Source organism: Benincasa hispida, chromosome 10, assembly GCF_027475165.1.
Source record: "Benincasa hispida cultivar pf3 chromosome 10, pf3_genome.v1.1, whole genome shotgun sequence".
In the NCBI taxonomy this organism is placed as follows: domain Eukaryota; kingdom Viridiplantae; phylum Streptophyta; class Magnoliopsida; order Cucurbitales; family Cucurbitaceae; genus Benincasa; species Benincasa hispida.
In genome coordinates this window covers 2,248,351-2,320,439 of record NC_143487.1, presented here as the reverse complement: position 1 = coordinate 2,320,439, position 72,089 = coordinate 2,248,351, and the positions used below count along the sequence as shown (strand labels likewise).

General features: G+C 33.4%; 2 protein-coding genes and 1 long non-coding RNA gene across 3 annotated transcripts; 2 read left to right on the top strand and 1 right to left on the bottom strand.

Moving 5' to 3' along the window:
- Window positions 1-393: 393 nt before the first annotated feature.
- Window positions 394-4,171, bottom strand: LOC120088033 (uncharacterized). Its single transcript, XR_005484800.2, has 4 exons — window positions 3,701-4,171; window positions 2,687-2,876; window positions 2,548-2,594; window positions 394-891 (listed from the first exon to the last, which is right to left on the bottom strand). It is a non-coding gene; the product is annotated as an uncharacterized LOC120088033 (long non-coding RNA).
- Window positions 4,172-23,147: 18,976 nt separating this feature from the next.
- On the top strand, window positions 23,148-23,675 carry LOC150033042 (uncharacterized). Its single transcript, XM_090305889.1, has 2 exons — window positions 23,148-23,292; window positions 23,377-23,675. Exons 1-2 carry the CDS (start codon window positions 23,148-23,150, stop codon window positions 23,673-23,675), a joined length of 444 nt encoding a protein of 147 aa, XP_090162015.1.
- A 17,131-nt stretch (window positions 23,676-40,806) lies between these two features.
- LOC120089252 (fatty acyl-CoA reductase 3-like) lies at window positions 40,807-47,121 on the top strand. The gene is made up of 10 exons (XM_039046674.2): window positions 40,807-40,905; window positions 41,027-41,130; window positions 41,422-41,624; window positions 42,418-42,518; window positions 42,715-42,901; window positions 43,038-43,199; window positions 43,903-43,984; window positions 44,309-44,581; window positions 45,527-45,654; window positions 46,876-47,121. The coding sequence occupies exons 1-10, from the start codon at window positions 40,845-40,847 to the stop codon at window positions 47,027-47,029; spliced, it is 1,455 nt and encodes a 484-aa protein (XP_038902602.1). The 5' UTR covers window positions 40,807-40,844; the 3' UTR covers window positions 47,030-47,121.
- Window positions 47,122-72,089: the final 24,968 nt, after the last annotated feature.

Below are 72,089 nucleotides of genomic sequence, written 5' to 3'. Positions count from 1 at the left end.
AAACAGTAGCATTTAATTAAGCAATCACTGAATTTACAACCCCCAAGTCCTCATCAATGAGGAGTCAAACCCAAAATAGACGATAAAAAAATCACATAAAGAACTCTGTTCGAAAGATAAGAAGTGGGAAACAACTTCCCTAGGTAAACTATGAGCAATTCCATTACATAAACGCAAGCACTTGAAAACGAAATAACTCCACATATAGCTATTTATATCCACATTCAAATGTTGAATTAGGCATTAACTCTAGAAATAAAGGTTATCTAACAAATGATAAAACTTGTTATGCACGATGTTATAGTATTTATAGGAATATCAAAGATTAACATACAAAATTAAAAAAAAAATATAGAATAGAACACAGAGTTTGGAAATATGATGTAATACCATCTATGTTTAGACAGCAGTGTGTTTGTGGAAAGATATTTTCACTAATATAATGTTAAGTAATTACAACATTGTACTTATCTATAAAGACAGTGATTACAATGACACACAAATACCTTAACTTCTTGCAAGATCACTTAGATTTCTCCTAAATGTGAGACTCTCTCTCAATGAAATTTAGGCTCCACCATCCATGTACTTAGGTTCCCCCTAAGAATAAGAATATTAGTGAATAATCACTTAGGATCCCCCTAAGTATGAGAGACTCCCTCTCAACTTCTATCTTTCCACCTTCAAATGAAAACCGCTCCACTTGATGAGCTTAGACTTCTCCTAAGTTTGAGAATTCCTTCTTAAGTAACGAATCATACTTCAAGATGATCTATAGAAACACCTCAAAATCTACAACAAAGAATTTCCACAATCCTGAGGATTGACACACTTGTGGTTTTCGGCAAAGACACAAAACAAAACGACAAAGCTTCAAGGCAACCGACCGACCTAAAATTGAACAAAACCACAATATATTTATGGCTACCTTTGGGAAGATCTTCAAGGAAGTAATAAATCATCTCTCTAGGAAAAATACAACAAACCACGAAATCTGCATAAAAATCTTGACGATAAAGAAAAATATTTTGCAGAATTTTCTATTTGTCACATTACAATGTCCTTGACAATGTCAAAATATTTTGTAAGACATCATGACATAGAAAATTAGAAGTCACCTAACAAATATACACTACACATATCAACATCTAAAAAATTAACCTCAAGGCAGAATCATGGAATATGGTACAAAACCAAGCTGTTCAATTTTTGCTTAAATAAAACCAACCAAACATACTATAGAAATAAATTCCCAACAACTGTGTTGTTCTAACATTCCTAACTTTGGGATGGCAATGAGAAAATATCGTGTACTATTGTGTAGCGTTAGTGTGTATATTGATCCCTGTATTTAGGATTTGATACATATATATTTCCATGGATCCCTACATATATAATTCTTAAATGTTTCTTTTCTAGCTTGCAATGAATGAAAATAGTATAAAAAATTATTTAAACTATCGTAGTGTAGAAATTTAATTTTTCAACATAAACTCAGTTGGTTGAGCTTTTGCTTTTTTCTACAAAGATTGTAGCTATCAACTTTCTAACTTTAAGAACTGTGGAAATCATTCTTTCCCGTAGTAGGGTAAGTTTAGAGATAAGTTTTACTTTTTTTTTTTTTTTTTTTTTTGAGAAATAATATGTTTTGGGTTTGTGAGGATAAAATCTGTTACCAGTATTGTGATATAATATTAAATTTATTTTCTCTTATCAACTTAAGTTTTTAGATGAATAGTTAACAACTCTTTTAAAATATTGTTTTACAACATAAGTTTTTAAATCAATTGACAACTTAACAAATTAGACTATGTATGGAAGTTATATTCAGGGTTGAAATATCGAGGAAGTTAGTCACCAAATGGTGGGAGAGCCGATGACCAAAGCTTCGGAGAATGGCAGTTGTAACTATAACGTGGTCCTAAAGGTAGTGAAATTCCTTGTCAGGTGAGTTCGCCAGCCCATACAAAAGGCATGATGATCTAGCTAGGCGATATTTTGAAGAGAAGCTTTGTGAAATAAACATGTTGGTGAAAATTTAGAGACCACACACCAAGGTAAAATATCGACGTCAATATCATTATCGTTATCGAGGTTTTATTCCGTGAATATATCGAAACAAATTAATACTCAAATAAGTTATTGATATAGTTTTAGTATTTATATTTATATGGGTGACTAATTGATGATATTTTTTAGGAAAAATACTTTTTTATCCCTAGATTTTGGGTCTAGTTTCTATTTGGTTTCTAGATTTCAAATTATTTCACATTTATTCTTTCAAATTTTGAATTTGGTTTTAATTTAGTCCCTATATTTCAAAATGTTAAAATTTTACTATTTAGATTTGATTTTTGTTTCAATTTGGTTCTTATATTTCAAGATTTATACTTTGGACCTCGAATTTTCATTAAATACTCACTTTTAGTCATTAGTGTAAATGTTTAATAATTATGATGTGGATTTTAAATTTAGAAGTACGTAGTGATGGAAAAAATAGTGTAACTTAATTAATTATAATTATTAAAATAGAAAGGAAATCCTTACCGTTAGGAATTGCTTCATTGAATCAGCTTCAACGGGATTCCATCAAACTGCTATAAATACACCTAATCAGTATTTTGTGTGGGTGTGAAAAATATCTAGAGAAAGTAGAGAGTTGTGAGCGTTAATTTGTAATCTTCACCTTGTAATTCTTCTTCTTGAATAAAGTTGATTTCTCCTTTTGCACAGTGGATGTAGGTTGATAGCCGAACCACTTAAACTTTATGTTCTCTCTCGATCTCTCTTTACCTTCTTCATCAATTCTTGATTAATCTATCTTAGAAATTGTCTTCCTCCTCTGCCTCTTTTCTTCTTGATTGAACTCTCCTCACCTGGACAAAGTACAGGCAGAATTTCACTTAATTCTAACCCCGTTGTTGTTATAGTGCAAAATAGGCGTGAATTTAATTTGTCTATACGTGTGTGCTTGTGTAACAATGGTATCAGAGCTCTATTACAATCAAGAAATCAGTTTTTGATCAGTCAAGAATGGCTATCGTGAGGTTTGATATAGAAAAGTTTAATGGCAAGAGAGACTTTGGATTGTCGAAAGCCAAGATCAGAGCAACCTTTGAATAACAAAAGGCTTTGAAAGCCTCAGAAGACCTTCTTATAATCTCAGACAACATATCAGAAGAAGAGAGGGAAGCAACAGACTCAGTAATCTATGGAACTTTGATTCTTAATCCGAGAGATAATGTATATAGATAAGTAATAGAAGAAGAAACATCTTTCAAGATTTGAAACAGGCTAAACGAGCTGTATGTTTCAAAAGACCTACCAAATAAGATGTTCATCAAAGAGAAGTTTTTTTACATACAAGATGAATTCAACAAAATCTATCTAAAAAAATGTAGATGACTTCAAGAAATCACTATCGAATTCAAGAACCTTGGAGAAAAGTTTGGAGAAGAAAATGAGGTTTTTATTCTTTCAAATTCTCTACCAGAAAATTTTAAAGATGTAAAAACCTCATTGAAATATAACAGGGAGTCGATTACAATGAATGTCATTGTCTCGGCCATCAAAACCAAAGAAATGGAAATTCAATCTTCAACTCAACTACCAACCAAAGATAATAAGAATGGACAATGTCTTTTTACAAAAGGCATGGAATCACAAAGAAGATAAATGGAAGAAACCTAAATGCACTTACTGTCATAAAGAAAGACACTGGAAAAAGGACTGCTTGTCTCTCAAAAGAAAGCAAAATGGGAAGGATAAGAAGTCTAAACAACCAGAACCTTCAAATGCAGCAGGTGAGAATTCATTTTCTTTCTCCTCTTCTCCTCCCTCTATTTTCCTTTTCCTTCACTTTTCTTTTCCTCACTTTCTTCTTATCATTTTTGCATTTTCATCACACCACCGCTTAAACTTCTTGCCGACAGCCTCCTTCCCCTGCAGTTCTAGTCCATGTCGTCGTCCTAGCTATTTGTTGCCATCGTCCCCTCTTCTTCTCCCTCTATTTCCCTTTTCCTTCCCTTCCCATTCTCATTTTTTTTCCATCTTCATCCCACACCACCCAAACTTCCCACCGACATGCGCACTTCACTACCGTTCCAGCCTCACGTCGCCGCCCTAGTCACCCCGCACATCTCCTCCCTCTGTTTTTCTTGGATGAGTTCTCTTAGATCTAAATTTATTTGGTTTTTCTTGGTTGATTTATGAATACCTCATTTGATACAAATTTTATTTTACTCGTATGATTGGATGTTAGGTTCTAAATTTAGGAACGGTTGAATGAGAAATTTTGGCGAATCAAAAGTTGTCACATCATCAATGAAGCCTGAGCCTATTGAAAAAATTATAAGTTGGATTGAGCCGAATAATTAAAGTCGCTCGGGTCCATCCCAATTCAAACCTATGGTGAAATTTTTTGTTAAATTAAAGATTAAGCTACTTTATGGCTCAAGCCCAAGTAAGGCCCCTGAAAAACCTCTGTAAATAGAGGTCTTATCTTTTCATTTGGGGAGGGAGGTTGGAGGAATTGAAGACAAAATCTCTCTGAAGATCTAAAGTCTAAAGCTCCAAGGATCTGAAGAACATAACTCCTCCAAAATTTTGAAGATCAGAAAACACTAAAGCTTTGAAGATTATAAGACACTAAAGCTCTGAAGATCAAAAGACATATCAAAGCTCTGAAGATCAGAAGATACTAAAGCTCTGAAGATCAGAAGATATATCAAAGTTCTGAAGATCGAAGTTTTTTGAAGATACAAACATTTTGAACATGCTTGAAGACTGAAGTCCTTTGAATATACAAGCATTCTGAAAACCAAAGTCTTTTGGAGATACAAGGATTCTTCCAAGATTTTAACTCCAGGATCATCACGCACTTCACTTTCTCAAATCAAGCGTACGCATTCGACTAAGAGAGAAGCAGAGGATCAAGAGATCGAACTACATCGCATCAAATTAATATCAACACCAACTCAAGTTCAACTCTATGAAACAAGTTTCTTCGAAAGCCTCGTGCGAACACTAATCCTCCAAAAAGATCAACAAGCCCAAAGATCGATCGTCCAAGAAGATCAACAAACCCAAAGGCCGATCGTCCAAGAAGATCATCAAGCCCAAAGGGCGATCATCCAAGAAGATCAACAAACCCAAAGATCGATCATCCAAGAAGATCAACAAGCCCAAAGGTCGGTCGTTCAAGAAGATCAACCAACTTAAAGATTATAATTTATTTTGAAAGCATCAAAATACTATGTATTAGAGATTGTACTCGCTTTCCACAAAATTAATAAAAATACAAAGTTCAATTTCCACGAAATAAATTTCTCTTAAAATCTCATGCAAACAGGGACATTAAGATGATTCCTTAGAATTAAGAAAGTGTTGGGTAATTTTTGTAAGTCTTTAAAACTATTTTTAAAGTTGTGTTAGTTAATTACTTCAATGACCCCTCGAGATTTTGGACCAATGTTATGTTGTTTAAGGATATACCATTTAAATTTATCTTATTATTATTTATGATTTGTGAATTTATCATTCAAATTTATGTTAGTTTCATTTAAACTTTGATTGATTTGTGACTATCGATTTTACATTTGATCTAAATTTCTTATACCCATTATGAGTTTCTTGATGTAGAAATATTGTATTTTTAGGTCATTGCTTCAACTAGATTCATTGCTGGATTAATTTATAGTTTGTGTTGAGAATCAAAGTGACTCATATGAATTGTGAATTATTTAGGTTGTTTTGAGAGTCAAATAATCTCTTGAACATGTTTTAGGAATGTTTTATATTGTTTTGAGAGTTTAGGCACTTTTTAGGTGCTTCTTAGGTACTTTTTAAGTTGGTTTTGAGATACTACAAGAAATTGAACTTCTCCTGACGTCACAAATCGCCAAGAAAGGGTGGAAAATGCGTCGGAAGAGCCTCTGCCGATGAATAATGGATCGACGGGAGTTTGGTGGGGAAAAATCCGTCGGAAGAGGAACTCCCGATGCATGAAACAAAGGTGCAGGAATTGTCGAAGAACTCCTGATGCACGTATAGGGCGTCGGGAGTTCTTCGACTTACTCCCGACGCCTTGTTTTATGTGTTGGCAGTTGGAGGAACTCCCAAGAAACTCCTGACGATCCCTTACGGCGTCGGGAGTTCCCAGGAACTCTCGAAGGTGTTTTATGGTGTCAGAAGATACCCTGTTTCCCGACAACCATGCTCCCAACGATCGATTTAGGGGTCGGGGGAGCTCATTTTTCATGTAATGAGAGTTATCATTTTGACTTTTTTAAGTTGTTTTGAGATTTGAAGTATCACTTACACGCTTTTTTATAAACTTTATAATTAGGTTTAAGAATCAAATATGACTCTTATTAACTATTTAGGTTGTTCTGTTAGTCAAATTGACTGTTTAATTCCTTTTAGTACTTTTTAGATTGGTTCAGGAATAAAGGTGTCATTTAGACACTTGTTAGGCACTTTTGAGGTTGGTTTTGATAGTGAAACTGGGCACTTGAGCATTTAAGTTTTTTTTTTTTTTTTTTTTTAAGAGTGAAGGTATCACATACACAATTTTTAGAAACTTTATAGTTTTTTTTTTTATATTCAAAGTGACTCATAATGATTTTGGTTGATTTTAGAGTCTAATTATCTATTAGATACTTTTTAGATACTTTTTAGGTACTTTTTAGATTGATTTGAGAGCAAATGTATCATTTGGACACTTGTTAGACCCTTTTTAGATTAGTTTTGATTGTGAAAGTGGCACTTAAGCATTTACATGTTGTTTTGTCACATGCACACTTATTAGAAACTTTATAATCTATTTTGAGTATCAATGTTCTACTCACATAGTTTTTAAAATTTTCAAGTTCTAAGTTTTTTTACACTTAGGCAGTTTACAAGTTTTTTAAGTTTTTTAAGTTTTTGGAAACTTGGACAGTTGTTACACACTTTTGGGAAACTTAGGTATTTTAGGGTTTTAAGTACACTTGGACACTTGTTGGAGTATAATTAACTTTGGTATTTTAGGCTTTGAAGTACATTTGGACACTTTTTAAAGGTTTTTGAAATATTTGTAAGCTTTGGTGGCGTGTAGACACTTGGCACTTTGTACATTTGTAAGTTTTCTCAAACTTGGACATTTTTTTGTTGTTTTGGGAGTCAACAAGTATCTTTGACACATTTTAGGAACTTTTTAAGTTGTTTTAAGAATGAAGGTGTCACTTAAATACTTTTTAGGTACTTTTTAGATTGGGTTTGAGAGTGAAAAGTTGCACTTAGATATTTGAAAGTTATTTTGATAATTGAAACATCACTTACACACTTTTGGAAATCTTTTACATTGGGTTTGAGAGTGAAAAGTTGCAGTTAAACATTTTTAAACTATTTCAAGAGTCAAAGTGTTACTTAGACACTTTTTAGATAATTTGTAGTTAGTTTTGAGTTTGAAAGTCACATTTAGATATTTTTAAATTGTTTTGAGAATTGAAGTATCACTTACACACTTTTTGAAAATTTTTTAGGTTGGTTTTGAGATTGAAAGTCACACTTAGGCATTTTTAAGTTGTTTAGAGAGTTAAAGTATCACTTAGACACTTTTTAGATAATTTGTAGTTGGTTTTAAGATTGAAAATCACACTTTGACATTTTTAAATTATTTTGAGAGTCAAGTGTCACATAGACACTTTTTAGGTAATTTGTAGTTGGTTTTGAGATTGAAAGTCACGCTTAGATATTTTTAAGTTGTTTTGAAAGCTAAAATGTCACTTAGACACTTTTTATGTAATTTGTAGTTGGTTTTGAAAATCAAAATGATACTTAAAAACAATTTAGGTTGTTTTGAGAGTCAACAAAACTATTGGACACTTTTTAAGAACTTATTAGGTTGTTTTGAGAGTGAAAGTATCATGTAGCCCTTTGTTAGATGCTTTTTGGGTTGGGTTTGAGAGTGAAAAGTTGCACTTAGATTCTTTGGAGGACGTGCACTTTAATATGCACGTTTTGGACACTTTTTGTAGGTTTCAGGTAGGTATATAGCATATAAGACTTGAAAGTTATGCACATGAATTTGTTTGATTAATTTTGATACTTGATTCATTTCAAACAAGCAAGATTGAGCATGTCGTGCTTATTGCACTTTAATATTCCTTTTTAGATCAATATATTTTGAAGACGCCATAAATAACATTTTTTGTGAAGATCAACAGACTAAATGAAGTTTTTTTTTATGTATTTAATATTTTCTGTTCATTTTGTATAGCCAAAATAAAAACTAATAGCTTAGGAAACAGACCTTAAGAATTCTTATTCATATCATATTTTCGTTAAGGAATTAAGGGTTGAATACATTTCTTTTTCTAAATTTGTTGTTACAATATTGAATATATTTTGTTCCAGAAAATTAAAATATGTATTTGAAAAGAATTTCATATTAATTTGTTGTTGACCTATCTACCGACAGATTGTGCGTGGGCAGAAATGTAACTTTTGTCTAGGAAGACTTTTACGTGGGTAGATCCTCATTTATGTCGACGAATGAGCGTAGGCAGAAATTGAGTTTTGTCGATACAAATCGTTGTGTTGGCAAACAAAGTTTCTGTCGACGCATAATGTGTGGGTAGAAATACGATTTATGAACACAAAAGTTGTTGCGTGGGTAGAAAGTCTTTTCTACCGACATTAGTTGTGTGGGCAGAAAGACTTTTCTACCCGGCATTTCTGCTGACACAACATCAAAATGTGTAGGCAGAAGCTCTGTCGAAGGACTTCTGGCCACGCAAAAAATGTCGACAAAGGTTTTGCCCATACTTTTCTTAAGACTAGTTAAAAAAACACATGCATCGCACGTGGTTAACATTTATAATTAGATTTAAATTTTTACAATGAAATTTGAATATTGAATGAGTATATTTAATTTAGTTTGAATAATAAGATTTTGATATCAATTTAGTAATGAAAAAATAGTCCCTTAAATTATATATTTTTTCTTTAGATTAATTTACCATGAAAACAAAGTAAATTAGACATTGTTGAAAAAGGATACTTTTCTTTAAGTTAAATATTAATATATTTAGCATTAAATTTTAAAATAACAAAAGAGATAGAAATTGCTTTTTTTTTTTTTATCTTTTTGAATTGATTGATTTTTCAAGGGAAAAAAAAAGAATGATGGAAGGTTGAATTAGAGATATTTTTAAATAAAAAGTACTTTAAATAGACATTAGTTTTTAAAATTATTTAAGTTTGTATTAGTTAGTTAGATATGTATTTTTAGTATTACAAACTTAAATAATTTAAATCAATAAGAGTTTATTCAACTTACATCTACTACTAAAGATCAAGAGGTTTGGATTCAAATTCTCCTCCCCTAATTTATACTAAAAAAAACTTAAATAATTTAAAATTAATGTCTATAAAATAAAATGGTACACAATTTTCCTTGATTAAAAAAACTATTTATTGTTATTTTGTTTTATTCAAGTATAGTCTTCCTTTCTTAAAGCATAAATAATTATATATTCTTAAAATGCGAGAGAGAGAGACAGAGACAGAGACAGCGAAATAGATAATAATAATAAAAAGAGTGGTTTAGATACAAAATGCTGGGGAGAAATTGAGCAGTCAAAATTTAACATATATCTGCTAACCCCCGTCTTTGAAAAAGCTACTGATAGTTTTTTAATTGTATTGATGTGTATTTTCAAATTAGTTATCCATGAAGAATTTTATCTTCTTAAAAAAATAATAAAATTCTATTTGTATTCAATATTAAAAAAAAAAAAAAAAAAAAAAAAACCTTAATTTAGATCCAGTAATAAAACTGTTTTTTAATTTTCTTCGTCAAATCTAAAAAAAAATAAAAGATTTGTTTAGGTACTCTATTAGATAAACAAAAATCAAGTTCTATCAAATAGAATTATTTAATATAAAAGCTTATTTAAATTTTGATAAAATGTTAAAAAAAAAAAAAACCATATTCAACTAAATCTTTCCAAATTTGAATTCAATAATACTTCTGATTTTACGTTAAAAATTTTGAACCAATCACAAGTTGTCACGTCATTTACTAAATTAATGACGAAATTTTAAATCATTAAATTTGGGTCCAATTAGAAATTGACATATGTCCCGAATTGAAGTTGAAGACAAATTTTGACGAGGTCACGTGGTTTTATCATGACCATTGAATCAGATAAGATTAATTTGACTCAATTTAATATTATTATTTGGGTCAAAGTCCAACTAAGCCCAAAAATAGGTTGAATTTGACCTAAATGTAAAATCAAGTCTAAATCCAATTAATTGGGCTCAAAGGCCATGCCCACAGACCAACCAAGCCCAAACCCATAGGTATCAGGCCCAAACCCATGAAGCCCATCAAAGAGCCCTATAAATAGAGGCACTATTCTCATTTCAGGAGCAGCATTTTCTACTTTCAGAGATCCCAGAGAGAACTCCCAAGACTCCTAAAGCTGCATTCCTAGAAGACAAAAGACCCTTAAAGACACAAAGACTCTTCCAAGACTTCTACTTCAAGAACGTTCGGTGTTTTTCTTCTTCAAGTCAAGCACATTCACCCAATTAAGAGAGAATTAGAGGATCAAGTATTAAAGATTGAACCACATCGCATCAAATCAACTTCAACATCAACACCAATTCAAGTTCAACTTCACGAAACAAGTTTCTCCAGAAGCCTCGTGTGAACAAATTGGCACGTCCAGTGGGACACCTCTTCCTCTCATCTCTCTCAGTATCCAAACAAGGCAAATGGCACCTAAGAAGATGTCATCCAAAGCTTCCTTTCACAAACGGCTCATACATAGAACCTGTCAACTGCAGTCGTTCAAGAGAAGTCACGCAGGAGTAAAGCAGAGCTCCCTCATCACCCACAACATCTTGAGGCAAATGATGGAATCCCCAAAAAGTGGGGTTGTCATCAAGGAAAACCCCTTGTTTGACAACTCTACTTCCGCCTCCAGAAAGCCGAAAATAGATTCACCGCCATATGTGATTTCTGTCATGATGGCAGATGTGACGGCGGAAGCGGCCATGGCGGAAATGGAAAGGAAGATTAATTTTCTGATAAAAGCCGTCGAGGAGCGAGACCATGAGATCGCTACCCCGAGAGAACAAATGCAGTCTCAAGAGGCTGTTGAATCAAGCTAAGCACCCACAGTCAAAGCAACTGACAAGGGAAAGACCGTGCTGATAATGACCTCCATAAGAGCTCAATATATGATAATGCAGTCTCGATGGCCTCTCTGTCAGTTCAACAACTACAAGATATGATAATGACCTCCATAAGAGCTCAATATGGAGGACCGACTCAAACTTTCTTCATATATTCCAAGCCATACAGCACAGGATCGACAATCGACAATCTGAGAATGCCTGCAGGGTATCAACCCTCAAAGTTCCAGCAATTCGACGGAAAGAGCAATCCAAAGCAACATATGCCCACTTCGTAGAAACATGCGAGAATGCAGGAACAAGAGGAGATCTACTAGTCAAGCAGTTCGTCAGACCCTCAAAGGAAACGTCTTTGACTGGTACACAGACTTAGAGTGTAACATCCCGAGTTTTTTTTTTTTTATATAATTCAAATTCTATATTTTCATAAAATTTAAGGACATTTTGTTAATTTTGATTTTTTTTTTTTTTTTGTTTAAAGTAAAATTTGGATTTTATGACGGATTGATTTGATATTTAAGTTAATGTCGAAAATTTAATTTAAATCAGGGAAATTGGTTCAATTTTGAAATTGGATTTTAAGAGGAAAAGGAAAGGGTTTTAAATATATATTTTTTTGTTTGGAAGGAAAGAATAAAATGAGATAATAAAATAAAATAAAATCTTAGATTGCTCTAATAAAACTAAATAAAATAAATTTTCTTTTCTTTCTTCTTCTTCTTCTTTTTTTTTTTTTTTTTAAGTTTTCCCCCCCTCACGATCTGCCCTAGCCAATCAATCCCTACCTTATGTCGCGTGTTCGCTGTCGTTGCTGCCCAGTCGACACCGACCACTGTTCGTCGACCTCGAAGCGCTGCATGTCCGCCTTCAACCAATCGCACCACTGGATCCAGCCCCCGCGTGCCGCTAGTCGCCCAGCCATCGACCTCCCTCCAGTCGTGTCGCTCGCCATTCGTGGGTTTCGGTCGATCAGATCCCTCCAGTCAGACCACGCCACTCACCATCGTGTCGTCCCTGTCAGCCGTTCATTCCATCTGCGAGCGAGCAACCAGAAGCTTTTCACCTGCCACCGTGAGCCTCCGTCCAGCCGAGCCACTCGTCCAGATCCCCTCCAGCCACGCGTCCGCCGTCCCAGCCTCACTATTGTCAATCGTCGTCGTCCCTGCCACGTCGGGTTCGCTTTAGTCTTTGTCGGAATCTTGGATTAAGGGTAAGTGTAAATTTTTTTGATTGGATTCATTGAGGATTCTGAACAGTCACTAGAGTTTGGCCTTGATTTGTTGGTACTCGTCATGTTTTGGATGTAAGGCAAAATTTTAGGTTGCTGAAGTTGTCTTTCAGCCGATTAAAGGGGTAGTCAACAAATCTTGGTGAAGGGTAAGGCTCTAAACTTATGTGGGTTGTTAAGCATGTTGTATGTTTATGAATTTTTTTATTTAAGTTTGACTGAACCATGGATTGTGGCCTAAAATAATTTACCATGATGTTGGGTATTAGGTTTGGATCTTGAGGTGTCCTAGTGTCTTTGTTTTGGGTTGTTTAAGTTTGATCCTGTGGGCTTTCGGTTTCGTTGGGCAAGGAAGAGGTTGAGGTTGCCAGTTTCTAGAGTTTGCGAGTAAAGGTAAGTAATCTTACTACTGGAACTGCCCTCATACTGGGCGATAAATTTATGATTTATTTTGAGGATTTTAAGACTAGTTACAAGGATAATTTTGACTGTTCTGAGATTTAATGGACTGTTTAGAAAAGATATAAGAGCGTGTGATAATATGTCTGAAGTATTTTAATGTATGTGCATGATTTAGAATTTCATGAGGCATATTAAAAGTACGATTAGGCATAACCCTAAATTATGAGTTAAGCAACACTACTATTGGAATATCTTAAAGTTAGGTGAAAGTTGGAGCATTTGTTGATGTGCGTATTTATGTGATTTATTATGAAAGTATGTAAGCTATATGATGTATTATGAAATTTCAAATGTTTGATTATTTACATGAGTTTGTGCATGAAAGTGATGTACTAGAGTTGATCCATTAAAACTAGATTAAACATGTACGTTGAGGTTAATGAACATGACTTTGATAAGGAGATTTTAGAGGACTCATGATTATGTGAATGTTGTATGTAATATGAACTTAGATGAAGTCTCTTTTCCTTTCCAGACTATGTGGTTGCATGAAAGTGATGCATGTCCAAGGGCGCCAGTACATGAAAGAGATGTACTAGGGCTGGTGTGTATGAAAGTGATATATACCTAGGGGGTACTGAGGTGTACATAAGAGGTGCATGCTCAGTGGGTTGTGTGTATACGAAATAGGTGTATACATAACCATGTGTATGAAAGAGGTATACATCCCCACATTCATAGAGAGGGTCTGGGTGTACGAAAAAGGTACACACTCAGTGGGTTATGTGTACATGAAAGAGTTTTATACATAACTAAGTGTACGAAAGAGGTACACACTCAGTGGGTTATGTATACATGAAAGAGGTGTATATATAACCAGGTGTACAAAAGAGGTACACATTCAGTGGGTTATGTGTATATGAAAGAGGTGATGCATAACCAGGTGTAAGAGGTACACATTCAGTGGGTTATGTGTATACAAAAGAGGTGTATACATAACCAGGCATACGAAAGAGGTACACACTCAGTGAGTTATGTGTATATGAAAGAGATGTATGCATAACCATGCGTACGTAAGATATTTTGCTTCCTTCGGGATTCACCAGATTGTGTTTCCTTCGGGATTCACTAGAGGTAGTGAGCATACTTAACTACAGTAAGATAGAAACTAGTTTTTCATGTATGTATGTGTCCCTTGAGGACTAGAGCAGTTTTTATGTTCCACCAGAGGTAGGTATCTAGATGAAATAGATGCCTAACCTGACCCTAGTAGTGGGGTTACTTACTGAGTATTTTATACTCATTTTTTCTCATGTTGTTGTTTCAAATAAAGATAGAGATGCATCAGCGATGGACAAGCGGAATTCGTGATCGAGCCACTGGGACCAGTTTTATGCTTCCCCTCATGAGATTTAGATTTCTTTTTATGTTTTGCTTAACTTTCAGTTTTGAGGTTTGAAACTTACTATTTGTCTTTAGACTTATTTATTAACATTTATGATTTATGGGTACCCTATTGTTGTTTTTAATGTTTGAATTCAATGAAGGGCTTTTAAACTTACCTTATTTATTTTGCATTTATTTCACCACAAAAAGATGTCATTTTAAGTTCCATGCATTCATGTATTTAGTAACAGCCTAGCTTGAGTCCTAGAGGGTCGGGTCCTTACATAGAGCCTGAGGTGATTGACAGTTGGGAGCAACTTGAAAGGGAATTCTTGAATCGCTTTTACAGCACTAGGCGCACCGTGAGCATGATGGAACTGACAAACGCCAAACAACGAAAAGGGAAGTTGGTCGTCGACTATATCAACCGATGGAGAGCTCTGAGTCTGGATTGCAAAGATCGACTCACCGAATTATCTGCTGTAGAAATGTGCACGCAGGGTATGCACTGGGAACTCCTCTATATCCTGCAGGGAATAAAGCTCCGTACCTTTGAAGAATTGGTGACCCACGCTCACGACATGAAGCTGAGTATCGACAACAAGGGAACGAGGGACTTCTTGAGCTACGAACTAAAGAAATACAAGAAAAAGGTGAAGGGCGCCAAGAAAATTGTGAAAGGTGCCACAAAGGAATCAATGGTCATTAATACGACCCCGTTGAAGTTCTTCTTGAAAGGAAAAGAAAAGAGGATAGAAAAGAAACACGAAGGAGGCGAAAGACATCGCCTAACCCTGAAGGAGCGACAGGAAAAAATCTACCCATTCCCTGACTCTGACGTTGCGGATGTGTTTGAGCAACTACTAGAGAATCACCTTATCCAACTACCAGAATGTAAATGACTGGAACAAGCCGACAAAGTGGATGATCCTAACTACTGCAAGTATCACAAGGTCATTAGCCACCCAGTCGAAAAATGTTTTGTATTGAAGGAATTAATCCTCAAATTGGCCTGTGAGAGGAAAATAGAGTTGGATCTAGACGAGGTGGTCCAAACGAATCATGCTGCAGTAACAGTAACACTAAGCGTGGCAGCACCGATCATATATTATGAAGAAAGGGAGAGCTCAGTCCAGTTTGGGACCTTCGAACCTGTGGTAGTGCGATTTCAATAGGAGGTCCAAGCTACGGATCCTCAAAACAGAGGAGAGCGCGCTGACGATGACGATAACGAAGGTTGGATCCTTGTGGCGCATCGTAAGAAGGAAAGACTGAATTCTATCCAAAAAGAGCTACGCTCTCATAGAAGCTACAAGAGAGGGAGCAAGACACAAAAAAGGAAGGATAGAAAGAAGGCTTGGAGGCCCAAGGCTATTAACAAGAGAGACGGGGATGTTCCTCATCCTAGACAACAAATGACATTAGTAGATTTCCTCCGGAAGAATTTTTGCAATTGAGGTTCAGAGGAGATGCCAGAGGCTGCTGCATGTCATGCTATTAGTACCATGGAGGAAGAAGATACCATTCCAAGCCCATTAAAGTCGACAGGAGAACCAAAGAGTTCGTCACCATTCAACATAGACAACCTGCTCTCACTCCCGCAAGAAGTAAGACGACCCTCATTGAGGCATTGTTAGAATCCAATGCATTTGATGCATCGACCTCTGTAGTACATGTTTATGCCTCGTGTTGCACATCCATAGGCTTCTCAGACGAAGATCTGCTACTAAGATCCAAATTGCATAATAGGCCTTTGTACGTCTCTAGATACATTCGAGAACAGAGAGTGGGGAAAATCCTCATCGATAACAGATCCGCTGTCAATATAATGTCTAAGATGACTATGAAACAGTTGGGCATCCTCATAGAAGAGTTATCAAACAGAAAATTAGTAATTCAGAGTTTCAATCAAGGCAGCCAAAGGGCGATAGACATGATACGCTTGGAACTCTTCATTAGCGATCTGAAGGCTGACACGCTGTTTTATGTGATAGATCAAAAACCACCTATAAGCTGCTATTGGGACGCCCTTGGATTCATGGGAATGGTGTGATTACATCGACACTAGATTAGTGTTTCAAGTTTTACCAAGACGAGATTATGAGGATTGAAGCAGATTCTAATCCGTTCACCGAGGCCGAGTCTCACTTCGTAGATGCAAAGTTTTACTTAAAGAGCGAGAACTCCTGTGAGACTATGTTGGTAGTGAACTTGCTAGCAAAGAAAGCATGTGGATCCCAATCGAGATCGCCAATAGACATAGAGAAAGGGTCGGATAGCAAGGTACAAGTCTCCAGCCCAAAAGAGAATAGGACATCCCTTGGCGGTTGATAAATACCTGTGGTGAGGGGCCAGAAAGCCTCAAAACCTCTGATTCTGCGCTATGTCCCTTTGTCGAGACAAAAAAAAAGGGTGAATCACCTTTTACGAAATGCTCAAAAGGTTTGCAGGTCAACGACATAGAAATTCTTAAAGAGAGTTTCATCCCACCCCTCATGCTGATAACGAAGCAAGAAGTCCATGAGCCAGAGGCAGAAGTGACGAGAGTAAAGCTGCCTAAGAGGCGAACTAAAGACGGATTTGATCCCAAGGCTTACAAGCTATTGGCGAAGGCGGGCTATGACTTCACAACTCACACTGAGTTCAAGAGTTTGAAGATTTATGAGCAACTCCGACTCTCGCCGACCCAAAAGAAGCTTTTGCAAGAAGGACACGTTATACTCACGTCGAGGGCGGAACTCGGATATGAGTCGTCAGAGCCAATTCACATAATCAGAAAGGCGAAGGGGACAGTGGACAACAACAATTATATCACTGCAGAAGAAGTCGATGATGTAGGAGAAAAGACGGGCAAAGATAAAAGAGCATCAGCCTTCGACCATATTAGACTGTCGACCGCACGCTCCTTGATCTTCGAGAGGTTAAGCATGACAGAAGCAGAAAGGGGAAGCCCACATACTATTCTCAGAGTTACTCGACATTCAGTTTTTCGAAGGTTGACTCTGTCGAATGAAGGAAATGAGAAAATCATCTATCAATTGTCGATAGTGGAACGACCATCAGCCTTCGAGAGACTAGGCGCAGTTCCAAAGGAAAGCGAAGGAAAACCCCGTGCTCCCATTTTTTATCGCCTGAAGCACGAGAGAATTGAAGATGCCTTCGACTAATATGTACTTAGTAAGACAAAGAGGAATGGAAAAGCCTGCGCTGATGCCCTCGAAATGACTATAAGAAAGAGGGGCCAATACCCCGAGCATCCATCTGGCGACGAATCGACCTTAAAAACATTGAAGCATCATCGGACCAAAAGCCATCAAAAGAGGCAAGAAGTGATGGAGAAATCCGTAGTACCGTCCCCTCACGCATGAAGAGAAAGACCTTCGTTACTCTAAACACAAGTGAGTGCACGCTCAAAGTAAAAAGGCACGACATCGTTTTCACCAATCCTCAAAATGGAAATTTAGAGCAAGAGGAAGGCAAAACTCCGTGCCACCACATCACCATTACCAAAGATTCTGAAGAAGATATGACCGAAGAGGAAGTGGAGGACGCTCCACAAGGTCTAAAGGACAGTGGTCAATCCACGGTGGACGAGCTAAAAGAGGTGAATTTGGGCACCGTAGAAAAACTACATCTGACTTTCATCAGTGCATCCCTCTCGGAAGGGGAAGAGGACGAATACATGAGTTTGCTCACTGAATACAGGGATGTTTTCACCTGGTCATACAAAGAGATGCTGGAACTAGATCCAAAAGTAGTAGTCCACCATCTCGCGATCAAACAGGGGTGTCGACCCGTTAAGCAGGCTCAACGATGCTTTCGGCCAAAACTTATCCCCCAGATTGAGGTTGAGGTCAATAAGCTGATCGAGGACGGGTTTATTCATGAAGTTAAATATCTAACATGGATAGCCAACATTGTCTCGGTTAGAAAAAAGAATGGACAATTTCGTGTCTATGTAGACTTTCGCGACCTAAACAACGCATGTCCGAAAGATGATTTTCCATTGCCCATCACAAAAATCATAGTCGATGCGACGGGACATGAAGCCTTATCCTTCATGGATGGATCTTTCAAGTATAACCAGATACGAATGGCCTTCACATACGAGAAAATGACAGCATTCGAACCCCAAAAGGGATATATTGCTACAAGGTAATGCCCTTCGGGTTGAAGAACGTCGGCGCTACTTATCAATGTGCCATGCAGAAGGTGTTTGATGATATGTTGCATAAACACGTGGAGTGCTATGTGGATGACCTTTTGGTCAAGACCAAGCGACGAAGGACCATTTGAAAGATCTAAGAACCGTGTTCGATCGCCTACAAAAGTGTAACATCCCACACCTTTTTATTTATTTATTAATAATGTAAAACTTTTCCCTTTTCAATAATTGTCCTTAGTTGAAGGGCATGTTTGGAATTTTGAATTTAAAGTATAACTGCGAGGATTTAAGTGTTGTCGTGGAATTTATTCAAAAATTATTCAATTTGAAAAGTTATGGCGGGAATTAATTATTTTTGGAAAAAGGAAAGGAATTACATAGTATAAAGTGGGTTAAGGAAAGGATTTAATTAGAGTTATACTATTTCCCTTTTATTATTATTAATTTTTTTTTATTTTTATTATTAGCATTGTTATTATCATTATCATTATTATTATTATTAGTATTTTTTTAAAAATAAAAAGGACCCCCCCTCACGCGAGCCCCCCCTCCGTTTTCTGCTTCCACGCCGCCTTACTGCACCGCGCCCCTCAGACGTCCAATCGCCGCCGTTCGTGGGTTCTGGCTGGCCAGATCCCGCTGGTCAGACACGCTGCTAGTCGTCCAGCTCTCCAAACTACCGCCGCCCGAGCCCAAGCTGGTCTCCACCGCCGCTCGCCGTGTAAGCTTCTGCCTAGCCGACTCCTTCGTCGCACGTCCACCGCTCTCAGCCCGACCAGATTCGAGCCGTCGATGTCCTCCTCCACCCAGATCCAATCGCTTTCCCTCTACCTTCGTGTCGACTCTGCCGAAAAATCCAGATCTGAAGTGCCGCCTCGCCGTTCACGACCCGACACCGCCCTTTCTCAATCGGCTGGATCCGATTCCCACCAGCAATGCGCCGCTCGACGGCGAGCTTCAAACGCTCACCTCTCTCTCTCTGACCCATGAATCTGTAGCTTTCCACCTCTTGTTGCGAGTCGTTGTTGCCTAGGTTGTGCGACTCCACTCCGACACCACCGTCAAGCAGGATTCGTCGCCACTCGCTGGATCTACTAGTTTGGGTGAGTTTTGTTGGGAATTTGAAGATTTGTGGTTCAGGTTTTGAATAACCAACCAATTATGGGCCTAATTACTGGATTAATTGTGATTTGGATTTTAGATACAAAGTTTAGAGGCATTTTAAAGTCTTTTGGGTGAGATTATGAGTTCCGTCAATTTTGATAAGTTTTGGGTGAGTAGTTGGTTTGGTTCCCTTTTTAATTAAGGGTAATCATTGAAAATTTAGTTATTATACTTTGGTTTTGATTTAGGTTCAGTTTGGATAAATAAATAGAACTTTGGAACTGGCCTCGAACCAAACCGTGACTTCGATAAGTTAAATTTGTGGTCATTTGATTTAATTAGGTTAATTGGATTTATACCCCAAAGATGAGCTTAAAACTTTGGATTTATTATTTTTGGACTAGGGGTGCAAAATTAATATTTGTAATGTATGTTATAGGGTGGATTCAAAGTCTTCCAAGAGTTGTAAGAAGGTTAACTACTTGGGTTAATTTGGGACCAAATTTGAGGTAAGTAATCTTACTACTGGAACTGCCCACGGGCCAGGCTTTAGTTGTATACTAGCATGATAAGCGTATGTTATGATAAATGTTAGCATATTGATTGACAGTATGACCTGAATCAAAGTATGTTCTGGCACGAATTCTGATTTGTTTACATACACACCTAAGTACTTGATCGTTAGTATGTGATAGTATGTGTTTTCATATGCCAATGTCTGATCTGGTGGTGTTGAGGCATACTTGCATGTTGTGGATTTATGATGTAAGTTATACATGGATGATGTATAATATTTTATTAAGAAATATATGTATGTGATGAAGCCATGGTATCAAGAATTTTTTTGTATGTTTTAGAACTGTACAATGTTGAATCTTAGTATGTTAAGACTGTGTGAATATCCTCATTGATTAGTTAGATGCTCACCAGTTTGTGTTTCCTTCGGGATTCACCAGTTTGTGTTTCCTTCGGGATTCACCAGTTTGTGGTTCCTTCGGGATTCATCAGTTTTGTGTTTCCTTCGGGATTCACCAGTTTGTGTTTCCTTTGGGATTCACCAGTTTGTGTTTTCTTCGGGATTCACCAGTTTTGTGTTTCCTTCGGGATTCACCAGTTTGTGTTTCCTTTGGGATTCACCAGTTTTGTGTTTCCTTCGGGATTCACCAGTTTTGTGGGCATTCTTAACTACAATAGGATAGGACTCAGTCTCTTGGTTGTTCCATATGTTTATGTGCCATATGTGGGTATCTAGAGGACATAGATGCCTAGCCTGACCCCAGTGGTGGGGTTACCTACTGAGTATTTCATACTCATTCTTTCTTATGTTGATGTTTCAGGTAAGGGTAGGGATGCACTGGCGATGGTGCAGCGGAATTCATGATCGAGCTACTGGGATTAGTTTTTACACTTCCGCATCATGAGATTTAGAGTTCTTTTCATGTTTCCCTTAATGTTTAGTTTTGATGTTTGAAACTTATTATTAAGAATTGTTTTTCATATGTATTTATTAACCTTTATGATTTATGGGTACCCTATTATTGTTTTTAACAATTGCATTTAATAAATGTCTTTTGAACTTCTCTTGTTTTAATTAGCATTTATTTCAAATAACTGAGCGCCGTTTTAAATTCTTTGCATGCATTTATTTTAGTAACGGCCTTACCTAGGTCCTAGGGGGTTGGGTCGTTACAGTTGGTATCAGAGACCATGTTTTGGGTTCTGTAGACTGACTTACTATGTAAGTCTAGATGGTCCCTGTGGCCCATGAACGGATTCCTTGTCATCACCAGGTACATCTTATCAATTAAAAGTTTTATGATAGTTGTGCATTAAAATATTTGTTTAGCTTAAATGCACCAGTTATGTTCTAATGCTAAGTCAGTGACTCGTTAGAAGTTATTATAAGAGGACTATCAGGTACGACACTATAAAAGGAGAAAAATAAAATAAAATAAATTATGAGGTCACTTGACACTAGTTTATCTCATGGAAATTATGTTAGAAACGAATAAATACATATACCTCAGTTCAGAGATCTTAAAGTTTGATGAAACTATGTAGAGTTATGACAGTTTAGAAATAAAGGTATGTATATGTTTAAGCCCAGGAATAAAATTGTCTTGACAAGAATTCATTAAGTACTAGTGTTATGTTTTGTGGTGCAATTGGAGACAGTATAAATAAATTCCTTCACATGGCACCTTCTCGAAAATAAGTTTAAAAATTATTTTATGGATATGAAGGACAAGAAGAAGAGACGATGGATTTATTAAAGGTTTTAAGATATTAAAAATCCAGCATTTTGAGAAGGAATTTAGAAAGGATTCATAAGTCATAATCACTTGGATAATACTACGACTTGATGGAGTAGATAAAGTATATGTGATGATATGAAGAATTATTTTGGAATATTTAGCTAAGTTGATGTCATTAAAGGAAGCTAAAATAGTTGGACATGACCTTGGACTTAAAGGGGATAAAGTAAGGTGTTATTTATTTAGATTGAAGGATTATTCTAGTATACCTAGACGAAAACCAGAGCCTTATTGTGGTGAGAAGACCCAAGTTAGGCAAATTTGAAGAAACAAAAGTCTTTTGGAGTTTAAAAGTATGCAAATTGGCAAAGAAGAATTCTACAAGATGGAAATTCTTAGTGAGAGACAAGTGTGAATGAGAAGAAAGTATCCAAGAAAGTTTACTCTCTTGGAAAGAGAGAAATTTAATGTGTTCGAAAATCCTAGTTAAGTATAGTTTGAAGGCTTGATAAGAGGGGTTACAAGGTATTGGTTTGGGTGTAAAAGAAGAATACCTCATTATCATGTGGAACTTTAGGAAAATATGTACTAGATGGAAAGCTAGCTTATGTAGGTGATTGGTATGGAACTTTGTTGTAACACAAGAATCTGTTACCGAAACAGAAGGTTGAGAAGGGATAAGTTAAAATGGAGTTACTAGTAACAGTAGATGTTCGAGAACTATTGATATGGTATGTTGAGGCTTCATTAGTTAATACGTAAAACATTGAGGGCATTAGTGAGATTTAAGGGATTTTGACTTTGTGTGCAAGTGTTGGAAACATGAACTAGCAAGACCATCAATTTGATTGAAAAAAGGAACTTAATCCAGCTCGAGGTAGACAAAAGTTGTAGATGCACAAAAGTAAGTAAGTTGGATATTCCAATATCACCATTGACATAAGGGATAGACTTGTAACATAGTTGAGTTGATAACAAGAAGTTGCTATAGGTGGGTTGGGAGCGGTACAGGATAATATGTTTTCTCTTGCATGGGCAATGAGTTAACTAGCTCTAGAGAGTACGAGTAAATCAAGTCATGACTTATGAATCAAGAAGGTTTTATCGAAAAAAAAAACTGACTTCAGGGATCAATTATGGTTATTACGAGATTATGGAAATGTGTTATCAATTGACTGGTGCTTTAGCATCCAGGGACTTCGAAACCTCATTTTCAGAGGGAATTTTAGACTCATCCACAATAGGGTCTAAGTAATGATATGTGATTGTTTTAAAGCTAAAGAATAATATGAGGATTGACTCAAGAAAGTTGTATAACCCATGACAGTATAGAGCCTTATGATGGGTTTCTCATGAATGTGAGGCTTAATTAGATAGAGTTATTCTTGGACATGTAGACCCTAAGATCAGGGCTCATATGCAACCATCTCAAAGCAGACAGAAGATCAGGGCTCGTATGCAACCATCTCAGAGCAGACAGAAAAGCTATGCCGATGTAAGACGTAAGGACTTGGAATTTGAGACTAGTGTGAAAGTGTTCTTAGAAGTGGCACCCATGAAAGGTATTATGAGGTTTGGTAGGAAAGGGAAGCTGAGTCTGAGGTTCATTGGGCCTTTCGAGGTCTTGGAGTAAATTGGCCCTGTAGTTTATCGATTAGCATTGCCTCCATCACTTTCTTCAGTTCAAAATGTCTTCCATATTTTGATACTAAGGAAGTATGTGACAGACCCGTCCCATGTAGTTGACTACGAGCTCTTACAGTTGAATGATAACTTGAGCTACGAGGAGAAGCCCATAGAGATTCTTGCCAAAGAAGTAAAGACATTGCGCCGTCGGGAAATTGCTTTTGTGAAAGTTCTATGGCAGAATCACCAGTTCAGGGAAGCCACCTGGGAGCGAGAGGATGAGATGAAGGCCCAGTATCCGGAGTTTTTTCAAGGATGAACTTTCGAGGACGAAAGTTCTTTGAGAAGGGAAGAATGTAACATCCCACACCTTTTTATGTGCATGTATATGAGTACAATGAGAGATAAACAAATAGAAGAAGCAGAAATTTAAAGAAGGCTATAAGACACCAGAAAACATCGCTGAGGAAATAAAAAAAAAAAAACTTTCATATAAGAGACTTCAGTGCTATAGACTCTAGTAGTTTAAAAAAAAAAAAAAAAAAAAAAAAAAAAAAAAAAAAAAAACTCCAAGGCCACTACCTACTGAGGAATGCCTAGTCCAGTAGGACAAACAATGTCAAGTCAGGATACCCAGTTGTAGCTCCCTAGCTACTGTTGCATGGCTTCTAACACATGACGTAGGGCATCCAAAGATTTGACGTCCTTGTCAGAAAGGATTGGGGTGGTCTCGAGCTCGTTTATCACCCCTCGCATCTCTGAGGCCTCAAGCTTATGCCAAGTCAAAAGGCCCTCGCTCTCGGAAATCAGTCGTGATATTTCGGCCTTTGGCTAACAGTTTCTCTTCTTCTTGTAAGGTCCGAGAGTCGCGTTCAAGGAGCACCTTTCATTTAGAAAAAGCACTACTCTCATCGTACAGTATCTTCACCGTATCAGACTTCGCCTCCCTAATACATGACTAGATAAGGGGGACAAGTAAAAAAAATCTTTAAAAAAAAGAAAGAGTAAGGAGACAAGTAAAAAAAAAATCTTTAAAAAAAAGAAAAAAAAAAGAAAGGAAAAGAAAAAAAAAAAAAAAAAAAAAAAAGAAAGAAAGAAAAGAGAGAGAAAGGAGGGAAGTTTTTTTTTTCATCCTTTGATTGTCTGGGAAGAAAACTAGAAGAAAAGAGGAAAATGAGAGAAATGAAAGATTAGAAGAAGAGAGGATGAAGCGCGGGAAGAAAAGAGGAAAATGAGAGAAAGGAAATATTAGAGAAAGAGGGGATGAAGATAATGCAAGTGTTTGGGTTCTATTTATAAAAGTTTCCTAGTTTCATAAGAGATTAGGAAATCCAAATCAAATAAAGATTTGATTTAAAATATTAGATTTCCTAATTTGATTCTATCCCAATTTCAAATTAAATTAAACAAATTTCCTATTTAATTTGATTTTGTTAGATTTTGTCCTCAAATTTATCTTCAACTAAGATTTGGACATATTCCAAATTTTAATCAAAAATCAAATTTAAATTGTGGATAAAATTACAAATTAAAATTTGGCCATATTCCAAATTTTATTCAAAATCAAATGGTTCAACATTGAGATTAAATTATAAATAAAATCTCAAATTAAAATTTAGGCATATTCCAAATTTTATCCCAAATCTAAATCATCTAACTTTTATCCTTAAGCCAAATTATTAAGATAAAATTTGTGCATCTTCCAAATTTTATATCAAATTCATTAGGTTCTTATCCCTATTTCCAAATCGAAAGATCTAAAATTCATTCCAAATTAAAATTTGGCCATATTCCAAATTTTATTCCAAATTCAAGTTATTCAACGTTGAGTTTTTATCTTCAATCAAAATAAATTGTGGATAAGAAAAAAATCTCAATTGATCTTTTATTAAAATTTAAGCGTATCCCAAATTTTATCTTAAATCCAAATCAAATTAAATTAAGAAAAAACTCAAAATTTATTCGTAAATTTGGCCATATCTCAAATTTGATCCCAAACTTAAGTTAAACTTATGTACTAAATTCATAATTTGACTGACACATCAATTGAGATCAAATTTAAAAACAGATAATTTAGATTTTGATTCAACTTTATATGTTTCGAGATTCATCCACCCATATATGTGCATAAATCTCAAAAGGGTCATTTGAATGATAAATTTTGGACCAATCACAAGTTGCCACGTCATTTACTAAATTAATGACGAAATTTTAAATCATTAAATTTTGGTCCAATTAGAAATTGACATATGTCCCGAATTGAAGTTGAAGACAAATTTCGATGACGCCACGTGGTTTTATTATGACCGTTGAATCAGATAAGATTAATTTGACCCAATTTGATATTATTATTTGGGTCAAAGTCCAACCAAGTCTAAAAATGGGTTGAATTTCACTATCAAATCAGCCTAAATCCAATTAATTGGGCTTAAAGGTCATGCCCATTGACCAACTAAGCCCAAACCCATGGGCTAACTAGGCCCAAGCTTATGAAGCTCATCAGAGAGCCCTATAAATAGAGGCACTACCTTTAGAGAGCCTAGAGAGGATTCATCAACCAGCAGAAGAATCCCAGACTCTTCCAAGACTTGTTTTTCTTCTTCAAGTCAAGCACATTCATCCAACTGAGAGAGAATCAGAGGATCAAATATTAGAGATCAAACCACATGCATCAAATCAACTTCAACATCAATACCAATTAAATAAGTTTCTCTGGAAGCCTCGTGCGAACAGTTGCACTCCAATCTTCAAAAATACAAAAAAAAAAAAAAAAAAAAAAGTCAAAATAAAACAATAAACTGGATTAGTAAAATTACTTATTGTATTTGAAATATAGACATATCATAATACTTTAAAGAGATAAGAAACAAGACTCAAAAAAGAAATGAAAAGAAAGAGAAAGAAAAAAAAAAGTATTACACCTTATTTAACAATACATTTGTCACGGTCAAATCTTGAAAAACCCTTAGTAAAAACAAATGTATATCAAAATAAAACAATTTTTAAAAATAAATAGAATTGTTTAGATATAAAATATTGTTTCCAAGATTTGAATGACCAATTAATTCAACTAAATCTCTCCAATTATACTAAAAATAAAACCATTTGACTCTACCTTTGATTCTACGTCGTTCACTCAAATATTAAAAAATATAAGCAGGGCACACAAAATGATAAACAAAAAAAAAAACTCAAACCATCAGGTGTTCCAACTTCCAGCACAAACAAATGTTTATATCAAAATAAACTTATTCTATTTCAAATTTAGACACATCAACATATTTAAAAGATGAGAACCAATAGTAAACAAAAAAAAGAAACAAAGAAAGAAGTTTGTCATAGTTCAGTCATAAAAAAGAAATCTATGGTGATCAACCACTACAAGAAAAATGAGAACTCCCGACGCCATTTTAAGGCATCGAGAGTTAGGTCGTCGGGAGTTCTCCGGGAACTCCCAATGCCGTAAAGGTTCGTCGGGAGTTCCCCGAAAACTCCCGACGTATCCAAACCAGCATTGGGAGTTCCCCAGGAATTTTCAACACATTAAAGTGGCATCGGGAGTTCTGGTCTCCCGGGTGGTGTCGGGAGAGGGGTCTGGTTTAAACCATACCCCTCCTTTTTTCTCATGCACGTCGAACACTTTTCTTTAAAAAAAAAACCCTAGTTTTCGCCGCCCCATTTTCCTTCTTCCCTTCACACCCCCGCCCCTCTTCACACCTGCTCTTCCCCCTTCGCATCGTCGTCTGCCGTCTGCCGCCGCCCATTTCATTTATTTGTATCCAGGTTTCATCAAGCTTTCATCAAGGTTCGTGCACATCCATTTCATTTATTTTCTCTTATTTTGTATCTTAATTTAAACTATTTTTGTTAATTTCTAGCATGTTGGTAATGTTTAATTTTTAGCATGTTACTAATGTTGGTAATTAATGTTGCTAATGTTTAATTTTTAACATGTTGGTAATCTAATGTGAATTATGAATTATGGATTGTTGATGTTATTGTGGATTGAGTTTTTTTCTTTTAATTCTTAAGATTATGGATTATTTAATTTAGAAAAAAAAATATTGTACTTAACGCATTTAATATTTTAAAAAAAGTTTAAAGAATCTACTAGACATAAAACTAAATTTTGTGTCTAATAGAAAATTGAACTTTAAAGTTTGTGTCCAATAGGCTTGTAAATTTTAGAAGATGTTGAATAGATGAAATGCCTATATTAGACACAAAATTGAAAGCTTGGAGACGTACTAAATAAAACATTTGAAAGTTGTTAAGACAATTTAAGCGGTCTAGGGACCTATGTGTTTATTTTGCCTTAAGAAATGAAAATTATGGAACTCAATGCTTAATAATACTTTGTATTTTGTCCTCTAATCCAGGTTATTGTTTTTTATTACAAGTTGGTCAGAAAATATTTATTTTTAAGGATGAATAAATAATGGATTAAGTTAAGGAATAAGTTATCAGTGGAGTATAGAGGAGTATCACAGTTCTTAGGTATGGTAAGGTTTCATGTAAATGATTCCGGACGAATAAGATGTCCATGCAAGAATTGTATGAATTCAATTTGGGAAAAGATAAATATCGTGGAACAACATCTATTAACATATGGAATATCTCCCTCATATTATGAATGGGTATATCATAGAGAGCCAGTAAACTTATCTAGAAGTCATACAAGTCATTCAATAGAAGATGTTGAAGTAGATAGTATAGAGAGTAATGCTGTCGAAGAAAATGAGATGTTGAATCTTATAAATGATTTACAAGTTCCAATTGAAAATGAAAATGCAAATGAAGGAAGGATTGAGAATGAAATGTCCTTTAATGGTCAAGAAAGAGATACCACGAACTTATTCGAGGATTTAATGACCGAAGCATGTAATGAATGATACCACAAACTTATTCGAGGATTTAATGACCGAAGCACGTAATGAATTATACTCTGGGTGTTCTCAATTTTCGTCCTTAAACTTTTTAGTGAAGTTGATGCATATCAAAGTTCTGAACAGCTGGAGTAACAAATCATTTGACATGTTGCTGGAATTGTTAAAAGTAGCGTTTCCAGCTAGCACCTCTAAGCATCCCACCATGCCTTGATGTTTCAAAAGCCCAATCACAGTCCCTCAGTTTCGCTCTCTCCATGAATCTCGCTCTCTCCATCAGTGTTGCTCTCTCCATGTATCTCGATCTCTCCATGAATGTCACATCACATATATAACTTCATTTGATCAGCTGAAGATTCAAATATTAGGCTTCAAAAGGGTGTCTTTGCTCTGATTTGGTTGTAAATACGTGTCATTTAAAGCTGCAACACTCTCATACAAATTAGATAAGCATCCTACCATGCCTTGATGTTTCAAAAGCACAATCACAGTCCCTTAGTGTCGCTCTCTCCAGAATCTCGTTCTCTCCATCAGTGTCGCTCTCTCTATGTATCTCGCTCTCTCCATCAATGTCACAGCACATGCACAACTTCATTTGATCGCTGAAGATTCAAATATTAGGCTTCAAAAGGGTGTCTTTGCTCTGATTTGGTTGTAAATATGTGTCATTTAAAGCTTCAACACTCCCATACAAATTAGATAAGCATTCCACCATGCCTTGATGTTTAAAAAACCCAATCATAGTCGCTCAGTGTCGCTCTCTCCATGAATCTCACTCTCTCTATCAGTGTCGCTATCTCCATGTATCTCGCTCTCTCCATGTATCTCGCTTCCAAAAATATTTCTTTACTATTATTCTACCACATTATCCTATACATGCACTAATATTATTTTGAGATAAGCTAGCCCTTCTTACATACTTCTCATGCAAATTTAATTTTTACTAGATTCCAATCTAAAAGATCATATAGGACTTTCAAAAATTGAAAAATAGAGGAAATTGAATTGTTTATCCATTATAACATTTCAATGTTTTTGTTTTTTTTGTAGAATGCTGTTCGGAGATGAGCTGAGGCAATTGTTGAAGATGCTATACTCGAGAAGTGTTCTAGATGTTGTTCTCATTTTACTTCTTTTATGTATTTCTGAATCCTATACATGCACTAATATTATTTTGAGATAAGCTAGCCCTTCTTACATACTTCTCATGCAAATTTAATTTTTACTAGATTCCAATCTAAAAGATCATATAGGACTTTCAAAAATTGAAAAATAGAGGAAATTAAATTGTTTATCCATTATAACATTTCAATGTTTTTGTTTTTTTTGTAGAATGTTGTTCGGAGATGAGCTGAGGCAATTGTTGAAGATGCTGTACTCGAGAAGTGTTCTAGATGTTGTTCTCATTTTACTTCTTTTATGTATTTCTGAATATAATGGACAAGTGTTCTAGAGCTGGGACAACGTTTGGATATTGTAATTTTTTACTTGTTATAAAATGGACTTCATTTTCTTTTATGTGAATCTTTATTTGGTATAATATGTTTCACAAGATTTCAGATCAAATTTTAAAAAATTACAAACGATATATTAAATTTTATCCATATAGGAAATTGAATTGTTTATCCATATAGGATCCCTCGACGCGACGTCCGGAATTAGGGAGAACTCCAGACGTCGTTTTAAGGCGTCGGGAGTTAGTGGGAACTCCAAACGTGGTGTAGCCTGTCGGAAGTTCCAAGAACTCCCAACGTCGTATACTAAGCGTCGGGAGTTCCCCCTAACTCCCGACATCGTTCAAAAGTTTGCCAGGAGATCCTCTCCCGATGGATTTCTCCCGACCAAACTCTCGACGACCTTTTATGCGTCGGGAGATCCTCTCCTGATGAATTTTCCACACTCTCTCGACGATATATGGCGTCGGGAGAAGCCAGAATTCCTGTAGTGAACAGACATACAAAAGAATACACATAAAATATAAAATTATAGGACATTTCAACGCAAACAAATGTATATCAAAATAAAATAAATTTGAAAAATTGTTGATTTTAAAATATCCTAAGAAAAATAAATCTACACATCATAATATGCTTAAAGAGATGAAAAATTAGTGTTAATTAAAAAAATATATAGATGACATATCTTTTTCAATAATACATTTCTCTCTGTGAAAGGTATTCGACCATAAAATTTCTTTGGAATGATTGAAAAAGGCACTAATATTTTTCTCTGTCAAATGTATTGTAGATTTTTATTCACAAGAGGTTCTTAATTGAAAAAGTATTTTTTTGATCCATCAATTTATGAATTGCCTTTAAATAGGAGTTGGGGGTAAAATGAGAATAAACTTAAAAATGAATAGCAAAATGGGGAGTCCAATGATTCTCCCCATTTTGCCCATTTTAATATAGTATAGATCTGCCAATATTTTTTAGCGTCAGTAGAGACAAAAATTATTGTAGTGAGTTATTTTAACTATCTAAATAAGTATTTGATTTTAGTTTTAGGTCTAGTTTCAATTTGGTCTTTAGGTTTAAATTGTTACACATCTAGTTCTTTAAGTTTTGAAGTTGGTACAATTTACTCTCTAGATTTCAAATATACTTTTACCATTTGAATTTGAGTTTTATTTCAGTTTGGTCCTTAGATTTCAAGATTTATGCTTTCAACCTCAATTTTTCAGTCACTTTCAATCATTAGTGTAAATGTTTAATAATTAATTTAAAATATTTATAATGTGAGTTTTAAATTTTAAATTGTATGGTGATGGAAAACAATAGAACTTAATTAATTATAATTATTTTACTTCTTTAAAATGAATTAATAGATCTAGACACTAATACTAAGGATAAAAAGTGAGTATTTATGGAAAATTAGGGATAAAAGTGTGAATATTGAAACCTAAGGACTAAATTGAAACAAAGTTCAAATTATCAAGGGTAAAATTGTAACATTTTGAAACTAAGAGACTAAATTGGAACCAAATTCAACTTAAGGATTAAATGTGTAACAATTTGAAGTCTTACCTACAAACCAATTGGAAGCTAGACCTAAAACTTGAGAACTAAAAACGTTTTTTTTTCCCTGTTTTTTATATTCCATGGGTATATATATGAGATACTCATGGATGTTGAACTTTTTTATTTACATATCGACATATTCCATTTTAATTATTACGTGGACGTAGAAAAGAAAGATGTTATGAGACTTCACTTTCCATGGAATTGACCGCTCGCCTTTCTAGCCTATTAGTGGTCGTTTGGTTTCGAGGGTTTTTCTATATGGGAATGGGCACAAACATCCAAAAGCTCATGTTTGTTTCATATTTTTCAACCCTTTATCCTGGGAATAAGCTATTCCCAGGCATCCTCATTCCCTGTCATTTCGCTTTCAAAACTGTAAGTTTTCTCTTTTTCCCTCTCTATCTGTTTTTTCATTTTATATATAATTTTATTTTGAAGTATAGTTAGTTAATTACTTAATTAATATTAATTTTACAAAATTAATATAAGTATATATTTTTCTAATAAATCAATAATAATATATTAAAATATTTACTTAACTTATTTTTACAATAAAAATTTTATTAAATGAATTAATAGATCTAGACACTAATACTAAGGATAAAAAGTGAGTATTTATGGAAAATTAGGGATAAAAGTGTGAATATTGAAACCTAAGGACTAAATTGAAACAAAGTTCAAATTATCAAGGGTAAAATTGTAACATTTTGAAACTAAGAGACTAAATAATTTATGTAAAAAAGTAATTGCATTCATTTAATAAAATATTTACTTAACTTATTTTTACAATAAAAATTTTATTAAATGAATGCAATTACTTTTTTACATAAATTATTAATTATTTAGCTAACAATATCTTAAATATATTTAATAGTAAATAGGATTAGTTAAATAGTATGTACAAAAATTCATTTCTCAATAACAATAATTCATTACTTTAATATTTTTTTAAATAATCAAACACTTATTTATTGAAATTAATTTTAATTTGATTCTTCATTATGAACATATAATCATTATTGATTATTTATAATCATAACAATTATTTAATGCGATTACTTTTTATTAATTCATTAATTATTAACTATCATATATAAAACTTTCTTTTAATATTCTTTATTAATATATCATATTTTTATATAATTTTTCACTTTTTATATAATATATTGTTTATTAAAATATTTTATTGTATTATTTAATTAAAATAAGAATTACTAATGTTAAACTTAATTATTTATAAAAATGATTACGTATTAGATTATAATTAATATGATGTTCATGAAATATATTAATTAATTAATATTAGTGATCAATTACTTAATTTTCAAATATTTATAATTAAAATTATTGTTGATTCTTAATTAATTAATTTTTATCAATAAAATTCTCATAGCATTTTTCAGGCACAACCGAATATAGTTGTCTTTAATTTTCCAGACATCCTATTTCCAAGCATCATTTATTTACAGACATCTATAAAACTTTAAACCAAACATCCATTATAGTTTTTCTTTCAAATGTATGAAATGGGTTTGATCAATACATTTCTTTTCTTTTCTTTTTTTTTTTTTTTTTTTTTTGTTTGAGATAAGATTTGGTAAATAATTAATGAATATTAAAAAGATTTATGATTCCAAGTTTTTTTTTTAAACATGTTTGGTGAAGGAGTCGAAACTTTGACTTCAAGGTTGACAATTATTACATGAATTTAATGTGTATGTGGGAGAATGATTTGTTTAGGGTGTTAGGTTGATGGAGAAATGAAAAGAGATCTAAATTATTACATATTTAGATTGACTAATACAACAATTAATGAAAAGATAATATGTAAGCTTTTTTTTTAGTAAAACAAATTATAGGGTGTAAAAAGTCAAATTTCTGACCTCAAAAAAAGAGTGGATGCTAGTCTCATTGGATTAAGCTCACTTTGAGAGTAATATATAATTTGTGGATTTATGTTGACAATTTAAAGTTTGTTTGATAACTAATTCATTTTTTGTTTTCGTTTTTTATGGGTTTTACTTTTAAGAGAACAGATTTATTTGGTAACCGATAACTTTATCACGACATTAAAAATATATGGGTAGTTTTTCTTTGGTTGAAAAATGAAAATATCTAGGTAAGTCATCCTTTAATTAGAAGGTTTTAATAAAAATGTGAAGACTTTTGTGAAAGGCCGTTATATCTAATTAAACAATGAAAAAGTGTTTTGAAGGGCCAAAATTAAAGGCCAGTTTAAAAAAAAATATCCATAAACAAAATTTGTCACATGTAACAAAAACAAGCCCTAATATTTTTGTTCCCCAATTTTTCCCATACTGCCCCTATGAGTGTGATCTAAGCGATGTATAATTTTGTGATTGCGGAACCTATTTATATCTCTTCAATAATTAACATTATTGATAAGGACAACTAATCAAATGACTATATTTTAATTAATCGATTTGAAAAATGGTCAAACTATTAAAAGGGTATTTGACGCATCGATTTAGAATTTTAAATTTGAGAATATCAAATTTAAGAGATTAACTTAGAAGTTTAGGTAGTTTAGATTTTAAAAAGTGTGTTGGGGATGCAAGGGTTAAAAAAATATGGATTTAAAAGTCTCGATTTGGAGTTCATACTAAGAAAATTTGGGAATGAAACGTAAATTTATAAATTTTGAGTTTATGAAAGAATTTATTATGTTTTATTGGTAATTTTGTCATCTTTATTATTTTAATATGGTTAAGTTTAAAATAAAATATTTTCATATTTTTCAAATATTGCTAAACTCAAAATTAAAAATGTGTTTTATATTTTTGTTAAAAAAATTTAGGGAATTAGTGTACAACATAATTAATATTTCATAAAAGTGTTAAAATTTAATCATATTTTGTAACAAGATATAGGAACATTTCGTGAAATTTTAAATCTTTCAATAGATTCTCTCTCGTGTAATATTTTAAAATAAAAGATATACAATTTCTGGATTTACTATTAATTATATAAGAATTTTATTTTTTAAAATGTCATTAGTTATATTATCTCTTATCAATAAATTTCTAGAATATTGATTTTTTAGTACTATGAAATATTTAATTATTTACTCATTAACATCATCTACAAATATTGAACTTATTTTTATTATTTATTAATTTCGATTCATATTCATTTCATGCAGGATATTTCCAAATAATGTTTCCTTTATTTTAGGAGATTTCGTTAATTTTCTTCCATATTCGAGTTGAAAATCGATCATTTCTCTATTGGGGATCACAAGTATATATCAAATATAGTGGTAATATTCTGAAAAATATAAATATTTATCGCATATACCATGATTTATTTTTTGGTGTCTTTACAAATACACTAAATATGTAAATATACACCGCATATATTGTTTGATATATAAGACGATATATTGTATATAAATTATTGTTTATTTTTAGAAAATTCAAATATATAGCGATGGATATATCAAATATACTTTGTTTTCTCCTTTGAAGCTTCTTGTCAATTCTTGCTTTCATTTATGAGGGCAACAATTTTCAGATTTTTTGAGAAACTTACTCTACTTGTGTAGCTTTTGAACAAAAATTATTTTTGCAAGTTTGTAACCCCAAGACACTTCTCTTATATGCTTCTTTTGGTACTAATATTATTGTATTATATAGTTTTTAATAAGGAGGACTAAAAATGTAAATTAGGCAAGAATTTTGTGTAAAATAATACATATTAAGCTATTCATTGTAAAAAAAAAAAGGAAAGTTTAGATAGTTACGTAATTAGATCTACTTATTTAAACTATATGTTGAGAAAGCACTTTTGTTAATGTAAATTAACTATTCAAATCCATGAGAAAGGTGTAGAATGTCAGATTTCCTAGACTTTTTCCCAAATAAGGGTTAGGGTTATGATGTTTAACCAATTTCAAACTCCATCTTTAAAGCAAACTCCCCTAGAGATCTAGTAGTCATATTCAAAATGCATAGTTTATAAGCGTGATCTAAGCTATTAATAAATTTGAGCAAATCGCTTGGCCATTTATTAAAAAAAAAAAAAAAAGGTTTAGTGGCTAAATTTCAAAATTTGCTAAATTATACAAAATAGCCCTAAACTTTGTACTTTATGTCAAAAATACCTTTGAACTTTCAAATGTTTTAAATATACTCTCGAACTTTCAAAATGAGTTTAAAAAAAATATTCTTGCCATTAATTTTGAATGAAAAACGTTAATATTTTGTGTTAAAAATACTTTTGAACTTTCAAAAGTTTTAAAAATAACCTTAAACTTAAAAAATATTAAAAAAATACCTTTGGTGTTATATGAATAGAAACCATTATTATTGTCTTACACTTCAAATTTCTTTTTGTTTTTTAGAATAGGTGATATTATTATATAACAACAAGGGGATCCCATAGCCTGGGATCAAGGTATCAAAGCAACAAAACACGAGCAAAGACAGGGCAACACAATCAAAACAAAGCCAACAGAATAAGACCAGAACAAAACTAACACATAAACGCAAACTCGCAAACCACCAGGGAGAAAAAACAGAGAAAAGAACCCAAAACCCCACAAATTAGGGGCTACAGCAAAACAGAGAACAACTTAAAGTTCAAAAATAAAAAACATCCATACACACACTAGATAAGACCAATAAGGTCAACCCATCAGGAAGTAGCATGAGCACGAACTGTAGAGACCATAAGGTGAACCAGAGCAGACACCGACCTTGGTCGGCCTCCATGCAGCCGCCGATTACGCTCCTGTCAGATGTAGTATATGGAAGCACACCAGAAAACATGGAATAACTTATTACACACCCCTTTTACCCAACCCCACTTGGCACAACCAACTCAACTTTACATCCCAACTAGCTACCCGATGATTTTTCAATTTTTGTCTATTTATTGATTTACTCTCTAGGGATCGTCGCTGCCTCTACGTTCTCTACGGGTCGTTGGACACTGCTTCGCCTTCGTCGGGTGGGCTTCCACTGGTTGTCGTTTCGCGCCTAGTGACGTTCGCCGTCTTCTATGTTCGCGACTGATAGAAGGCTACGTTCCTAGATTCCTGCCGCCGTGTCGTCTATATGCCGCCGATCGTCTGGGTTCTTGGATTCGAAGCTGCGTTCGACGACCGCCGTCGATTGAGGTCTGTACGAGTTTCATTCGCGACTTGTTGACTGGTAAAGGTGCTCGCTGTCGACTGGTGAGGCTGGGATATGTTGGTTGGCAGACGATACGATCTTATTGAGGTGTGGGTTTAACACGGTGAGAGTTAGTGATGATGGTGCATAAGCAACCGCCTCTAAGACTGAAGGAGAAGAATGGAGGGCGAGTTGCTCGTCAACCCTTTCGTCTACTTAGACTGGAGATCGATTTGGGATTGGGTGCTCGTTCTTCGAAGGTGAAGGATTTTGGGTTGTCTGATGGTCACTCTGAGGAAGGTGAAGGGTCTGGTATGGGGAGTGTTGGGTTGAAGAAGGAAATTCGAGTTGTGAGGGTTGAACCGAGTGGGCTGGGTATTGGGGCCCGCATGAAAACCGGGTTGTGAGGGGTGTTGAGGTAAGCCTTGAGGGAGTTGGAATGAGCGGGCCTAATTGGAGTGGGCTTGAGGCTAAGTGAAGGGAGTGGACTGGTACATGGGGAGTTGGGGAAAAGGTTGATGGAAGTGAGGGTCGATCGGTGGACACTCAGGTTCTTCGTGAGCGGGAGGAGTCAGTTCCTAAAACTGGTTTAGATAGGGGGTTTGGTCCAAAGTTGGATCGATTGGAGGAGGGGTGTGGTTTTGGTGGTTCAGAATCCGGCATGTAAGGGAGAAATTCGTGGGCAGCCATTTTTGAGTCTAAGTTGAGGGGTAATTTGGAGTTCATTCCCCATTGGTTGAAAATGATAAAGTTATTGTTGAACCTTGTGAGGAGATTATTGATGAGGGTGTCTGTATGTGGGAGAAATCTTTGGTTTTCAGTTTGTGGATGACAAACTCCCGTATTCTATTATTTGTCGTCTTATTCAGAGAATTTGGGGACGTGTAGAGATGCCAACTATTATCTTGTTTGATAACGTTTGATTATCTTTAAATTTCAGAAGGTAGAGTCAGGGGATTGGGTGTTGGAGAATGATCTGTGGCACTTAGGTGGCAAGCCCATCTTATTACGACAGTGGTCTCCATGTATTATTCTTGAAACATTGTTTTTTATTCTGTTCCTATCTAGATTAAGCTGGACCGTATTCCCCTAGAGTTGTGGACTGATAGGGGTTTCGCAGTGTTAGCTAGTGTCATGGGTAAATCTGTCTCTTTTGATGTTGCAACAAGAGAGCGGCGACGGTTATCGTATGCGCAGGGGTTTGTGTTCAGGTGGATGGTGATTCGTTAATGCCCCTTCAGTCACTTACACTTCAAATTTCCATCTTTTGTCTCCTCTCTTCTTTAATACCCTCTTACTCCACTTTTTGCTAACTTTTTTAGGTTTGTTTATCTCAAAATAAATAAATAAAACTGCACAATTCAATTAAAGTATGCACATTAAATAATAAAAGAAAGAGAATAATGGAAGCACCAAAAGGTTTTAGGATTTAAATGTTTTAACAAAGTTGTACCTTAGTAGTTGAGAGTATATTACCAGCCAAATACATCTTTTTAATTTGATTATTTATTGTTTTGGTATGTTTTAAGGGAGAATTTAATCATGAAATTTTATGAGATTTTATGGGATTTTATCTTTTATCTTAATTTTTTTGTTTTTCTTTAGTTGTTGAGAAAATCAGTGTAAGAATTGAAAAAAAAAAAAAAAAAAAAAAAAAAAAGAAAAAGATAAATGAGATTTTTTATATGAAAAAATGAGGATATCTATGTAATTTGTTTAAAAATTAGTTTTTTTAACTTAATGAAACTTTAAATAAATTGATCACCATATTAAGTGTAAAAACATTTTTTTAGAATTTTAGAATAATTTTTGCAATGGAATATTAATAATTTCTATTCATATACTAACAATAAAAGTGCATTTAAATTTTTTTTTTCTTAGTTAAAGAGTATTTTTTAAACTTTTGAAAGTTTAGAAGTATTTTTAAAACAAAGTTTAAATAGTTTTCATCCAAAATTAGCGACAAAAATATATTTTAACTATCTCTATAATCTTTAGAATATTTTTTAAACTTTTGAAAATTCAAAAATACTTTGGACACAAAATACAAAGTTAAGCCCATCTTTTATAATTTAACATTTCAAAATACATATTTAATTTTGGCCATAATCATGTGGCTTACCCTTTAAATAATTTTGGTATAGTGCCAACTGCCAATTAAACATCACTGCCCCTTTGAAAAGTTACAATAATTTTGATTTTTTGGTTTTCAAGAAATTGTTCTCGTCTACCCACAATTATTTTCATATTTTTTTAAAAGAAACATTTGATTTTGTAGTCAATTTTTCTACCTAGTTTCAAATTTTTGTTTAGATTTTTTAAACAATATTAAAAAAAAATAGATAACAGAAAAAAAAAAAAGAGAAATAATGTTTATAAGCTTTAACTTAAAAAAATAAATAAAAATAAAAACAAAAGAAAAATCAAATAATTATTAAATAAGGTCTAAAATTGATATATATAATTTTAATAATGCAAAATATATATAGGCAAAAGAAAAAGAAAAGAAAAAAAAACTTGCCGTGTCAAACGAAACTCTAAAATTATTTTATCTCATTAAAATTATTGTTTCATAGAATAGGAATTTGAGTTTGGGGTTAAGAGAATGGTAGAACAAATTTTTACGAAAAACTGTCTTTTTGGTTCCTAATTTTCATTTGGTTAACTTAAATGTTACCTTTTTATTTTAAGGATTTTAATTTAGTTCATGTTACAATTGAACCTTCGAGATTTGAATTTTGTTTCAATTTGGTCTCTATATTTCTATATTTACAGTTTTAACTTTAAATTTTCACTAAATTTTCACTTTAGTCTTTAATTTTAATAATTATTAATTAACTTAAAAGAATTATAATTATTATTTTTCATCACTATTAAAATTAATTTAAAAATTTTACTTCATAATTATTTTAGATTAATCAATAGACATCAACACCAAAAACTAAAAATAAGTATTTAATGAAATTTGAGGTTGAAATTATAAACCTTGAAATCTATGAACTAAATTGAAGCAAAATTCAAACCTCAATAGTAAAGTTGTAATATTTGGAAAGCTTAGGGATTAAATTAAAACGAAACTCAAAACTCAAAAACTAAGGTTCCGTTTGGTAATCATTTCATTTTTTGTTTTTGAAAATTGAACCTATTTTTTCTCCATATCTTACAATGATTTGTATATTTCTTAAGTATAATGATTGAATTCTTAGCTAAATTTCAAAAACAAAAACAAAATTTTAAAAGTTAAGATCCCGTTTCACAACCATTTTGTTTTTTAAAATCAAGACTATGAACATTACTTCCATCTCAAAATTTTTTCCTTTGTTATCTACTTTTCACCAATAGTTTAAAAAAACAAGCCAAACTTTGAGAACTAAAAAATGTAGCTTTCAAAAAGTTGTTTTTGTTTTTGGAATTCGTCTAAGAATTCAACTATTGTACTTAAGAAAAATGCAAATCATGATAAGAAATGTGAATGATATAGACTCAATTTTTTAAAAACAAAAACAAAAATTAAATGGTTACCAAACGGACCCTAAATTTTTTAGTTTTCAAATTTTGGCTTGGTTTTTTAAACCATTGATAAAAAGTTTATAACAAAGGAAGAAATTCAGAGTATCTATAGGTTTCATTGTCAAAAAAAAAAAAAAACCAAAAACAAAGGTCTATTTTGGTAACTATTTCATTTTTTGAAAATTAAGCCTATTTCCTCTCTAATCCTTACAATGGTTTGTATCTTTATGAATTCTTAGCCAAATTCCAAAAGTAAAAACAAATTTTTAAAAATTACTTTTTTTAGTTTTCAAAATTTTGCTTGATTTTTTAAACCATTGATAAAAAGTAGATAACAAAAAAAGGAATTTAGGATAAAAATAATATATATAGGCTTAAATTTTAAAAACAAAAATAAAAAATAAAATGATTATCGAACAGGGCAAAATAATTATCATGTGAGCCCTAAAAGTATTACATCTTGAAACCAAGCTGTCAAATGGAAAATAAACCCAACACCTCGGGACAGAAGAAATATTTTTTCCCAATTTTCTTTTATTATCCTTAAAATTAAAAGAAATAATATATGATTATTCACTTCAATATATAAGTACATAATGAAAAGATTTGGCTAAAGGTCAAAGAGTGGTTGATTTTAATTTATTAGAGATTAATTAAGTGAGACAATTAGAGGCCTATCATTAATTCTACGATTTTTCTTTAAAGCCTTAATTACGCAATACATTAATTAAATTATACAATAAAAAGGATTCAATTAAATTAACAATAAAAAGTAAGTTAATTATTTTAATTATGTCCATATTCTCTTACTAATTCCCTTTTTTTTTTGGATATATAATGCAACTTCATGTTCTCATTCATATTACTATATCCTTCAATTTAAAGTTTGTCATTTAGAAAATTTCTAGTTTTGGTGCTAATCTCTTGATCTTCAATGAACTTTTTAGAGAATAAGAGCATTTTTGTCATTGGTGCCATAGGATTTCTAGGAAAGAGTATGTTATCTTTCTAAATATATAACCGTTAATTTAGGGGATTTTATTTTTATTTTTATTATGTTTTATTATGCTAAATATATAGCTAATATCATTTATATCATCTACTTTGAGAATGTAGTTATGTTAGAGAAAATATTAAGGACTCAACCGAAGGTAAAGAAACTTTATCTACTTATACGAAGTGTGGATGAAATTACAGCATCAAAACGTTTCTACGAAGAGGTATGTAATTGTGATTAGAGACTCATCGATTTGAGTAAATACTGAATAAAGGTTTGATTCTTTCTCCCATAATTGCTATTAAAAAAATGGGGAAATGGATGAGAGAGACATTTTTTTACGAAGAAAGTTGTTGGTAATTTTTCTTTTATAACCATAATTAATTTTTAGGGTAGGTGTGATAGGAGAATCGAACTTCTGATCTCGAGTTGATAATAATATAAGCATTATGTCAGCTAAACTATATTCATATCGATAAATTTATCATATATTGATAGTTTGATTTATATATAGGTTGTAAAGAAGGAATTGTTCAGAGTGTTAAAGGAAAAATGGGGTGGAAATCTAAATACCCTCATTTCAGAAAAGATTTATTTGGTGCCTGGAGATATTTCATGCCCAAATATGGGAATAAAAGACTTAAATTTATTGGAAGAGATGAAGAATAAAGTGGAAATAATGGTTAATTTAGCTGCAATTACCAAATTTGATGAAAGGTACCCTTCTCTCTCTCTCTCTACATTTTTTTAACACTACAAAATAATTTAGAAGAGAATTGTGTCTGTTTAGAATAACTTTGTGAAAGGAAAAAAAAAAAAAAAAAAGCCTATTTTAAACCAAATCAAATTTTCTATAATGTAGAATTAATAATTTAAATTGTGTTTAGAATAGTTTACTGAGTGATTAAATGATTGAAAGTAACTTCTTTTTAATAAAATAATCTTGATAAATAAAAATTGCTTTAAAAATTGAATTAATTAAAAATTAGTATTGTTGTTTTGATGAACACTTTTTTTCAAAAAAAAAATAAAGTACTAGAAATAGAAGGGATTAGGAAGCACACCAGGGCATCTCAACTAGATTGATACACCGTTAGCGTCCTCATCATAACCTTGGATCAAATGTAAAATGGATTCTTTGAAAAATGAATTTAAATGATTAAGCAAAAATTCTCAAAATATGCCTTAAGTAATCAAATACATATTTCTAATTTATAGAATTTCTCCTAAATATAATGAAAAAAATAATTATTTATAGGACTATTTTTAAATATAAGAAAATGAGTCAAATTATTTACAAACATAGTAAAATGTCAACTGTCTATCAATGATAGATTTGATAGACAGAGATAGACACTCATAAACAGTGATATTTTATTATATTTAAAAATATTTCTAACGATTTTGTCATTTAAACCAATTATTCTTTAAAATACTTTGGAAGACATTTAAGATATATTTTTTAATTATTTTTTAAACATGCTAATAGGAATTTCAAATTTTTGTGCAGATATGATATAGCATTTGGTACTAATACATTGGGAGTCAAACATATATTAAACTTTGCAAAGCAATGCTCTAATTTGGAAATTATTGTCCATGTTTCCACTGGTCAGTATCAAAAGTTATTATTATTTTATTAATTTTTAACTCCAATAAAAGTTAAGATTTAAATCATATATTTCTCGATTATTTACACATGTTATACGGTAGTTGAGTTATGAAAAGAAATAAAATTTAAACAAATAAATTCAATTATCAATTATTGATTGAAAAATACATATTATTATTATTATTATTTGTTTAGGGTTTGTTTCAAATCAAAGGGAAGGACTTATCTTAGAAACTCCATGCAAATTGGAAAATTCTCTTGATGGGACTTCAAAGTTAGACATTGAAATAGAAGGTCAAATAATTGAAGAGACTTTAAATGAATTCAGAAATATAGAGGAAACTATAACAACCTTGGCCATGAAAGACTTGGGACAAAAAAGGTAAGCAAGATTAAAAAGAAAAAAAACCATTTTCTTTATCAATAATGTAACATTTTTTTTTTAAAAAAAAACAAAATATTATTATTGATTAAACACTATAGTTTTATTCTTTTGTTTGATTTTTAATCGTTATTAGGGCAAAGGTATATGGATATCCAAACACATATGTATTTACAAAAGCCATGGGAGAAATGGTGATTAATGATGAAAAAGGCAATCTACCTTTGATTATTGTTCGACCAACCATAGTCACAAGCACTTATAAAGAACCTTTTCCTGGTTGGATTGAAGGCTTGAGGTACATCAATAATATATGTATGTATATATAATTACAGCATTTTATCAACTATAATTAAAATGGTTAAAACCCATAACATGGGTAAGATTTTGACTTCCTTTTGTGGGTAAATTTTTTTACTTCCTTTTTCTTCTAAAGCGCTTTTATTTCTTAAACATGTTAATAAATGTCCATTTTCTTCTTGAGGACCTGCTCCTAATAGGAGAAGGAGTGAGGAAAATGTTTTTGCAAGCTAAACGGGAACAAGGAATTTCTTGCTTTGTTTATTTTTTTTATTCTTTTTATTTTATTATATATATAATAAAATAATAATAACTTCACCTGTGATATTTTATTTTGTTTCATTTAAAAGATTTTAAGATTTTTTTTATAAAGAATTAACCAAGTAAATGTGGATTCATAGTGGAAAATGAACTATTTAATTGAAAACTTTCCTAGAACATAATTCAATTAATTTTTTTTAAAGATTTTAAACGATGAATAATTTCCTATGAAGAACCTGCAATTCTCCACAAAGATTCTCCACCCCAATTCTCGCAAAATTAAATAGAAAACTCTATAGAGACGAAAAACGAAATGAGAGGCAGGAAAGTCATCCCTGTTCCCGCCTCTTCCTATGAACATCTCTAAGTGTACCAAGTGCTTTAACATGGCAATTGTTTTTATCCTTATTTCAATTATGAGAAGTGTTATATTTTTACAGGACCATTGATGGCTTTATTGTTGGGTATGGTAAAGGAAAACTAACTCGCTTTCTCTGTGACGTCAATACTATCCTTGACTTGGTGAGATGAATATAGTTTATTTCATACTTTGAATTCTCTTTCGAGGTTACAAAACAGAGTAATGAAATATTTTAGAGTACTTTTGAAATTGTTAAAATCACTTTTACCATTTTCAAAATCGCTTAAAAGAAATACATTTAATCATTCAAAATTGAATTTAATAGTATAAAAATGAGTTTAAAAGTGTAAAATTAAACACTAAACTGTTTTCAAGTTATTAAAAATATATTTGAGAGTGATTTTAAACATGGTACAGGTAATTTTACCGATTTCAAAATTACTCAAACATGTACTAAAAAAGTTTGATACTTTTGAAAAATGCAGATCCCAGCAGATATGGTAATAAATGGTATGATTATGATAATAGTGGCACATGAACTCCAACCAAGTCGTCAAACAATAATATATCATATGGGTTCTTCGATGAGAAATTCTTTGAGAAGAATAGATTTTCACCGCTATATTTTCCAATACTTCACTGAAAAACCATGGATCAATGAAGATGGAAAGTCCATCAAGATTAAAAAACTCACCTTCTTCGACAATTTGGCTAGCTTCCATACATACATGACCATTCACCACTTGGTTTTTCTTAAGGTATGTTACAAAATATATAAAAACAATGTTTACACAAATCATGTTAGAAAGTTTGTTCAATTTTAGTTTATATACTTTCAATGATTTAATTCTAATCTATAAACTCTCCATAAATCTTAAACAAAGTTAAACTTTAACAAAATTGATTAAATAAAATATTTTTCATGCAATAAAATACTACAAGTGAATATACTTTTAAAATTTATAGTAAAAACAATGTTTATAGATAACAAAGTTTTTTTTTTTAAAAAAAAATAATAATAAACTAGCTACGTTCATAAAGGCTAAATTTAAGATTTATTGAAAGTGCATGGAAGAAAATTGGATAAATAAACTTCGAAGTATAGAATCCAAAAAAATTATTTTAAATGGTAAAACTATTGAAAATATTTACAAGATATAACTAAATTTCAGAATTATCATTGATAGACTTCACTGATATATGAAATTTTGCTATATTTTGTAAATATTTTGATTCATTTTTTCTATATTTGAAAACAACCATATTTTTAATATATATATATATATATATATATATATATATATAGTTGTTGAAGTGTATTTATTTCCGGTTAAGTTCTAACAATTTCTTAGTTTTTGTCTTCAAAATCTTAAAACTTTAACTTTTAAAATTTTTTCTATATTTTTCTTTTTGGTACTTTTAACTCTAAAAACCTCGCTTTTAACCCCAAATCTTCCATTAATTTCCACATTCAATAATCACAAAATATTGATTCCAATATATCTATGCTATCACTTATTTTTATTTCTTTTTTTATAAGTAAACCCATGCTAAAATTGAGATTTTTAAGCAATTAATAAAATTTCTGAAGGATATAACACAAATTAATAAAACTTTAGTAAAAGAAAAACTCTATGTAAATATACTTTTTTTTAAAAAAAAAAAGACTCATGTAAAATTTTCTTATGATTGTTATCATTCAGGGTTTGGAATTTGCGAACAAGGTGTTCTGTTACTCTTTTCAAGACATGTACAACAAATTTCAAAGAAAAATCAGTTGGGTGATGCGACAAGTTGAGCTTTATGAGTCATTTCTATTCTTCACAGCTATGTATGTAAATTTTTATATTCCTAGTTACATTTTGAGTTACATTCCTCCCTACTATAACAGTAGAATAAGAGATTCTAAGGGTGTTCAAAAAATTCGATAACTCGAAAAAATCGATCAACCCATCCAATTCGTACGGTTTGGGTTGGGTTATCAACTCATTTAGATTGGATTGGGTTTGGTTCAAATAAATAAAAATTTTATGAGTTGGGTTGTTTCATGGGTTCACCTAATATAACTCAAACCAACCCGAATCAACCCAAATTTATTATTAACTTTAAAAAATCTATTTTTTATTACTTATAACACAATTATTTATACATATGTTGATTTTAATTTTATTTAATTTCAATATTTGTTGAATAATTTATTCTTCAACAACTCTTAAAATAGTTTCTTTGCACTTTATAAAGAAAATTTTCACTATATAAATTGAAATTGAGTTGTTAATCTTATCTCAATATATGAAAATAATTAAATTAAATTTTTATATATTTACATTTTGCTTCTTTTTAGAATAAAATTTTAAATAAATGACCCGATTAACCCGAACTAACCCAACCCAAATATTTCATAGTTGGGTTGGGTTGGATTCATTTTTTAATAAGGGTTATTTGGCTTGAAAAAATTTAGAACCCAAACAATTTAGTTGGGTCTAAAAAGTCTTTCAATCTAACCCAACCTATGAACACTCCTAATAGATTGAACCTCCGACTTTTAGGAAAAAAAGTCATAGTAATTACTATTAAACTAAGTTTACTTTGACATCTTTTTTAATCCACTTCAATCACATAACAAGAAAAAAAATTAAAATATTAAGAAAATATGAATTTACCACGTGACAAATTGTGGTTAGAATAATTTAATGAACTACAAAAAGATATATATGCAACACTATACATCCAATGCTTTTCTTTATATTTATACTAAATCTTCTTTAAACTTCAAAGCAAGAGCCATTTATACCTCAAACTAAAATATTTATTAGAGTACTACATTGATATTCACATATTTGTGAATATAAACCAAGCTTCCAAACTTAAGCTATTTAGAATATTTAATCATGGAACTCAATTAATAGCTCTTAATGTCAAAATCAGCATTGTTGAAATACTTGTGCTATTAATTTTGAAGTTACAAATTTAATTTTTTAAAAAATTAATAACTCTTAATTATTACACAATCACTTATATGTGTATTTATTTATTTATTTTATATGTGCAGATTTGACGACAGCAACTTAGAAAAATTGAGAATTGTTGCAGGAGACAACGGCATAAATCCAAATACATTGCTTTTTGACCCTAAGGATATAAACTGGGAGGATTACTTCTTGAATATCCACATTCCTGGACTTATTACACATGTTATGAAATGATTATCATTCAAACAATCCTTTGTTTCCCTTTAGGTAGAAAGATTAAAATATTGACGTCGACGATCATTCATGAAACCAAAAAATTTATAAAAATTATTTAAATTAATAATTATGTTGTTCTTGCGAACTAAGTTATTGTCTTACTACTAATATCTAGAAAAGAAAAAGAATTATTTTTTAGTTTTTAAGTATTGAAAATTATGTGGGTTTGGTTTTTAAGATTTCAAAATGTACATTTTTAGTCCAAGTGTGTAAGAATATGTTTAAAAGGTTCTAGTATTTATTATTATTATTTTAAATGTTTTATATGATGTTTTAAAGTAAAAATAATGATTAAAAATATCTTTTATCCCTCTCCTCCCTCCACCCATCCTTCCCTCTTCTCATTTAATTAATATTTTTAATTTAAAATGTTAGGTCATATTAAAATAATAATTAAAAAAATTACTCATTGACCTTTTAAATTTATTCTTAAAAACTTAGACACTAAAGAGATGTATGAGGCAAGAAAATTTTTTACCAATTGGCAATCTCTTTTTGTAAGTAATTGTTCGAGTTGAAGTTTCTTCAACCCAACCCACGAATATCCCTAGCTAGTCTAATTTAATTATTTGTGAGTGTCCAGACCAACTTACATGTAAACTAATCTCACGGGACAATCTACTTGACCCATCAACATTTGGGTATCAAGGTAACTCGTAGGATATTAAATCTTATGTAAGTGATCACCATAGATAAAAACATGTTCCTTTATTAACCACTAGACCAACTCATGATGCTTACCTTTTTTATTAGTTTTTTAGTTTGACCCATAAAGGGTGGAAAATCCGAATTCAATCTTAATGTAAATAATATCTTTCTTTTAACCTTTTCTTTCAAAACATAAGGTAGAATTTTTGTTTTTACTTTTTACATTGAGCTTCTTGCAAATTTGACAAAATAAGTTAAAAAAAAATTAGATCAATAGTCCAAACTTATTACTTTTGTAAAAATTATAAAAATTAAGATCAACCCACATGATACACTTGATATCTTTGATACACTTGATATACTATTGATATACACTTGATACATTTGATATTCTTGATACCCATGATACACTAATAGTATATGCCTGATACACTTGATATATTGCTGATACACACTTGATACACTATTGATATGCACTTGATCTCTTGTTATATGATTGATAAACGGTTGAAAATAACTAGTTATTTAAGTTTTTTTTTTTAAAAAAACACACACACACACACACACTTTTTCTCTAGTTATTCCAAACACGGAAAATTGTTAAAAAGAGTATACTAAATTGAGTGTTGGTGAGTTTTAGGTTGAATTTCCCCGGCCTATTATACATTTGTACTTAAAAATGAAAGAAACAACATCATTTAAAAAGAAAAAAAAAACTACAAAAAGGATAAAGAAAAATGTAGCAAATACAAACATTAAAGTGAGTAATAACTCATATTGCTGCAAACAAAAATACAAAAAGTATACAAATCAATGAAAAATACACAACTGATATACTTCAAATAAGGTATATTAGTTGATTGATATACCAAAAAAACGTGGGTTTGTTAAAAGGACAAAATCAGAATACATAATACACGAAAATTTAAATTTGAGAATTTTGTCATATCTATAATTTTTCATATGTTGAAAGCACGTCCCTAATTATATATTTTGGATTTGCCACCCATTGCAAATTTCTTTTTATATTTTGTATTAACGAAAACAAAAATAAAATTCTATTCATATAATATTTTAAATCTATTATTCCATTTTTTTAAGAAAACTCTTACTTTATAAAAATAAAAATAAAAATAATAAGAAATACTTAACATCTTAAACGTGCATCCACAGTTACTAGTTAAAAAATAGACCCCTTATTTATTTTTCGAAGAAAAAAAAAAAAAAAAAGAACACTATCAAGCTTTTTCCATAATAATTAGGTTAGTCAGCAGTTGTTGTCGTAGAAAGAAAAATACACAACTAGGGCAGGGGCCACTGGTTGTAATCATAAAAACAGAAAGAGAACCTTATTAGAGTGCATTCACTATCGCCTTATAAAATATACATAAACAAACTGTATATAGCACCTAATTCAAATTCACCTCAAATCTCTCTCTTTCTCTCTCTCACATGGATAAGTGTGGCAATGCAATGTCGATGGAGTTTCTTGACAACAAGAGTATTATTTATTATATAAAAATTGTACCCATTTAATTTGAAATTATTTGGAGTTTCCAAGATAAGTCCTTCCCTTTCTCCTCAAGCATAAGTTACCACCAAGTCATACAACATTCTTCTTTACATGTTCAACTGCAATAAATAAAGAAGAATGATATTTAATGTAATATAAAGAAGATGATAAACATACAAAGAAGAATGTTGCATGACTTGCAGCTCATGCTTGAAGTTAATGAAGATGAGGAAACAGGTTTTGTGTGAGCATGAAGAAGATGGTTAATGAAAAATCTCATTTTTCTATTTGTGCATGATTTTCAACATTTTCAATTTTTCTCTAAATCAAAACTTGATTTAAAATCTATTTTGATTTTAAAACTGAAAATTTAATTTTATAAAATTAATTTTTAAATAATACTAATTAATTTAATATCAAATATTAAATTAATTTTTGCACAAATTCATCTTCATATATTTAAATCATCTTTAAATATATATTCTTTTATTCCGTTTAATTTTAATTTGAACGTTTCAAATTAACTTATCAAGCTACTCTAAAGCTTATCCATTTACGAGCTAGTAGGGGACCTTGCGGACCTACAGATCATGGGCTCCAACGATCCGAGATTAATCGGCTAAATTCATTAAACCGATCTAATACCCATTCGTTAACTAATGGGTCACTCCACTATAACCCATAGTTGAACTCCCTTGCTATAGATATATTATGTCCACTTTATATAACCATAATCAGTAAGTCGATCATTCAAAAGTTGTTTGTAATCACAACTGGGTCAATATAACCGTTTTTTACCCCTGTGAATATATCTTGTTCCTTAAGTTCCCACTGACCCTCTAATGAATAATTCTGATTCATAATCCCTATGAATCAAATCCTTTCTTTATCTTGAGAAGGCAAGGCCTCGATTGTTCAAGACCTGGAATCAGTACTTAAGAGAACAACTTATCTGCTAACCCTAAATCGGGTAGGAGTGAATTCCATCTTGCAAGGCTATGTCCCTAGCTATTTATCCAATCTTATCCCCAAAATCGGAAGCTTATTGAGCAGTGCTGTTGGACTACTCTCACTGTTTGCAGATCAAAGGATAATCCCAAACAAACAGGAGTTCATAGCTAGCTTAGATTAAGATCGAGTTAACCTAGGTTATGTAATAAATGAAATAGTCTGTTGTAACAGTAAACAAACGTTATAAAGAAAAGTGACTATTTTCATGGTTCAGTCTATATGTAAACTCATTGCATAGGATGCCCCTACTCACATGTCTCAACATGAACGATTTGTGGATCACATCGTTTGTAGCACTTTACAACTCTTTGTAACAATTATAGAGTGGACCGCATCCAATAGTGTTACCAAGATGAGATACCCAATTTCATTCATATAGTTATTAGATCATTTAGGCTATATACTTTAACTTGATCCTGTTTATGTCACAACATAAAGTTACAGCATTCAGACTATAGCCATGGATATGTTTATTGGATTTTCATAATAGAATGCAAAATCAACAATTTATTATTATTGATAAATAGAATGTTTAACACGAACTGCGAGTTCTAGGACATTCCCAACAATCTCTTACTTGGACTAAAACTCCAGTGGGAACAAATATATATAATATAATGTTGAGAAATATAATGGAAAAATATATAAACTAGGGCAACATTCTGGTGTTTGAACTATTGGTCCAAAAACTTGACGTTTTGAAAATGAGTTTAATTCTGCCTCAATCACTTCTTTCCACTGAAGGCAATCTTTTCTATGTCGACATTCTTCAATAGATTTTGGTTCATGATCCTCATTTTCAGATAAAATATCAAAAGCAACATTATACGCAAAAATGTTGCCAATAATGACATTAGTTCGATTCCATCTTTTTCCTGTCATGACATAGTTTATTGAAATCTCATTATTATCTTTAGTATTTCATCTTCCTCACTAGTCATGTCAATGATTTCTTCATGGGTATTTACATCCTCTTATGGGATTGGAGTCTTAATTCTCCCGGAGTCTCGTAGTTTGTAATTTATACACATTGTTATGAATAAAATAAGAGTTATTTTATCTGGCATTTACGCATATCCAATAAACAAAGCTCCATGATTATTGTATGCAAACTTAAGCATGTATATGAGATATACAAGTGGATCATGCCTTAGTGATAACCTAAATAGGTCTGTAGTATAAGGATTAAGGTGGGATACCTAATCCTGGTGACACTACAGATACGGCCCACTTTGTAAAGGTTTGCAAGTGTTGTGAACTACTACATATGGTAGATCCTAACCATTTATGTGGAAACATGCAAGTGGGGGTGTCCTATACAAAGAGTTTGTATAAGACTGGACAACGAAATTATTCGTCTCTATATATAACGCCATTGATATGGGAGACTTACGTCTCACCTAACGACCGTAGGTGACATGACCTCAATCCTAATAGATTGCTCCCTTAAGGGCTGATTCCGGGGCTTCCACAACTTCTATTTGGAAGAAATGACTCAATAATAGTTGAACTATGACTTATGTTCATTAGAGGGATCAATGGTACTTAAGGAGTTAGATGTAACTATAGGGGTATAGCGGTTATTGGCCCAGCTGTACTTACAAGCGATCTGTGAAGGGTGTACGTACTGTTGATTGGTTGATATGGACACATAAAATATCTATGGTAAGGAGAGTTCAGCTGTCGATTTTTAGTGGAGTGTCTGACAGTTAACAGATGGTGGATCCTGTGACTAAAGTGTTTAGTCAGTTATCCACGTGTCGTTGGAGCTTCAAGCTACATGTCCATAAGGTACCCTTGGTAGCTCAATGGATTCAAGTTGAGAATCAGTTCTTAGTGTTGATTTGAAATGTTCAAATTGACAAGAGGTAATTCGATTATATATGATATGGTCGGTGTGATGTATGAGATACATCAAGTGGAGGATTAATGTAAATGAGATTTACATTAAGTACCATGAAATAGAAAAAGAATTATGGTTTATATGTTTCATGAGATGAAATATTAAAACTATAGGTTATAAATATAGTATGGTAAGTTGGTTATCATATATATTTATAATAATATTAATTATTGGATAATTATCCCTTTTTCTCTAATAACCAATTGAATGGAAGGTTATTGATGGTTTCATGGTAATCGTGAGATAAAAGAAACAATATTTTCCTAAATTTAGTAGTTGTTGAATTAAAATTTCTATTCTCGGTAAGTAACTCATGGAAAGGTTGTCAAGTGAATGAGATTTACTAAACGACAACTGAAGAGAGACTAGACGATCATGGAATGACACTACACGATAGTCACTCAGTTGGTCGATAGCTAAACGATCGTAGAGCTTTTGCTAAATGATCGTGGAGCTTCTTCTAAACGATTGGGCATCGTCTATACGATAGACTTGTCATCTCCCACTTGCTCAATCATTTATACAATTATTCTTCCTCTAGTCTCATCCTTTAACCAAGTCCACAAAGAGCCCACACTTCTAGATTCTCACACCGAGAATACCAAGGTAGCCATTGTGGTGGTGTCGTACTCAACTCGACATAGTCGAGGTTTTTGGAGGTCGTTTGCTATGTTCGTGATCATAGAGATCGCTGTGTTCATGGTCTCTGTGATCGTGTTGTGTTGCGATCGAAGTGTTTGAGCATTCGGGATTGCTATCTTGCTTATTGGACGAGCGTTCGTGATCAAGGGTGTTGAAGATGAGTCTTCTAAGGTATTTGTAATTCTTCCCTTGATCTTAGTAAAGCATGCTATAATTTTGTTTTGTGCATAGCCTGTATGTTTCCGTTTCTTGATTGTAATTATTAGACCCCCAAACTTAGAATCATTCTTGTCCTCAAGCATGCGTTATACTTAAGAAATTCTAACTCACCGTCAGGCTTTCCTTTGCGATGACTAGTCTCTCAGAGTATAATTTACTCATACCTCTAACCATCGCCGCAACGCTCTCCTCCACATTGGCTGTTTCTTCAAAAAAGATCTTTTCTAAGTTTAAATCTGGCAAGCCTTTGCTCAAAAACTTTTTATTCATTCACGCAACTTTGCGTTTAGCTTTTGAGAATGCATTCGTTCAAAACACTTCAAAATTTTGCGATGACTTATTCGAATGCGGCGTTGAACCTAGTTACGCTCTTTGTTTTGGATTACCTCCACGTGTGTCATGCGGGCATCCAACTTCGGTTGCGTTCCATATTCAACTCAACTCTTGTCTTGCTTGATTTGGCTTACGCCAGATAGAGGAGTTGCACTTATGCGTTGATCTTGGTGACTTACCTTCGTTTTGGCTTGCCCCCATCTGTGTCATGCGGACATCCAACTATGAGTAAGTGCCCTTCACAACTTCACTCTTATCAACATGGGTTTCCCCATTGCGTTGACAATGGAGTTGTTATTCTCAATATTTTTTCTCTCTCTCTTTTTTTTTAAATGATCGTAATGTAATGAACGCAATTCTCCGGGATCGCTGCCACCCCCAAACTTAGAGGTTGGCAGCGCTCTCACCGCAAAGCTAAAAACAAACTCAACAGGAATGCGGTAATAAATGTTTGAGCGAAGATTTGTACAAAATAAACTTAAGACTTTCAAAAATTGAAGAAACTATTAAAAGTAGGGAGCGCCTTGCGATGCTTAGTTAGCGGATGCAGTGAATTATACGTACCATCATAGATGCATTGCAAAGGAATGCAAAATAAGAAAGGACCTTGGGTGGAATAACGCATGCGATCATGAGTTGGAATCCACGCGATCGAAGCCATGCATTGAAGGATGGAGGGAATTCTTCCGTTGTAATGCGCATCGAGGAGAATTATTTTCGTACCTACAAGGAGAAAACGCACCACAACCAAGGAAGCAGCCACATATCAAAAATAACAATAAAAATAAACTAAACTAAGAAAGCAAGGTAAAGATAGAGTAAAAGACGTCCCTGGAGAAATTGGAGTGTTGTCAACGCAAGAAGTCTCCCATGCAGGAGATTTCTCTCAACTGCTTGGGTCAAGGAGCTTACCCTGACTATTGGAACTTCCGGCAATTGTTGGGCGCATGTTGGCCACCATGTGCTTAGAATTACCTTCAGCTCATGCGACTGATTATCCTTCTATCTTAGGGTCAATACTGGCTTTCGGCGCATTGCCTATACTTCAATATTGATTGCAACTTGATCGCACAAGCTACAATACTCCCAAGATAAAAAGGTTGCATGCAGAGACACAAAACTCAACAAACAATTAGCTGCCAAGTCCCCGGCAACGGTGCCAAAAACTTGATGACTAAAATTTAGAGGGACGCAATATTGCGATGCATGTCTTAAAGTATGCGTTGATACTCATGCGTCGGTGGTCATGCGTTGGAATGAAACTATGCGTTAATGAATGTACGCGATGGCCATGCATTCCCGTCATAAGTTTTCTTGTGCTCACGCCAAGTATAACGCGAACGCAAGTTTCTCGGGTGATCCGAAGTCAAACTCAGGGACTTGTAACTAAATGCTATGCGGTAATGTGTTTGCGGCGGTTGAATAAAAGAATGATAGGGGATTTAAGCTACAATCTATTCCTACTCTTAACTAACAGACAAAGCAATGAGAATATGAATGAGAGGTAAAGACACGAAAATTGTTGACGCGTAGTAAATGGATGGAAAACAGATAAAATGTGAGGATGCCTTCATCGCAATCCTTAAGATTTACTGCAAGGGCAACCTCAGCCAACGCAAGCTATGCGATCATGCTACACACATCCGTGCCTAAATCTAGGACGTATGCGATGTGTATGCAAAGTGTTGAGAGGCTTTATTCCTAAGTCTCTATTTCTGCTATGTGCTCTCACACATAAACAAGATGACTGCATACCGCCACCTTATCTTACTTCTTAGACACATGCAATATCCTCTCCGTAGGGTGCATACCCTATGTAATAGAAAATGGAGCTTATTCCTAAGTTTCCCATTCTTGCTTATGCGTTCCAATCCGCTCTCTCGAGTCTTAGATTTGGATTTTAGACTACTCTTTCAAGTATGCCTAAATGATGAATGATGCACTCATAAGACAAGGTAATCGTATAAACTTGGCTGACGCAAGATTCCTATCTCTAGTGAACACTGGCTTACATTGCTTAGTGCGACCAACTACTTACCCTCCCAGGCAGTTGGTTGTTGCTGACTTTACTCATAGACAAGTATTGTGTCCGCTTATAGACTGGCATTGCTACAGCTTCACACTAAGCAAATAAGGTTTTCTCACACACTCGCACAACGCACACCTTCTGGTGGTTTGCTACATGCTTCATATCTCTAATCCGCATGACTAAGTATGCGATACTTTAACAGTCTCACTAAATGATGCAATGAATGTTAAAGGTGCTAAGCAAGGAAAGATGGAGATGGAATCGAAGGAAACATAGAAATACATCGAACACACAATGTATTAATTTCTTAATCCAAAATGTAATACAATACAATATAAGAAAAGAAGAGAAAATAAAAGGACCAGCTAGAAGCAATGATTTGCTTCTAACAGATGTGTGTCAAGGCTACCGGTAGTGCCATGGATGGGCGGTGAAGCTGACTCTCTCGAGATCTAACTCCGGCGAAGGCTCCGGTCGTCACTTGGAATAGATGAAGGAGATAAAGAACTCTTAAGCTTTCTTCTAATGCGTTCGTCTGGATCACAAGGATCCACCCGAAGGTAGGAAACCTTGGATGATCTGAAGTTATGCTCAGTGGCTTCTATTTATAGAGTTTGATCGCCGACAGCATTAATGGACCTGCTCTAATTTTGACATTCGCGGCGTGATAGTCCTTTTCTAAATCTTGGCTGCTAACGGCATGGCAGGTGAAATGTCAACATCATCTTTTGATTTTCCCGAGATATGCGTTGATGCTTCCATTCCCCAACCTTGCGGTAATCTTGCTATTATGGTTATCATCGTGTAGCTGCAATCTTGAAATGACCGCATTCGCTTGATTACCGCAACTTCTCCACGATGAGCACAATCGCTTGACGATCGCAACTCCTATATGATGGACGCATGTGTTTGATTACCGCAACACCCATGCGTTGAACATATGCATTTGCATTTGCGATGGAGAAGTTCTCTGCATGCAGTCGTCTATGCGATAGCCTGGCTTCCACGTCTGCGTCCGCTTCCTGCGTTAGCTACAAAGATAGACAATTGAACGCATAATAATGCATAATAGTGGGTTAGCCAAGATTCTTAATGCTGAACGACGCAAACTCATTTTCTTTTGAATTCTTAACATACTTGCCCTATATTCTGCTTAATAGCCCTCATAATTCTAAATAAAAGGCCTAAGATGACGTGCATTTCTACATGTCATCAATGTTCATATACTATAGAAATTTGAAATGGTCATTCCACTGCTCATGGAAATTCTCATATCTGATTTCCTTCATCCTCAACCAAGTCTTTTTTACTATTAATTATTTTTCTTTTTCGAGGATTTTTATGTTTGGAACCCACTAGTCTACCACGCTTCTAGAGCGTTCTAGATTCATTAGTGATAACTTGTTGTATTAGGATATTGATTTTTTTATAGAACATTTACAGTTGGTATATGTGACTTAGTTACTTTATTTGCATCTATAAATGCATATGGTAGTTAATTTGTGATATTTTGCAAATGAGTTATCTTCAGAATTTCAAGTTCACACTGATCTGTACGAAGATCTAAATGAGATAAAAACGATGCATTCCATGTAATTTCTTTTTCCAACTTCTTAATTCCTCCCTTTAATGTTGGAAAATTTGTCTCATTAAAATGAAAATCAGCAAATCATGTGGTAAATACATCACCCGTTAGGGGTTCAAAATATTTGATAATTAACAAGAAATTATATCCAATATATATTCCTAACCTTCTTTGAGGACCCATTTTATCACATTGTGGTGGAGCAATTGGAATATATATTGCATATTCAAAAATTCTCAGATGAGAAATATTTGGCTCATGACCATAAGCTATTTGTAATACAGAGTACATATGATAAGCTACTGGCCTAATGCGTACAAGTGACGCTGCATGCAAAATAGCATGTCCCCATATAGATGTAGGAAGCTTAGCTCTCATAAGCAATGGTGTAACGACCCGACCCCCTAGGACTTAGGTAAGGTCGTTACTATAATAAATGCATACAAAGAATTTAAAACGACGCTCAGTTATTTGAAATAAATGCTAATTAAAACAAGAGAAGTTCAAAAGACATTTATTAAATGCAACAATAATAGGGTACCCATGAATCATAAAGGTTAATAAATACATATGAAAAACAATTCTTAATAATAAGTTTCAAACATCAAAACTAAACATTAAGAGAAACATGAAAAGAACTCTAAATCTCATGATGCGGAAGTGTAAAAACTAATCCCAGTAACACGATCACGAATTCCGCTACGCCATCGCCGGTGCATCTCTACCCTTACCTGAAACATCAACATAAGAAAGAATGAGTATGAAATACTTAGTAAGTAGCCCCACCACTGGAGTCAGGCTAGGCATCTATGTCCTCTAGATACCCGCATATGGCACATAAATACATGTAACAGATGAGAGACTGAGTCCTATCCTATTTAGTTAAGTATGCTCACAAAACTGGTGAATCCCGAGGGAAACAAAAAACTGGTGAATCCCGGAGGAAATACAAAACTGGTGTATCCCGAAGGAAACACAAAACTGGTGAATCCCGAAGGAAACACAAACTGGTGAATCCCGAAGGAAACACAAAACTGGTGAATCCCGAAGGTGAATCCCGAAGAAAACACAAACTGGTGAGCATCTAACTAATCAATGAGGGTATTCACACAGTCTTAACGTGCTATGATTCAACATTGTACAGTTCTAAAACATACATAAAAATCCTTGATACCATGGCTTCTTCACATACACATAATTCTTAATAACATATTTTACATCATCCATGTATAACTTATATCATAAATCCACAACATGCAAGTATGCCTCAACACCAGCAGATCAGACATCGACATATGAAAACACATACTATCACATAATAACGATCAAGCACTTAGGTGTGTATGTAAACAAATCAGAATTTGTGCCAGAACATACTTTGATTCAGGTCATACTGTCAATCAACATGCTAACATTTACCATAACACACACTTATCATGCTAACATATAACTAAAGCCTGGCCCGTGGGCAGTTTCAGTGGTAAGATTACTTACCTCGAAGTCAAGTTTAGATATTAATCTAATCTAATGCTCTTCAACAAAATAAACCTTGAATTAAGTCCCCTAATACAGACATAATACTAAATTTCAGTCTTTGGAATCAAGAACCAACATAAAAATTTAAATCAGACGGTCACCAAAACTTACCCAAACGAAACTCGCAAGATTTCGACTCCAAAATTTCCTCTTAGTAGGTTTTAGAACTCATACCAAAAAGTCAATATAAACATGATTTTAGTCCCAAATTAGTAACTTAATTTTCTTATAGGTACCCTTAACCCAAAAGACAAACAACCCAACTACTCACCCAAACTTAACAATTCCTGACGAAAAATCAGTCTCCTTTTCGATGAGCAACGTCCTCAAAATCCTCTGAATATCACTCCTAAAAGTCCAAACTTAACGGATTTTAACAAAATGATTCCAAAACAAACCACACCCAAACTTCCAGGAAAACACCTAAAACTAAGAATCTTACCCAAAAGAGATGTGACAGCAACCGCGACGACGGTGGGAGCTGGGCGGCATCGGACGAAGAAGCGACGTCGGACGAAGAAGTGGCTCTCGACGACAAGACAGATCAGCAATGACGTCGAACCCACGATCTTAGATCTGGCACCTGCGGATGGCTGAGAGTCGACGACAACCGGCACGACGTGAGTAGAGGCGTGTGAAACCCCAGTGCAAAGAGTCGGCGGCGAGGAGAGGCACAGACACGCGACTGAAAAGGGAGAGATCGCGCGGTTTGGGTCATCGATGCTCGCAGATGGCACCGTTAAGCAAGGGTTGTCGAGAGAGAAAGGAATGCGAGCGGTGGAGGCCAGCTTAGGCTCAGGCGGCGGCAGTCTAGACGAGCGCTCGGCTGGATAGCTGGGCGACTAGCGGCGTGTTTGACCGGCGGGATCTAGCCAGCCAGAACTCACGAACAGCGGCGATTGGACGGCTGAGAGGCGCGGCGCAATGAGGCGGTGTGGAAGCAAAAAATGGAGGGGGGCTCGCGTGAGGGAGAAGGCGTGAGGGGGGTCCTTTTTATTTTAAAAAAATACTAATAATAATAATAGTAATAATAATAATGATAATAATAATAATAATAATAAAAGGAAAATAGTATAACCCTAATTAAATCATTTCCTTAACCCACTTTATACTATTTAATTTCTTTTCTTTTTCCAAAAATAATTAATTCCTGCCATAACTTTTCAAATTAAATAATCTTTGAATAATTTCCATGACAATACTTAAATCCTCGCAATTATACTTTAAATTCAAAATTTCAAATATGCCCTTCAATTAAGGACAATTACTGAAAAAGGACAAGTTTGACATTATTAATAAATAAATAAAAAGGTGTGGGGTGTTACAAATGGTCTTGCAATTAATTGCAAACATTTTATAAATGATTATGCTAATTTTGTGTATGAACATGAGCTACAAGATGTTCAACACTCATCCCAATTGACATACAATAATTATTAAAAGCTTGAGATGTAAATTCACCAACATTATCAAGACGAATGGTCTTAATCATATAATCAGGAAATTGTGCTTTTAACTTAATTATTTGATCAAGTAATCTTATAAATACAAGATTTCGACTTGATAACAAGCATACGTGTGACCATCTACTGTATATATTTATTAATACCATAAAATATCTAAATGGTCCACTTGATGGGTTAATAGGTCCACATATATCACCTTGAATTCGTTCTAAAAATGCAGATGATTCAGTCCTCACTTTGATTGATGATGGTCGAATGATTAATCTGCCTCGATAGCAAGCATCACATGATAATTAATTAGATTGAAGAATCTTTTGGCTCTTCAATGGGTGTCTATTTGAATTCTTAATAATTCTTTTCATCATTATAAAGCCTGAATGACCTAACATGTCATGCCAAATTGTAAATATACTTGTATTCATGAACTTCAATTTCATTGTTGCATATGTTTCAATTACTCATATATGAGTATAATATAATCTAGAAGATAAAGCAGAAAACTATTTCAATATACGTTTTTCATTTGAGCCAGTAGAGATAATATATAGATACTCCACATTATTCTTACTATCAGTCTCAATATGATAACCATTGCAATATATATCTTTAAAACTTAGAAGATTTCACTTTGATTGACTAGAGAACAATGCATTGTCAATTGTAAATTTTATTTCTCTAGACAAAAATAATATTTTCTTTTTCAAACCTTTCAATTAGGTTTTAGAACTGATATTGTATTAACTTTTGCTTCTAGCATTGTCAGTTTAGAAAAATATTTTCTACTTGTAGGTATTGCATGTGTAGTTGCATTGGTTGCTAGACATAGATCTTCTTTGCTCACTTTTGAATCACCCAACAATATGAAAATGATCCACGTTTCTTTAGTGAAGGAAGCGACATGAGCTTGTGCTAATAATGTATTGTAAAATCGAGGATTACAACAGAGCACAACGGGAACACAAATATGAAGAAAATATTATATAATAGTATATAAATATAATAATAAATAAATAAATATAAAATAAAATAAAATAATTAAAATTATGAAAATTGGATAATATGAAAGTGGAGTAGAATATTGAAGTGGATTTCTCACCAATGTATATTATTTCAAGATCCACCAAATGTCACTATTTACAGACAAAGTGGCAAGTAGGATGTGGTGAACATTATGCATAAGTGGTTGAATGACACATGGACAACATATGTGGTTATGGAAATATGATATTTGACATTAGACACTAAATATGGACATCTAATACCTATTTATAATATTTATAATACACTATTTACCATGCGTACTGACTTTTACAATATATAAACCTACCTACAAGGCTACAAACTAAGGATGAATTACATAAATCACATGCTTCATAAATTTGGATTTACTAAACTATGCACCTCCTATTTAAATTTGATATTTAATTGGTGAGATTTATGAATCGTTTTTAATGATTGAATTATTAAAGCCCCATTTGATAACCATTTTGTTTCTGAAAATTAAGTCTTTGGATACTATTTCCATCTTCAAATTTCTACGCACACTACTTCCACCTCCAAATTTCTTCCTTTTGTTATCTACTTTTCACTAATTGTTTAAAAAGCCAAGTCAAATTTTAAGAATTAAAAAAAGTAGCTTTCAAAAAGTTGTTTTTGTTTTTGAAATTTGATTAAGAATTCAACTATTGTACTTAAGAAAGACGCAAATCATGGTAAGAAATATGGATGATATAGACTTAACTTTTAATAAAAAAAATAAAAAATAAAATAATTACCAAAAGGGATCTAAAAGATTGGAATCGACAAACAAAAGTATTTTGTCACTCTTTTGGAGACAAGTATGTTGATATGAAGAGGAAGTTAAATTTAGTGACGTGTCTCATCAAACTTTACCGCCCATACTATTCTTCAATGCCATGGAAATAAAAAATTTCTAGATTATATGGCCATTTTTCATTCATTTCGATTCGATTTTTACATTTTCAATATTTCACTTTAGTTTTCGAATTTTTAATATTTTTGTTAGTCTATACAACTAAATTTAAATACATTATGAAGTTAAACAAGGAGAAAATTGATTATATATATATATATAAGGAATCAAACCAAAAAATTTTAAGGCACCTGATTATAGTAATATAAAAGTTCAAGGATGAAAATATATTTAAAAAGTAAAATTGGATTCACAATGTTTTTTAATCGATGCTTGTTTGATTTATAATTGAGATATATATATTGTTAATGTATACATATACTTAGTCTATGTAGTTAGAGAGTCTTTAGATTAGTTAAATCTTTCTAGGGTCTATTTTTAGTCCCTTGATATTGTATTTATATCCCATACTTTTCTATAAAATATATTAGAGTAGAAATACATTGTTCGCATGGTATCAAATTCCAACTAGGGAATCACTATCGTTGTCCGTTCGTGCAGCCGACCCTGCCTCTACTTATTTTCTGTCTGTTCGTCAGATTCTCTACAACTCTCAAGGTCCATTTATCGGTTGGGTGTGCCTCTGTTTTATGTCCACAAGGTCCGTTCGTCCGTTCATCTTTGTGTTTTCTGTCCATCAGCTCCCTCTTCATCGATGTCGTGCCCAGATCCGATAACTAACCCTCCGTGCTTGCCCAGATTTGTATGCCCAGTCAGATATGAAGTCCAACTGGAAGAGTCAAAAAGTCCAAGACCGCCAGCTTACACATAGAGGTGCCATGGTAGTTAGGGAAGCCACATTAAAAAATTCCCCAAATGTGCATTAAGTTATAGGTTGTTATCTAGATTCTTATTCCCCTCCTTTGTTAGTGACCATCTGTACAATTTGTTACTCTATTATTCTTTCATTTATTATTATTTTTATTACCTCTAAAATTAGGGCAAACGTTGTATAAAAAGGCAATTATGCCTCTCTGTATATATGTGTAAAATCTGAGAAATTCTCCCAAAATACTTTAATTGTGTAAATCTAATCTTGGTATTAGAGCACTATGGCAAATGTCGCTTGGAGGTTCTAAGTCTACAAAATTAAAAAATCCTCCACTGAACCAACTTCTGAATCAGAAAACAAGTACAAATCTCGACTGAGGAAATTTTCTATTGTGGAAGACTTTTGCTCTGCCCATTTTTCGAAGTTATAAGCTTGACGGTCATCTTTCTAGTAAGAACCCTTGCCCTCCCATGTTTCTCTCAAGCCGTAGTGATAACTTGACACCAGCTGTGAGCAGCACTAGCTACGCTTCAAGCTCTCAAGTGGTTCGTGAAGATACTATAAGTACCACTATTGAACGGAGTCTGAATCCATAGTATGAGGCATTGATAACAGTGGATCAGCTTCTCTTGGGATGGCTATACAACTCTATGGTGCCAGAAGTAGCTGTGCAGTTAATTGGAGCGAAAAATCTCTAGGAAGCCATTCAGGAACTGTTTGGTGTTCAATCCAAGGCTGAGGAAGACTACTTGCACCAGATCTTCCAACAAACTCGCAAAGGTAATACCAAGATGAACAAATATTTACGTTTGATGGAATCACACTCTATTAATCTGGCACAGGCTGGCAGTTCTATTTTGACTTGAGCATTGATATATCAGGTTCTACTCGGGTTAAATGAAGAATATAACCCAGTTGTTGTGGGCATTCAAAGCAAACTAGGTACATCAAGGCTTAATATGCAGTCGAAACTTCTGTCCCATAAAAAGCATTTTGAACATAAACTCTGTGAAGTCTAGTACCTCCTTCAATCAGAATATTGCAGTCAATGCAGTGTTCAATCGAACTCCGAATGGACCAAGACCTCAAGGTAATCAGAAGTTTAATCACTCTCAGTTCATTGGTAAGAATGGCAATGGGAGTAACATACTGAACAATTACTTCCACAACAGTAACAATGGAGGAAATCAGGGGCGAGATTGAGGCTGAGGTAACAATCAACTAATGTGTCAGGTGTGTGGTAAGTTTGGCCGCACATCCCTAGTCTGTTATCATCGTTTTGAAAAGGACTTCTCCCCTGCTTTCAATCAAGGTCGAGGTAGTGGGGGCTCATGTGGTTCTATTAATAATACTACTAATCCAATTGCCTTAGTAACCACATAGGGTGTTAATCCGTTCATTGCAACTCCTGAGACAGTGGCTGACCCGAGCTGGTATGTCGATAGTGGTGCTACAAACCATGTCACTGTCGATCACTCAAACATTGCTAATCCAACTAAATATGGAGGTACTGAAGTAGTTACCATCGGTAATGGTGAGAAACTACATATTACGTATACTGGAAATTCTTGCTTGTCTAATGGAAAAACCAATTTTCAGTTGAAAAATATTTTATGTGTACCCGACATAGCTAAGGATTTACTTAGTGTTTTTAAACTTGCTCATGATAATGTTATATTTGTTGAGTTTTATGTTGATCACTATCTGATAAAGAACAAGCTTATGGGCCACACGTTACTGAGGGGGGAGCTTAACGATGGTCTTTATTGTTTGGATGGAGTTCAGATTGTGAACAATGGAGGAGTTGGCCACAAATAATCATTGCACACAAATAAAAATTCTACAGCGTTTGCTCTATTTGGAATTCGAGTTAATGTTGTAGAATCACGCATTTTTTGGCATCGACGATTAGGTCATCCAGTGTCTAAAACGTTAGATTACTTGCTTAGAAATTATAAATTTTCTTCTAAAACAAATGAAGAGTTGTTGTTCTGTGAATCATGTCAATTGCGAAAAGCCCATGCCTTACCATTTCCTCTCTCTACCTCTCGTGCTACTAAATGTTTTGATCTTATACACATAGATATTTTGGGTCCAGCCTCCATAACCTCAACGAGTGGACAAGGGTGTCTAACTTGCAAAAAAGAGAGGAAATTCTAGGACAAGGGTGCCTTTTTAAACTCATGCACACAAAAATGTAATTGATATTTCTTTTACCTAGAGAAATAGCTTTCACACTCACACAATAGGAAATCTATCGCTCTTTTCTCGCAGACCCTAACTAGACACGATGGAGGTAGCTCTTTTCACATCTATCCATGCACACACACACGTTAATGAAGGTTACGTTAACTTAGCAAGCTTGCTTTATTTTTTTATGCTAGCAACAACTCTTTTTTTATTTTATTTTTTTAAACACTAGGCCTTTTTTATTACTCTTTGTCTAGACATGCTTCTAACAAAAGGTGGTTTTCTTAGACCAAAGATTGTCCTATCAAGGTAACAAAGAAAATTGAGTAGATATGACGTTTCTAAAAGTTTTAAGATTTTAAATAACAAAATTAAGTATACGATTTTTTTATGAAATTAAAAGGAAAGAAGAATTTTTCTTTTAAAAATTTGTTTCAAAAATTTGTTAGAAAATATTTTAAGAAGTTTAAAATTTTATTTGAAACATTACTTGAAAGAATGTTTCATCAAAGTTTCATTGATAAGAATCGAAAGATTGTGTAGATCAAATGATGAATTAAAAAAAAAAGGAATGAGGTTCTTGAATTAATGAACATGCATTTAATCAATCATGCATTAAAACAAAAATGAGTCATTTAAAAAAAATGTCAAGAGATCATGATATTGTTTTTCAGAGAATAAAAAATATGCCATCGAAATGTATTAAGCCTCATCAAGATGTATCTAATCAAGTTCAAAAATCTAAATAACTCTAGCTCAGGTACTCAAGGGTTCCAGTCATGCATTTATATATATAAGCGTGAAGACAAAACGAAGGGAAACTCCCCTGGTTTCATGCAGTGAGTGGTAGTAGAATTTTTCTTCCTACTTCAAATTTTTTTTTTTTTTTCATTTTGTTTGTTCCTACAAAAAAGAATGGAAAAGGAAAGAAAAGAAAAAGAAAAGAAAAGAAAAGCTACAAGAAAAAGAAAGTTAGTCTAAAAATTTATTCCTAGAAAACAAATAAAGAAAAGTGAGAAAATGAAAATGAAAACATAGGGCATGTTGGGTTGTGCGTCCTAAAACTCGTAGTTTGTGTTGGGGTTTGTGCCCTAAAGTCTCATGTCCAGTAGTTTGTAAACAACTTTGTACGAACAATTGTGATGTATAATATAAATGATATTTACTTCACTATTTGACTTTGCACATTTGGATGTTTTTCCATTTTAACACAAACCAATAAACTTAAAATCTCTGGTTATTGATAGTATATAACTTAGATATATGTGGTGACATACAAGTGGATCATGTCTTGAGTGATAACCAAAATGGTCTGTAGTATATGGATGTAAGAGAGATACCTTATCCTGGTAACGCTACGGATGCGGCCTGCTTTGTGGAGTGGTCACAAATATTGTGACTTATCACAGATGATCTGATCTCGATCATTCGTGTAGGGAACATGCGAGCAGGGGCATCCTATACAAAGAGTTTGTATAAGACCTGACCACGAAGTGTTAACGTCTCGTTATATAGCATCGTTCATAACTGAGACTTCACTTCACTAAGATGACCATAGGTAACATGACCTCAATCCTTAATGAGTTGAGAACTCCTGCCATTGAGGGCGGTTCTTTGATTTGCATGGGTGCAAGTGGCCAGACTGCCGACTCAAATCTACCATTTTGGGGATTCGTCTGATTTGGGAGCTGGAAACTCAGTTACACAAGATGGAATTCACTCCTTCCCCGAGTCAGGGGTAAATAGATAAATAACTCCCTTAAGGGCTGATTCCAGGGCTTGAATGATGTGGTGCCAAACACCTTCTCATAGCCTGAGAGGTGTTCACACATAGTAGAACTATGTTGTATTGTTCATTAGAGGGATCTGTGGTACTTAAGGAGGAAGATGTAATTACAGGGGAAAAACGGTAAATTGGCCTGCTACAATTACGAGCATCTGTGAAGGGTCATCGTACTAATGATTGGTTATATCTAATGGACATAGAAATACATCTACGGCAAGAAGAGTTCAACTGTCGGTCTTTAATGGAATGCCTAGCAGTTAACGGATGGTGGATATCGTGACTAAAGAGTTTAGTCAGTTATTCACGTACCGTTGAAGCTTCGAGCCATAGGTCCATAAGGTCCCCTTGGTAGCTTAGATACAAGTTGAGAGTCAATTTTTGGGTCAATTTGAAATGTTCAAATTGACAAGAGGGAGTTCGATTATATATGATATAATTGAACGAGTTAATTAAATATAATTAACTTTATGTATGAGATACATTAATTTGGAGGAAATTGGATATCAATATGATTTATATCTAGTAGAAAAAAATATTATAATTAATATTTGATATTAATTTATAAGTTATGAATGTGATAAGATCATATTAATTGGACGGTTATAAAGGAAATGGGAAGGCGCCTTTTTGTTTAATATAACGGATCATTGCATTATAAATAGCAGACAATATGTTGATCTCGGTGTGCGCGGGTATTGTGAAAAAGATAGTGTCATCGTTTAGAAAATCAATGCCTATACGATAGGACTGCACGATTGCTTACATATACGATATTGCTAAGTGATCGTATACCAATTATACCGTCGCGCGCTATTATCTAAACGATCATTTACCTTTTTACTAAACGATTGTTTAGCTCCCGATATTTACTAAACGATCATATAGACGATCGCTTAGTTTTTCCTATGCGATCGTTTTGGACGATCACTCACCCTTTTCCTACACGATCGTTTAGACTATCGTTTACCTTTTCCTATAGGATCATATAGATGATCGCTTATTTTTACTACACGATCGTATACTTTACCTAAATGATCAAGCATATTGTCTATGTGATAGATGACCACATCTCCCACTTGCTTGATCGTTGTGTACGGTCGCTCTTCCTCCTTCCCTCTACCAAATCCGAACAAAGCCCACACTTTGGATTCTCACTCCAAGAATATTGAGGGCTCTAAGTGGTGTTGTCTTCTCTGATTACTTCTTTTCAAGTGGTGACTGTTCGAGGTAGACAGTTGGGCTTCAGACTCGCTATAAAGAAGAAATCTTCATCTGGTATGATTTCTTGATCCTTTTTGCATTATGAAAGTATGTTTGAATATATATGCGGTAATTCTGTCACAATGAATTGGAAAGATCCGCTTCCGCTCATAAGTACTCTTGATTAAGAGTTCCTTTTGTTTTTAATGTTAAACACATTCTATTATGAATAAAGATATTATTGATATTTATTCAATAAAACTGTTATTGAATATGTGAATTGCACTTGTAAAGTCTAAATCCAATAAACTAAAGATCCATGGTTGGGTATAGTATATGAATAAGGTTGGATATTTTATTCTGGTAACACTATCGGATGCGGCCTACTCTGTAGTTGTTACAATTTTTCGTAAAGTGCTATAAATGAAGTGATCCTAATTCGTTCATGTATTGACATGAGGAGTGGGGGTATCCTATGCAATGAGTTTGCATAAGATTGGACCAAGAATTAAGTCACTCCTACTTTATAACGTTGTTTACTGTTTAAAACTGGCTATTTCAAAGCAATGACCTTTGTAACTTGACTTTAATTCTGAGCTAACTATAAACTCCTGTTTATTCGGGATTATCTTTAGATTTGCATGGGTGAGGGTTGGCTCAACAGCGCTGGTTTAAGAAGCTTCCATTTCAGGGGGTAAGATCAAGTAGATAGTTGGGGACATAAGGTGCAAGACGGAATTGACTCCTACTCGCTTTTAGAGATAGTAGAGAGGTTGTTCCCTTAAGTGCTGACTTTGGGTCTTGAACAAGGGGCCCCACCCTCTCATTGGCCCGAAAGAGACTCGGTTTAGTAATTGTATCACAAACCAATTATTCATTAGAGGATTAGTGGGACTTAAGAAGCTAGTAGTAATCTCGAGGGTAAAACAACTTTTGACCCAATCGTTATTACGAAGAACCTGTGAAGGGTTAACTTACTCATCATGGTTATATCGAGTGGACATGATATATTTATAGTGAAGGGAGTGCAACTACAAGGCTTTAGTGGAGTGACCTGGTAGTTAACGAATGGTGATTAATTAGGTTAAAGAGTTTAGTCGGTTAATCGCATATCGTAGAAGCCCATGATCTGTAGGTCCATGAGGTCCCCCCTACTAGCTCATATCGGACTAAACCTTAGAACAGTGTGACGAACGAATTTAAAGTGTTCAAATTCAGTTTTTGGAGCAAAGCGTTTAATATATACGATATATTCAACCTAATGTTTAATTGTGAATTAAACATAAAGAGAGAGAGAATAAGAGATATTTAAATAAGATTTAAATATCAAAATTATGAATAGAGATTCATATAAATTGGGATTAATGTTGGATTTAATATTAAATTAAATTAATTAAAATTTTTAATTAATTATTTTATATTAATTTAATTTTAAAATTGATTATTAGAATTAATTTTCGAAATTAAATGGATTTGGTCAAAATTGCATTAAAAGTTAATTTGTTGACTAGGTAAAAAATGCAATGGAAGTCAAATTGTGTGATTTTTTAAAGTCAAAAAGTCAAATTTGTTGACTTTGGACTTTGAGAGTCAAACTTTGACCAAGTTAATAAAAAGATCCAACATTTGTTAGTGAGGAATGCTAACTTTTGCATGGCTAAGTGTTGTCTTCATTTGAAGACACTTGTCCCACTAAATCCCACTTTTTGAGTTAGTAGATTTTTTAGTGTCAAATTCTCATCAAACTCAAAGTGGCATGTTTGCATGTAATGGTCTTTAAAATGGAGTGTTTAATGCTTTTGAAGACTTCTTGACCATAGTGGAATCGGATGAGATTATGTGATAATCTCATTGCAATTTTTCTCTCAAGGTTTTAGCTTTTTTCCTCTTCAAATTAGTCACTCATCGGATCTCACCATTTCATTCTAAGGCCGGAGAATAGTCGGGAAGACTCTCGTGGTGGTCTACGAACTGTTCATGCGAAGATTGGAGCTGATTTCGAGAAGATTCAAATATTACAAAGATTGTATTCTTTTTCCCTTTTACTTGTTTGATTACATGCATGCTTATCTTTATATTTAATCTAATTAGAGTACTTTAGATCCATTTTTTTCCGTCACGCTTGTGTTTATTCCATCAGGGCAAAGATAAAGGAAGATATCAGGAAATATATTGTCGTAGGTGAAGGAACTCTTAATAGAGATCCAATGAGCGGAAGCAGATCGTTCCAAATTCCATTGAGAAAGAAATCAAAACATTACAGTCTACAAGAACAGATTATGCATAAACAATAAATTACAGTATGCTTCTTTAAATGAACAGACAAGGGATAAAGTATGCAAACCTTTGAAGAACCTTTCTTCAAGTATCCTTCGATTGTTTAACAACTCGTTCAACAGCACGAACTCGAACACAACGATCAGAACTCGATCTCATCAAACGTCTGGATGAACCTCGATCACAATCGAGTTCAACTCGATCCTCGACCCTCGAATGGAACTAGAACGCCACCACAAGAGTTACCTTAGTATTCTCGGTGTGAAAATCCAGAAGTTGTGGACTCTATGTGACTTTGGATAGGAATGAATGAGGTAGACGATCGAGTAAATGGGAGATGGATGAAGTCTATCGTATAGACTAGATACTCAATCGTTTAGAAAGAAGAAGCCTATTATATAGACTTGCTACTTGATTATGTAGCAGCGAGTAAACAAGTAACTATCGCATATTAAACTTGGTACTCGATCGTGTATACTCTCTATGCTATCGTTTAGTAAAAAACTTTTACTCGATAGACTTTCTGTGAGACCAATCCGAATGATAACATCAACTTATGAATTTTTGGAAAACCATTTTACTTTTATCTCATAGTTACCACAAAACTTCCAATATCCTCCCACTCAATTCGGCTATTAAAGAAAAAGATTAATTAATTATCACATAATTAATATATTATAAATAAATACAATAACCAACTTATCATATTATATTTATAACCTATAGTTTTAATATTTCATCATATGAAACATATAAACTATAGTTCTTTTTCTATTTTATGGTATTTAATATAAATCATATTTATATTAATTCCTCCAATTAATGTATCTAATAGATCAAATCAATTATATCACATATAATTGAATCAATTTAATTATATCACATATAATCAAATGACCTCTTGTTAATTTGAACACTTCAAACTAACCCAAAATCTGATTCTCAACTTGAACCCATTGAGCTACCAAGGAGACCTTATGAACCTGTAGCTTGAAGCTCCAACGGTACGTGAATAATTGACTAAATGCTTTAATTACGAAATCCACCATCCGTTAACTGTTGATCACTCTACTAAAGACCGACAGTTAACGGATGGTGGATTTCGTGATTAAAGCATTTAGTCAGTTATTCACATACCGTTGGAGCTTTAAGCTACAGATCCATAAGGTCCCCTTGGTAGCCCAATGGGTTCAAGTTGAGAATTGGAATTTGGGTTAGTTTGAAGTGTTCAAATTAACAAGAGGTAATTTAATTATATGTGATATAATTAAATTGATTAAATGAAATGTTGTTTGATCTTAATTGAGAACTTGAGTAAAGAGTAATTGGGGGGTTTTTATAGAATTTGAAAGTGGGAACTCCTTTATTTGATGTAACTACTTGAGCCGGATGAAAAGAAACTTTCACGTCCGATTTTGAAAGGGGGAGATCCTATAGTATCCTATCCAAAATTTTCTTTTGCTAGGCCCATAGCTAAAAAACCTACTTTCTTACGATTACGGGGTACATTCGAATATGAAATCCAATCTTGGAAATACAGCTGTATTGACTGCATCCTTTGGTGTAACTGGTTATTCCTTACCTCGGGACCAAATTGGTTATTGGGCAGTCAAAATTGTAACAGGTGCACCAGAAGCTATTCCAGTAATAGGGTCGCCTTCGGTAGAGTTATTACACGGAAGTACTAGTGTGGGACAATCTACCTTGACTCATTTTTATAGTTTACACACTTTTGTATTATACCCTTTACCGCAACCATGTCGTAAATCTTCCACATCAGACCAAAACGAACCAACTGATGATCGGTCCGATCATCTTCCATTTCTGATTAATGACAGGGGCACTAAATCAGTCTTTGATTCCTTAACCATTCCCTAAGAATTTGGTAAGCTACGGAGGGTGCAGGTATAAGAGTCTCCCCTAGCACTTAGTCATATCAGGTGTTTGACCCTTCTTCCCCCTTCCCTTAGTTAGA

Bases quoted from the DNA above. Each gene is read 5' to 3' on its own strand.
- LOC150033042 (XM_090305889.1), top strand. From the start codon at position 23,148: ATGCAACCATCTCAAAGCAGACAGAAGATCAGGGCTCGTATGCAACCA. The intron at 23,293-23,376 runs GTATTATGAGGT...TTGGCCCTGTAG, and splicing joins AGAAGTGGCACCCATGAAAG to TTTATCGATTAGCATTGCCT.
- LOC120089252 (XM_039046674.2), top strand. From the start codon at position 40,845: ATGAACTTTTTAGAGAATAAGAGCATTTTTGTCATTGGTGCCATAGGA. The intron at 41,625-42,417 runs GTACCCTTCTCT...ATTTTTGTGCAG, and splicing joins ATTACCAAATTTGATGAAAG to ATATGATATAGCATTTGGTA. The intron at 45,655-46,875 runs GTATGTAAATTT...TTATATGTGCAG, and splicing joins TTTCTATTCTTCACAGCTAT to ATTTGACGACAGCAACTTAG.